Source organism: Malus sylvestris, chromosome 9, assembly GCF_916048215.2.
Source record: "Malus sylvestris chromosome 9, drMalSylv7.2, whole genome shotgun sequence".
Lineage (NCBI taxonomy): Eukaryota > Viridiplantae > Streptophyta > Magnoliopsida > Rosales > Rosaceae > Malus > Malus sylvestris.
This window is the reverse complement of record NC_062268.1, coordinates 19,694,830-19,764,518: the sequence shown is the minus strand read 5'-3', so window position 1 is coordinate 19,764,518 and position 69,689 is coordinate 19,694,830. Positions and strand designations below refer to the sequence as shown.

The 69,689-nt window shown below is 38.1% G+C and overlaps 7 protein-coding genes, 1 long non-coding RNA gene, 1 other non-coding gene and 1 pseudogene across 13 annotated transcripts in view; 6 read left to right on the top strand and 4 right to left on the bottom strand.

The window, feature by feature from the left end:
* Positions 1–1,328, bottom strand: part of LOC126634563 (glyoxylate/hydroxypyruvate/pyruvate reductase 2KGR-like) — a 2,550-nt gene extending 1,222 nt beyond the window's left edge. The window contains exon 1 of the mRNA XM_050305084.1: positions 586–1,328. Coding sequence (XP_050161041.1) covers positions 586–1,008 — 423 coding nt within the window. The 5' untranslated portion in view covers positions 1,009–1,328. The remainder of the gene's footprint in view (positions 1–585) is intronic.
* An 895-nt stretch (positions 1,329–2,223) lies between these two features.
* Positions 2,224–4,470, top strand: LOC126634560 (probable E3 ubiquitin-protein ligase RHC1A). Of its 3 annotated transcripts, none has more exons than XM_050305079.1 (2): positions 2,224–2,360; positions 3,200–4,470. In XM_050305079.1, the coding sequence occupies exon 2, from the start codon at positions 3,247–3,249 to the stop codon at positions 4,258–4,260; it is 1,014 nt and encodes a 337-aa protein (XP_050161036.1). In that variant the 5' UTR covers positions 2,224–2,360; positions 3,200–3,246; the 3' UTR covers positions 4,261–4,470. The 3 variants fall into 3 exon arrangements, with proteins under 3 accessions (XP_050161036.1, XP_050161037.1, XP_050161038.1); XM_050305080.1 differs by having other exon boundaries at positions 2,239–2,360; positions 3,244–4,470; XM_050305081.1 differs by having other exon boundaries at positions 2,288–2,360; positions 3,107–4,470.
* An 8,261-nt stretch (positions 4,471–12,731) lies between these two features.
* LOC126634471 (uncharacterized) lies at positions 12,732–17,679 on the top strand. 2 transcript variants are annotated; one of them, XM_050305001.1, is made up of 2 exons: positions 12,732–16,918; positions 17,275–17,679. In XM_050305001.1, the coding sequence occupies exon 1, from the start codon at positions 15,283–15,285 to the stop codon at positions 15,955–15,957; it is 675 nt and encodes a 224-aa protein (XP_050160958.1). In that variant the 5' UTR covers positions 12,732–15,282; the 3' UTR covers positions 15,958–16,918; positions 17,275–17,679. The 2 variants fall into 2 exon arrangements, with proteins under 2 accessions (XP_050160958.1, XP_050160959.1); XM_050305002.1 differs by lacking the exon at positions 17,275–17,679 and adding an exon at positions 17,002–17,260 and having other exon boundaries at positions 12,732–16,737.
* A 9,644-nt stretch (positions 17,680–27,323) lies between these two features.
* LOC126583303 (rop guanine nucleotide exchange factor 12-like) lies at positions 27,324–30,319 on the top strand. 2 transcript variants are annotated; one of them, XM_050247642.1, is made up of 7 exons: positions 27,324–28,059; positions 28,156–28,272; positions 28,375–28,529; positions 28,618–28,692; positions 28,794–29,066; positions 29,162–29,482; positions 29,629–30,319. In XM_050247642.1, the coding sequence occupies exons 1-7, from the start codon at positions 27,810–27,812 to the stop codon at positions 30,049–30,051; spliced, it is 1,614 nt and encodes a 537-aa protein (XP_050103599.1). In that variant the 5' UTR covers positions 27,324–27,809; the 3' UTR covers positions 30,052–30,319. The 2 variants fall into 2 exon arrangements, with proteins under 2 accessions (XP_050103599.1, XP_050103598.1); XM_050247641.1 differs by having other exon boundaries at positions 28,791–29,066.
* A 138-nt stretch (positions 30,320–30,457) lies between these two features.
* Positions 30,458–32,026, bottom strand: LOC126583304 (photosystem I reaction center subunit VI-2, chloroplastic). Its single transcript, XM_050247643.1, has 3 exons — positions 31,793–32,026; positions 31,556–31,682; positions 30,458–30,814 (listed from the first exon to the last, which is right to left on the bottom strand). The coding sequence occupies exons 1-3, from the start codon at positions 31,918–31,920 to the stop codon at positions 30,635–30,637; spliced, it is 435 nt and encodes a 144-aa protein (XP_050103600.1). The 5' UTR covers positions 31,921–32,026; the 3' UTR covers positions 30,458–30,634.
* Positions 31,233–31,306, top strand: TRNAT-AGU (transfer RNA threonine (anticodon AGU)). The gene has a single exon. It is a non-coding gene; the product is annotated as a tRNA-Thr (tRNA).
* Positions 32,027–35,888: 3,862 nt separating the features above from the next.
* Positions 35,889–36,537, top strand: LOC126583300 (30S ribosomal protein S17, chloroplastic-like; annotated as a pseudogene).
* Positions 36,538–41,910: 5,373 nt separating this feature from the next.
* LOC126582537 (homeobox-leucine zipper protein GLABRA 2-like) lies at positions 41,911–46,366 on the bottom strand. Its single transcript, XM_050246677.1, has 11 exons — positions 46,160–46,366; positions 45,731–46,023; positions 44,977–45,094; positions 44,678–44,872; positions 44,198–44,572; positions 43,994–44,095; positions 43,662–43,871; positions 43,194–43,368; positions 42,822–43,093; positions 42,642–42,728; positions 41,911–42,541 (listed from the first exon to the last, which is right to left on the bottom strand). Exons 1-11 carry the CDS (start codon positions 46,238–46,240, stop codon positions 42,161–42,163), a joined length of 2,289 nt encoding a protein of 762 aa, XP_050102634.1. The 5' UTR covers positions 46,241–46,366; the 3' UTR covers positions 41,911–42,160.
* A 9,387-nt stretch (positions 46,367–55,753) lies between these two features.
* LOC126634166 (uncharacterized) lies at positions 55,754–59,964 on the bottom strand. The gene is made up of 2 exons (XR_007627230.1): positions 59,690–59,964; positions 55,754–59,585 (listed from the first exon to the last, which is right to left on the bottom strand). It is a non-coding gene; the product is annotated as an uncharacterized LOC126634166 (long non-coding RNA).
* A 1,237-nt stretch (positions 59,965–61,201) lies between these two features.
* On the top strand, positions 61,202–65,443 carry LOC126583451 (protein CURVATURE THYLAKOID 1C, chloroplastic). Its single transcript, XM_050247803.1, has 6 exons — positions 61,202–61,500; positions 63,082–63,170; positions 63,584–63,670; positions 64,916–64,978; positions 65,061–65,098; positions 65,261–65,443. Exons 1-6 carry the CDS (start codon positions 61,392–61,394, stop codon positions 65,313–65,315), a joined length of 441 nt encoding a protein of 146 aa, XP_050103760.1. The 5' UTR covers positions 61,202–61,391; the 3' UTR covers positions 65,316–65,443.
* Positions 65,444–69,689: the final 4,246 nt, after the last annotated feature.

The window sequence follows — 69,689 nt, the reverse complement described above, 5'->3', positions numbered from 1 at the left end:
ATCAACAGTTTACAATTTCCTTGCAAACCAGTTTTACAATGCAGTATGTTAAATTGAAAATTCAGAATGAACTACATTCAGTAATTTAATCAAATCAAGACTAATAATCAGCATTCTCTCATGTTAAACACGGAGCTTGGAATGCATAAAATGAACAAGAACAAGAACAAGAACCTTAGCTGGCTCAGTGTCATCCTAAATGCATCACTACTACAAAGTCGATTTCAATAAAGACTAACAACTGGAGACATCTTCGAGCGACTACTAATTTTCACGTGCAGATGCAGGCACTACTAGGTCTTGCCACTGCACAACAAGTTGAACATCAAATCCACAACCTCATGTCGTGATGCTCTTGAATCTTACCAGTAAAGTCATATAAAAATTCACCCTTTCAACTTTTCAAATATCCATATCACATTTCTTATTCCTCTCTTTTTACTTCAACAATTGGTTTCTTTACCACAATCTCCAATTCTCTTAAAACATTTTAAGAAATTAGTTGTCAATCCACACGCAATAATTATAAAAACATATCAAATTCAAATTATGTCTAAAACAGTAAAAAACCAAAAAAAACAAAACCTTGGTGGTCAACTTGTAGTCGCCGTTCTTCCACCCCCCACTCCTCACATACCCGTCAGCCTCACAGAGCCGTCGCAACACACCCAACGCCAACCCAATCGCAAGGTCCGCCACGTCGTCGGTCAAAACGTCCGGCGTGTTCGTGACCCGAATACCCTTTTCCCTACACTTCTCCAAATCCACCTTATCGATTCCGACGCTGAAGCTGGCGATGATCTCCAGCTCCGGCAGCGCCTCGATGAGCCCGACGTCGGCTCCGTTCCCAGCATTGCCGATGACGGCTCGGACGGCGCCGGAGTGGGCCTTGAGGAACTCCGCTTTTTCAGGGGCCGTCCAGAGCTTGAGGAGGTTGAAGCGCCTCTCGAGCTCTTGCTCTAAGTACGGGGACATTGGGACTGGCATGAGGACGCCGACGGACTCCATTGATGGATTTGGAGTGGGATTTGATTGGTTGTGGGTTTTTTGGGTGCCCCAGATATCAAAACGGTTGGAGAGGTTGGGATTTGGTGAACTGATAGCGGTGGTAGTGACCAAGATTTAAAACACGATCATATCGAAAATATCGGTCTAAAAATATGGAAATTTTGATGGAAATATCATAATATTATCGATATTGATAAAAATTGAATAAAAATCATGAAAATTGTAAAAAAAACTTGAAAATTTTTATTGATTTCCAATAGACTATTCTCCTCGAGCCGACGAATCATCTGCTTTCTTCCTTGTACCATCTTTTTTCTTCTCTTTCAAGGACAACCCATCTTTCTTATGATTGACAGTGGCACCATCTTCTTCTCTTGCCTTCGATGACCTTTTCAACTTCTTCTCACCAACATCCTTTTCCCCATTTAACTCAGCATCATCTTTCGCCTTAGCTGATTTCTTCAACCTTTTCTCACCCTTCAACTCGCCAGCAACTTTTTCTTTCTTCCTCTTCTTCTTCCTCAATTCGCCACTGCCCGGTTCATCATTCTCGCTTTACTTACCTTCCCCAATGTCCACATCACCAACAATAACGAAATCATCATCATCAAGCACCTCGCTGACATTCCCCCAAATTTGAAGGAAATTCACTGAAATTGAACACGAAAACACGGAACAGAAGATATCACGAAAACCCAACCACAATTAGAGTTGTAAATTTCAAATCAAGCAAAATCGAAATTACACAAATTAAGATGGCAATCCAATCCACTAACCCAGCAACTAAACATTTAAGAAATCAAACATCACAGAGAAATTAAAAAAAAATTAAACCCTTCAAATTCAGATCAACGAAAAACACAAACGAGAAAAAAAGTGAAGAAATTGAGCTGACCTCTGAAATTCCCATTTGAATCCTCATCAGCTCACCCACCGTCATAGCCCCTTTAGGCTTCCCAGGACCCAGACCCGGCTGACCCACTCTTCTTGGAGCTGAAGCCTGGCGATTTGATCCCCTACCTTTTTCATCTTGTGGGAAGCCGTGGAAACAGACGAGCGAAGTCTTAGCAATCCTGATGTTTTCGAGGGCCCTCGCTAAGACCACCTAATCCGGGTGTTTGAGATTTGACTTGTCCAAGTCTTTATTTGGTCAAGTTGCAGTGGTAAATACAGGCACTCAATTCCAGCCGCATGATCAAATTAACGGGTGTGATGTAACAGAAGACCAATCTGAAGGAAGATACTAGACAGGGAGAGAGAGGACAGAGAAAACACAGCGTTCACTTCGTCGGACCATCGATACGGAAACAGTCTCAGATATTTGAGCATACCTTCACCTTCGCCTTCTCAAGGTTAGGGTTTTCCTTTTTGCACTATACATACATATATATATATATATATATATATATGTATGTATGTATGAAATATTTTTTATGGTTTTATGAATCTGAAGTTAGTGTTATCTTTGTTGTTTCAAGTTTCTGAATTTCCTGCTGCAAAATAAGACTGGTGTTTTTTTTTATTCATATTTTATTTTTTTTAATTTGAATTTACTGATTTTTGAGCTGATTAAAGTCTGATCTTGGCTTTAATTTAGCTGACTATTATGGTATTTTTAATACGGAATTACTGATTGTTTAGATTCAACCAATGATCATCCTGAAATGGATGGATTGGATTCGACCCCGAATTCGATTTTGAGTATTTGAATTGGGTAACTGTAATTGTACAGGAAATAAATTGGATTGAAAATTTAAATATAAAAATATATTTGTTTTTGTTTTACAAAAAAGATTATATCTGAGTGATACTGTTGTTGAGCTGATGTGATCTTGGTTATAATATTTTGTTTATTTGTTTAATATGGAATTACTCAAGCAATGATCAACCTGAAATAGATGGATGCAATTCGACTCGAATTCTATTTTGGTTTGGAGTATCTGAATTGGGTAATTGTTGTAATCGTATAGGAAATAAATTGGAGTTTGTTTATTTGTTTATCTATTTGGATTTTGGAAACCAATTGTAACAATTTATTTATTTATTTTGTGCATAAATATCTTATACAATCTGAGTTCTTATATTCCTGTGTAAGCAGTACGGAATGCAGTTTCAAGTACTTTATATGAGCCGCCAATTTCGAACTTGTTTGGGTCCATACTGTATCTTAATGATATTGAATTTGAAATAGGTGGCTTGACCTTGAATTGCGATTTCCTATGTCACCATGCTCAGGTGATGCTTAATATATTGAGGAGTTCAAGGACGAGACTTGTTTGTACCCATAAATTTCTAAAAAAGGAGAGGATGTCAGGTGGCCGAAACACCCACTGGTGTTACGATTGCAGGCGCCCATTTCGGCTGAGAGGGCGAGACGCGGTTTGCCCAGGCTGCGATGGAGGATTTGTTCAAGAACTTGATGATATGGTTCATGTCAGCCCAATGGATTTCTTTGAACTGCACAATGATGATGATCGTGATAGGAGGTTCTTGGAAGCTTTCTCAGTGTTGCACCAATTGACAGACAGAAGGCGTAATGGTAGCATTAGGGCAAGATCAGATTTAGTTCCTGAGCGCAACCCGGCATTTGCTCATCTCTTGATTTTTGGTGGCCAAATACCTTTTCGACTATCTGGGAACAGTGCTTTTGAAGCTCTTTTCAATGGGTTTCCTGGAATAGGCGTGACACGGGGTAACATGGGTGATTATTTTGTAGGTCCTGGCTTAGAAGAACTATTTGAGCAGCTTTCAGCTAATGACCGGCGAGGCCTTGCCCCAGCCTCCAGAGGTTCAATTGATGCAATGCCTACTGTTAAGATCACAAACAGGCATCTCTGTTCTGATGCGCACTGCCCTGTTTGCAAGGACAAATTCGAGTTGGGATCTGAAGCAAGGCAAATGCCTTGTGACCATCTATACCACACAGATTGTATTGTACCATGGTTAGTACAACACAACTCATGCCCTGTTTGCCGTCAAGAACTCCCTTCGCAAGGTTCACCAGGAGCAGGAAGCGGTCATAGCACAAGTAGTCGAAGTAGAAGCAGTAGTTTTGGTAGTAACACCAGTGCAAGGGAGAGTGGTAGAGAAAACCAAGGAAGGCGAAATCCTCTCTCTTATTTGTGGCCATTTCGCTCATCTAGTTCTAGCTCCAGCTCCAGCTCTAGCCATAACCCAACTGAAAGTAGTTCATCAACTATGCGCGAACACAATAATCAGATGGGGTATTCAGGATGGCCGTTCAACTACTAGGGTTAACGGTGTTCACGTTATTGCTTGCTTTCGTTGGGATCAGAATCCATAGCTGTCCATTGAACTAAGCAAATTGCTAATGGTAAGGGTTTGAGACCCTTCAACTGTATTACTGTATGTTGTTAAAAGGGTGCTTTTGGTGTTTATTATGCCTCTTTCCATGTAAATGACTATTTCCTTCTTTTGTGTATTTCTATCTTTTGTGAATCATTTGTGCTTCTAAGTTCTTCATTCCCATTTTATGTTTTCATACTCGTTTTCTTTCGAAAATCCTCCATACAAGTCAAACTTTAATCTAGACAAGATTACATTTAGAAAATTATTAGATTAGATATATGAATGATCGTGCACTCGTAATTATGACCGCTTCTCGATGAATTATAGCACAGTCATAGGTTGGAGATGAGTTTTTGGATATACCAGACCTAAAAAGGCAAATTCATCTTAGCTTCTCAATGAATATGATTAAGAAGTTGCCAAACATTTTGTAAAATAGTAGTGACTCGTTGACTTTTATGTCTAAAGTTTTGAAATTAGGGTTTTGTTTAATCGCTTTGCTAAACTTACATAAGCATATGGATGTTAATGGGAACTTTGCTAATCAGAAATAAAGCTAAGGATGACATGGAGTATATTAAAATAACAAAATCAAAACTGGGTTTTAGCCTTTGTCATTAATTGGGGATTAAGTTTGATTTAAGTATTTGAATGGTTTGTCAAACATGATCAAATGGAGATTCAACATGTTGGCTTTGAAATATTCCACTGTTTTTTTTTTTTTTAACAAACGATATTATCTACATTAAGGAGAGGGGTAGGGTTTTACCCTTACAATGGGCAAGCAATAATGTGGTTTAAATTCGCTTTTGACAAGAATCGAACTTAAGACCTCTTACTTACAGGTAAAGAAGAATATTACTACTACTAAACCATAGTACTAAGGTCATCTCCAACCAAAGAGCCAGAGGGCTAAAAATAGCCCAAAAAGGGTCTCCAACCGATGGTTAAGCCAAAGGGCTTGTGGGCCCTACTGGACAAAAAAGAGCCAAAGGGCCAACCATCCAGCCCAAACTAGCTAGCCAATTGGCCCAGGGACGGGCTGAATTTCAAATTGCAACGGCTAGCTACTGACGTCACCTAGCCGTTATTTTATTTATTTCGTTTTTTTTACAAAATTTGTTTTAAAATTTGAAAAAAATTCTTTTTTTCCCTATAACATCCTATACCATTAAACATTACATAACATTAAGGGCGCGTTTACTAATCCGTAATCAGATTGAGAGGAATAAGATTAAGGAGGAATTGAAATGAGGTGAAATCAGGAGTAGATTCTTATTGAAGTTGTTTACTAAAATTGTTTGGAATCGAAGTATGAATGATGCTGAATCCATATAAGTTGTTTACTAATTCACTTTGTTGATGCACAAAATCAGTGAGAACTTTGGTACAACAGAAAGTGTTAAGTTTGTGACCTTCGCTAGATTGCTCCGGTCACTAGTGTGGATAAATATATAAATGGATAGGGACAGGGAAGCAAAGACAAGATGTACGTGGTTCACCCAGATTGGCTACGTCCACGGAGTAGAGGAGTTCTCATTAATTGTGAAGAGTTTACACAAGTACATAGGTTCAAGCTCTCCTTTAGTGAGTACTAGTGAATGATTTAGTACAAATGACATTATGAAATATTGTGAGAGAATGATCTCTATTTATAGAAGAGAGTTTCTAGTTTCATTCTGACCTTGACACGTGTCGTGTTGTGATTGGCTTCTGATGTCGACATGTATCACGCTGTGATTGGCCTCCTGGTTGGAGGGAAACTCTTCTAGGTCCTTGACGGTATAACGTTGACTGGTGCTCAGTAGTTTCGAGATTGGTCAAGTATGGTATAAACAGTGCTCCCCTAAGTTCCCGAGTGAGGGAAGTTCTTCGGTTGGGGACTTGCAAGATCCAAGCCATTGAGTAATCACGAAACTTCTAAGTACCAAAGTGTGGTATCATTTTCATTTGCCTTATCTATCTCATATGTAGATGTGGCATCTTCTCTGGAAGTACTTTTCCTCCATCCAGGGGTGGTATCTTTAACCGATGAAGATGCACAAGGTAATGTATCAATTTCACTTGAAGCTTACTTGTAGTTTCGGGCTTGGTCAAGTGCGATACAAACCCTATAGTAGGAGTCCCCCAAGTCGCCGAGCTAGGAGATTTGCCGAAGGAGGTAACAGACAAGGTAAGTAATCAGACTTCCAAGCAAGCAACCTGGATCGGAGGTTCGACTTCGGCTTCCGGTTGATTGTTCTCCTTCTCCTTGTGTCGTAAACAGCAACAAGGATAAGGAAAAGCAAATGGAGAAGAGATGATATGAGATACTTTTGCTTTTTAAGAAGCAACTTTCCATAAGCTTATTCTTGAACTAGGCTGGAGGGTTTTCTGGTTTCCTCCATAGTATAAGGCCGACTCAAGAATTTGAGGGTCAAAACAAGTCCATTAAATCTAGAGTACGTTCGACCCTGATGATATGAGATACTTTTGCTGTTGACAAAGTAGTGGATGTATTGGCACATGTTATATTATGCTTGTCTCCACATGCTTATTTATATCCTTCTAACTTGCCCTATCTGTTCCTCAGGAAGATGTGGTATCTTATCTGAAAGCATAAGATGTTAAAGATGAGTACGCGAGAGCAATGTCAGGTAAGTAATTAGGCAAGGGGTTCCAGGCAGTCAGTTCCTGACTGGAAGCTTGATTCCAAGTGCTGACTGATTGCTCTCTTTCTCCTTGTCTTGCAAGTAAGAACAAGGCCAAAGGAAAAGACAGGGAAAAAACATGATATGAGATAGTCTTGCTTTTAACCCTGATGATATGAGATACTCTTACTCTGGTGTGGCTTGTTTGCAGAGGTATTATAGGGGGGAAAAGAAGCTGAGTATTTCGAAAGACTCTGCTGAGAGTGCCATCTCGGATGTGAAGAAAAGTTGAGCATTTTTTTTATTTGCAAGTCTGCCTGGCTGTGGAGGATGAAGGTCGACATATATAAGAATTGTCCCAACAGGTCATAGCAATGTAGTGGGAGCTGTAAGATTCACGTGTTTTAACTTTGTTAGAGCATTTTGAAAAAGTGGTCTGTGGTATCTGGAAAGCTGATGTTGCGTGTGAAGATTGCAGACAAGCTTTATCCAAGGAAATCTATCTCTCAAAGTTCGGAGAGCGGTGCCTCTCTAGTTTTCAAACAAGCAATCCTGTCGGGGATCTAGCTCTCGAGATTCGAAGAAGAACAGTGCCTCTTCGATTTCTGAGAAAGCAATCCTGTTGAGAGTCTGGCTCTTGAGATTTGAAGAGCGGTGCTTCTTCGATTTTTGAGCAAGTAATCCTATTGGGAGTCTGGCTCTTGAGGTTCGGAGAGATGTGCCTCTTCGATTTTTGAGCAAATAATCCTGTTAAGAGTCTGGCTTTCGAGATTCGGAGAGCGGTGCCTCTTCGATTTTTGAGCAAGTAATCTTGTTAGGAGTCTGGTTCTTACATAAGCATATGGATATTAATGGGAACTTTGCTAATAAAAAATATAGCTAAGGATGACCTGGAGTAGATTAAAATAACAAAATCAAAACTGGGCTTTAGCCTTTTTCATTAATTGGGGATTAAGTTTGATTTAAGTATTTGAATGGTTTGTCAAACATGATCAAATGGAAGTTTCAACATGTTGGCTTTGAAATATTCCACTGTTTTTTTTTTTAACAAACGATATTATCTACACTAAGGAGAGGGGTAGGGTTTTACCCTTACAATGGGTAAGCAATAATGTGGTTTAAATTCGCCTTTGACAAGAATCGAACCTAAGACCTCTTACTTACAGGTAAAGAAGAATATTACTACTATTAGACCGTAGTACTAAGGCCATCTCCAACCGAAGAGTCTAGAGAGCTATAGGGCTGAAAATAGCCCAAAAAGGGTATCCAACCGAGGGTCAGGCCAAAGGGCTCATGGGCCCCACTGAACAAAAAAGGGGCCAAAGGGCCAACTGTCCGGCCCAAACCAACCAGCCAATCGGCCCCTGGGTGGGCTGAATTTCGAATTGCAACGGCTAGCTATTGACGTCAGCTAGCCATTATTATTTGTTTTTTTATTGTTTTGGTTTTTTTACAAAATTTGTTTTAAAAATTGAAAAAAATTATTTTTTTCCCTATAACATCCTAAACCATTAAACATTACTTAACATTAGGGGTGCGTTTACTAATCCGTAATCAGATTGATAGGAATTAGATTGAGGAGGAATTCGATTGAGGAGGGATTGAAATGAGGTGGAATCAGAATTAGATTCCTGTTGAAGTTGTTTACTAAAATTGTTTGGAATCGGAGTATGAATGATGCTAAATCTATATAAGTTGTTTACTAATTCACTTCAACCGGAATTAAAACTAGGTTGATTACTAAATTGCCCTTACATAAATAAATTATTTTCATACTAATTAATTAAATTAAATTTCTTAGTTAAATTTATATAATAAAAATCATCTATAAAAATATATAAATAGGTCCAGTTGCACATTCCCCACGTCTCCATCTTTCCCACACCTTCATCCTGAAGGTCAAGCTGCACTGCCTACCACCCACCCATGCCTTTCCTTGCCCTGTCTCTATCTTCCACCCCCCTTACGCCTCCATAGCCACAACCATTGGAATATACCCACAACCACCATAGCAGTGGGTCCACCACCCTTGCAGCTTCAATTCCAGGTGTTAGTCGTTCAATTGGCAGATGAGGCACCGAACAAGTTTCAAATCCGTTCTTCGCCAACGCCAACCCATTCCACCAACTCATTCTTTGAAGCCCATCCTGGCACAAAATCATCCAGAACCGTGATCGAGCTAGTGAACATGCAAGGGAGTCGGCAAACTCAGCAAAGATAGTCACAAATACGAAGGGGGAGGTAGAAGATATGAAGGGAGTTTAGGTATAAAAGTTGGATTCCTGGAAGAGCCTTCTCCCCGGAATCCAAATACCACCTCCATCCAGGGGATCCAATTCCTGATTTTAAGTGGATCCCATCTTATTTTGATTCCGGAAATGTTAGTAAACAACTTGAATGCCTGTAAAAGAATGCAATTCCGTATCTTGCCATTCCGTTCCGGTTTCATAAACACACCATAAGTAACATGAAACAACACTAAACAATATTAAACAACATTAAATAACATTAGACAACATAAAAATAAAATATTTAACAACATGAAACTTAAACAACATTTTTAAAAACATTTAACAGCATAAATTATGTTTGAATTTAAGTTGTAGTTTTTAAATAATAAATTATGTTTGGCCCTATGGCTCTTTGGCCCTCGGTTAGAGATGGTTTTTTGTGACAGGGCTAAAACGAGCCCTATGACCCTTTGGCCATCGGTTAGAGATGATAAGAAATATGGCCCTACACTATTCATTAAAATATTAATTTCTTGGAGGGCCAGAAGGCTAAAATGAGCCCTCTGGCCAGCCTTCAGTTGGAGATGGCCTAAGTGTCTATATTTCACTATTTTACAGAAGAAAAAAAAATTACAGTATGCTTTTTATTCTTATTCGATTTTGTTCGATATTTTTGGACTCACTCACTAGCACTACATGATAAAATTAATAAATTCTTAGTGGGGATCAAAATTTGGAATCCAACTTGTATTGTCCATTGTCATGCTGAAAGGTCCATAGTTGTTAATATGTTTACATCATGAGCAAACAACACCGTCAAATATCAATCATGAATAAATGATATTTTTCTTTTAAATAAACAGAAATACTACTGGACAACCGTCATTAATATATTTTTATTGGATCCTTAAAACCAAAAGACTCTTTGTTGTTAGATAGGTAGGCTGTTAATGCATTGGAGAACTGGTAATCAATCAATCATGAATGATATTTATCTCTCCCTCCTAGTTATAAGGTCATCTCTAACTGAAATGGCTAAATATAACCTCGTCCAAAATTATAGCCCTTCAAAAAATTATTTTTAAATAAACAGTGTCAGACCATACTTATATACCATCTACAGCCGAATAGGCCAAACATAGCTCCCTAAATTAAAGTTTTAAGTTTCTATTTAAATTTATTGGTCAATTTAATTAAATTACCTTTGAATGTTCTCAAATTTAGACGTTGAATTTGAATCAATTATTGCAACTAAGCAGTTAGGCTCCAAAAAAAGGTTAAGAGGGGGCTACATTTAGCCAACCTAAGGCCATCTCCAATCGAAGGGTCCAGAGGGCCAGAGGGCCGAAAAACGCCTGAAAACCATCTCCAACCGAGGGCTAGGTCAAAGGGCTCGTGGGCCCCACAGAATCTGAAAATGGCCAAAGGACTGGCCCAATCCAGCTAGCCAGCCAGCCTCGGGCTAGCCAGAAATGTGAGCATTCATGTGGGATATGACCGACATGAATATTTATTTTCCCTTCGGTTATATCCAACAGGAATGCTAGGCCAAAATGTGACAGTCCGTCCCAAATTTTACATTTTTTATTAATTTTAGAAGTGTGAATTTACGAAAATGCCCTAGAGGCAAGGACTTTGACTTTCACGGATCATCGGTTAAAGTGGCGTATAACTTTTTTTTTTAGCATATCCTCGTAGTACTTGTCACTACAAACACATAGGCGAAAGCCGTTTATGAGTCCGAATTATAACGGTATAGTTACAGACGTTTGAATTTGGTTATTTAAAGGTAGTTAACTTATTTGAACTCCTACCTTGTGGGAAGAGTAACCAATCAGCCTTTAAGCAAAGAGAAAAGAGAACCAATCACATAAAAAGAGGACAAAGCCTCTAGCCAATCAGAAAAAGACAAAAAAAAGGGGGAAAGCTAGAGCTTTCCCGTGGGTTTTTCCGCTCACGACCACCCATTTTCCAAGGCTGATTCCGGCCAACTCCGGCGGAGTTTTTCGAAGCCACCACACCATCTTGAAACTCTCATTCTCCTCTACAAAACCCACCCAAGAACCACCTTGGTTAACCCTTGTACGTGGCGGTTCGAGGCCATAAAATCCGATGAAAACCAATGGTGTTCCGACCACCCTTTTCATTTTTCCGGCGAATCGGCAAAGCAATGGCCGACACCACCACTTGGGCTTTGTAGCCCATCATCCTAGAAGAAAATCACGACCAGCCTTGACCCCGTTAGAGCACCGAGGAAGAAGAATCGAAGTTCACCCAAGTATAGGGTTACCGACGGGTTTTAACAAAATTGCTCTTCCCGGCCTATTTGGCCTGGGTTACAGTTTCCGGCGACTTCCACCACTTTCGAGGCGTTTTCCGGCCAAATCATGGTGAGATAGCCATCGTGTAAGGTTGCCCAGAAATTCCGGCAAGTTACCAATTTTCCCGCGGACAGCAGTCTTTCAGACCATTTTCTGGCCACCATTTGGACTCCAAGTTGGCGCCGATCGCTCGGAACGCCCCGATGGTTGTGCTAGGAAGTTGTAGCACGGACTCCAGGTGAGTGGATCTTTCCTTACTCATCTTATGTTTCATGATTGATAATTCTATGAATGCTTTTAAATAAAACTAAGAAACTTATGCCATGATATATATATATATATATATATATATATATATATATATATATATGTTATAAAATACTATGAGATGGTTGAGTTAGATTTCATCGTGATCTATCCATATGCGTATTACTATAAATGAGTATTGTGAACTACGAATAGCTTGATGCATGTTTAGGGTACGTAAGCAGTCTAACGAGACGTTAGATGCAGCCATATAAGAAATGAGATTAAATAACCGAGACCATAACCTTGTTTAAGGAATTGAGCAATATGTGTGGCCTTTTGGTTTTAAGTATATATGTATACACTTGATATTTTCCCAGAAATATGTTTAAATGAGATTATGCCTTGAATGCCATGCATATAAGTTTATAATTCGTATATGAATTGGTATTGATGCATTATATATAATTGTGTTGTTGTGAACGCTCTGAAGTGCAAAGGTGAACGTAGGATATTCAGGTAAGTTCAGGTAAGTTTAAGTAAATTCAAGTATGTATACGGTATTAGCATGAATGATGAGATATGTGATGAGATATGAATATGTCGTATAGGTCACTAGAAGTGACTCCGACTTATTTGCTAGCCATGATTGATGAGATATGTGATGAGATATGAATATGTTGTACACGTCGCTAGAGGTGACTCCGACTTGCGTACTATTATGAGATATTAATCGCATGATTATTTGATATTATTGTTGAGATGATGTGTTGTGGTATGTTGATGCACAAAACCGGAGGTCTTGGAACAACAGAAAGTGTCAGGTTTTGTGACCTTCGCTTGGTTGCTTGGTTGCTTCAGTCACTAGTGAGGATAAGTACGTAAATGAATAGAGACAGAGAAGCAAACACAGGATGTACGTGGTTCACCCAGATTGGCTACGTCCACGGAGTAGAGGAGTTCTTATCAGTAGTGAATGGCTTACACAAGTACAAAGGATCAAGCTCTCAATTTAGTGAGTTCTTGTGAATGATTTAACACAAAATGGCATTAGGAAATATTGTGGGGGAATGACCCCTATTTATAGAAAAACTTGTAGCTTTGTCACATTGACATGTGTCATGTTATGATTGGTTCTTGATGTTGACACGTGCTGCGCTCTGATTGGCTTCTAATCTTGACACGTGTCGAGTAGTGATTGGCCTCCTGGTCGGAGGGGAACTCTTCTGGGTCCTTGACAGTATAGCGTTGGCCGGTGCTCGGTAGTTTCGGGATTGGTCAAGTATGGTACAAACAGTGCTCCCCTAAGTTCCCGAGTGAGGGAAACTCCTCGGTTGGGGACTTGCAAGATCCAATCCCTTGAGTAATCATGAAACTTCTAAGTACCGAAGTGTGGTCTGATCTTCATCTGCCCTTCTCTGGAAGTACCTTTCCTCCATCCGGGAATGGTGTATTTAGCTGATGTTGACGCACAAGGTAATGTATCAATTTCACTTGAAGCTTAGTTGTAGTTTCGGGCTTAGTCAAGTGTGATACAAACCCTATAGTAGGAGTCCCCCAAGTCGCCGAGCTAGGAGATCTGCCGAAAGAGGTGACAGACAAGGTAAGCAGTCAAACTTCCAAGTAAGCAACCCAGGATCAGAGGTTTGACGTCGGCTTCCGGTTGATTGTTCTCATTCTCCTTGTCTCTCATTCAACTGCCAGGATAAGGAGAAGCAAATGGATAAGAGATGATATGAGATACTTTTGCTTTTGAAGAAGTAACTTTCCACAGGCTTATTCTTGAACTGTGCTGGAGGGTGTTCTGGTGCCCTTCAGAGTATAAGGCCGACTCAAAAATTTGAGGGTCAAAACAAGTCCATCAAATCTAGAGTACGTTCGACCTTGATGATATGGGATACTTTTGCTGTTGACGGAATAATGAATGTGGTATGGAAAGGTGTCGTGCTGTAGTGATCTGTTTCAGCTCACCGTTGAACCTTCTGCTTCAATCTTTTGCATGGCAGAAGTGGTGTGCAACCTTTGCATTTAAATGGTCCTTCAGAACATTCCTTCATAGTGACTCATCCACGCTTGGCAGCTTCAGTGTAAAGAGCCAATATCTGATCAACTGTCATGAGGTATTTGCCGGTGGAATTCGTGACCTTGACAGCAGTTGAGGATGAGTACTCGAGAGCAATGCTAAGTAAGCAACCAGGCAAAGGCTCCAGGCAGTCAGTTCCAAATTGGAGGTTTGATTTCAGGTTCCGACTGACTGCTCTCTTTCTCCTTGTCCTGCAGGTGTGGACAAGGACAAAGACAAAGACAGGGAGAAAGCATGATATGGGATACTCTTGCTTTCGACCCTGATGATATGAGATACTCTTGTTCTTGGTGTGGCTTATTTGCTGAGGTATTATTGGGGGGAAATAAAGCTGAGTATTTCGAGAGGTTATGTTGAGGGTGCCTTTTCGAATGCGAGAAAGGGTTGAGCATTTTTGCAGGTTTGCCTGTCCGTTGAGGAGGGAGGTCAATGTATATAGGGATTTCCCAATAACAAGTAGTAATGCTATTCCTTTACCCTTCTTGGTCACAGCAATGTAGTGGGAGCTACCAGCTTCACGTGTTTTAATTTTGTCAGAGCACTTTGAAAAAGTGGTATGTGGTATCTGGAAAGCTGATGTTACGTGTGAAGATTACAGACAAGCTTTATCTAAGGAAATCTGGCTCTCGAAGTTCTGAGAGTTGTGCCTCTTTGGTTTTCGAACAAGCAATCCCGTCGAGGATCTGACTCTCGAGATTCGGAAAGCGGTGCTACTCCGGTTTTTTAGAAAGTAATTATGTTGGGAGTCTTTTCTCGAATGTGAGTAAAGGTTGGACGTTCTTGCCAACCTGTCTTGCCGCAAAACCCGGAGGTCGACACACATAGGGACTTTCCAGTTGTCAAGCAGTGGTGCTGTTCCTTTACCCTTATGGGTAATAGTAGGGTAGCTGGAACTTCGAAATTCTCGTGCCTAAACTTTGTCAGAGATCTTTGACAAAGTTATATGTGGTACCCGAGGAGTTGATGGTGCATATGGAGAGCGGTGATTGAACAGTAAGATTCACGTGCTTTCTACTTCACCAGAAATCTTCGACAGATTGCCCGTAATTTCCGCAAAGCTGAGTGTGCATGTGACAGGTGCTGACGAGGCTGAAAAAGCAGGTGCTTCTTCGATTTCTGAGATCGGCCCTCGTGGTCTTTGAGCAGCCCAGCTTTTGAGAAAGCAAACGCCTCTTCGATTTCTGAGATCGGCCCTCGTGGTCTCTGAGCAGCCCAGCTTTTGAGAAAGCAAACGCCTCTTCGATTTCTGAGATCGGCCCTCGTGGTCTCTGAGCAGCCCAGCTTTTGAGAAAGCAAACGCCTCTTCGATTTCTGAAGCTCCGTCGAGTGCAGATTTTTATAGAGGCTGGCATTAAGTTCCACAGCACACTTGAATCTCTACCAGTAGAAGCTCATTTCTTGCACTTCTAAGATCTTGATTTGTCTGACCTCTTCCTTCTTCAACACATTTGAAAATGTCTGGACCCTCCGACCGTCGTTTTGACTTGAACCTTGGAGAAGAGACAGCCACGCCTTCTCCAGACAACATATGGCGCCCATCCTTCATATCCCCTACTGGTCCTCTTACCGTTGGGGATTCTGTGATGAAGAATGATATGACCGCTGCAGTGGTGGCCAGGAACCTTCTCACTCCCAAAGATAATAGACTACTTTCCAAACGGTCTGATGAGTTGGCTGTTAAGGACTCTCTGGCTCTTAGTGTTCAGTGTGCAGGTTCTGTGTCTAATATGGCCCAACGCCTATTTGCTAGAACCCGCCAAGTTGAATCATTGGCTGCTGAAGTGATGAGTCTCAAACAGGAGATTAGAGGGCTCAAGCATGAGAATAAGCAGTTGCACCGGCTCGCCCATGACTATGCTACAAACATGAAGAGGAAGCTTGACCAGATGAAGGAATCTGATGGTAAGGTTTTACTTGATCATCAGCGGTTTGTGGGTTTGTTCCAAAGGCATTTATTGCCTTCGTCCTCTGGGGCTGTACCTGGTAATGAAGCTTCAAATGATGAACCTCCAATGCCTCCTCCTTCTGGGGTTTTGTCAAGTACTGAGGCTCCGGATAACCACCCTCCGGTGCTTTCTCTTTCTGGGGCTCTACCGACTGCTGAGACTTCCCCTAAGCAACCTTTGTGAATGCTCCCTTTTGTTTGTTTATTTTGACTCATGTATATGTACATATTTGTGGCTTATCGAAAATATTAATAAATAAGCTTTGCTTCATTTCAACATATTGTGTTAAATACACCAAAGCCTTCTTCATAAAGTTCTTTGAATTTTTGCTTTTGTTGAAACCTGTATTGTTGAAGCTTTGTGAGTGAAGCATGTAGTTTGAGGTAGTGTTCCCTTAATTTCCCGAGTGAGGAAAACTTCTCGGTTGGAGACTTGAAAAATCCAAGTCACTGAGTAGTCACGAACTTTTGAGTACCAAGGCGTAGTAGCATATGGTGGGAGTCCCCCAAGTCTCTAGTCGAGGGAGTTGACGAATGAGGTGTCTTGCTAATAGTCCATGTCGTAAGTACCAAAACTTCATTCTTTTGTTTTCTAAGTGGTAGCCCCGGACTTTTTCTTCATAGATTTTGTTTATGAAGGTTGCTAGGCCCGAATAAGTGGAATTGCAGAAGGTGTAACCGTTGGTGCATTAACATCATAATGGAAGCATCACAATGATGGAAGCATCACAATGATGAAAGCATCATAATGATGAAAACACCATAATGATGAAACATCATAATGATGTTTCTTTGGTGGAATTGTTTTTCATTTCCCCTAACAACCGGAATTGTTTTTCAACATAACACCATCATCTGTAGGTCGAATCACAAAGTTGTCTTCATGAAAGTTGTTCGTTAATTCCTTAACTACAACATATCCAAATTGGAGAGCCATCGGAGCAGTAAAACTCCAGAAATCCAGGTATGATGAGTGACTGTTTATCATTTGTCTGTCAACCCGTCAGATTTGTTGTGAGCTTTGAAACTCTATTTTCTCTTGCTCATATCAGCATGCTTTCTTCATTGAAGTTGTTCCTCAGCTTGTGAACTACAACATATCCAAATTTGAGATCCCTCGGAGCTGTATAACTCAAGAAACTCAGGTATGATGAATGACTGGTTATTATTTTTCTGTCAACCCGTCAGATTTGTTGTGAGCTTCGAAACTCCATTTTCTCTTGTTCAGATCGGTATGCTTTCTTCATTGAAGTTGTTCCTCAGCTTGTGAACTACAACATATCCAAATTTGAGATCCCTCGGAGCTGTATAACTCAAGAAATTCAGGTATGATGAATGACTGGTTATTATTTGTCTGTCAACCCGTCAGATTTGTTGTGAGCTTCGAAACTCCATTTTCTCTTGTTCAGATCGGTATGCTTTCTTCATTGAAGTTGTTCCTCATCGACTCTTTCATAACATATCAAAAATTCAGGATGAACTAACGGTTAAATATTTCCAGATCTTCGAAACATCACAACAGCTTCGAAATCTGCAAGAAGCCGACTATCATGTTTGGAGCTTCAACACTTTAATTTCCGTCGCTCAAACAGAAATGGTTCCTTCTTGAAAGTTGTTCATATGCTCAAGAACTATAGGGTGTCCAAAATTCAGCTCCATTGGAGAAGAGCAGAGGTTGCAGAAATTTGATAGATGAAAGGAGGCGGAAGAGGGAGAGAGAGAAAAAGTCTCTTGGGTTGGATTTCTATTTTGGGGCAGATTCCAATTTTTGTAGCACCTTCATTATTGATGAATTGCTTGTACTTTTGTCCATTATGAAATTTGGGACTTTGGCTTGTTGTTGGATCTATTATAATATGTTTGAGAACATATATAAGTGAATAAATAAGAAGGAAAATTTTGGGCCCTTGTGGGTGTAAAACAAAAAATGTTTATGTTTACCCAAGTGTTTTTGTACAAGTTCAAGGGTATCTTGGGTTTTGTGAACAAAATTTGTTTATTTGGAGCAAGGTTTTGTGTTGAAGCTTTGTAGGTGAAGCTTTGGTGTTGAAGCTTTGTGGGTGAAGCTTTGGAGGTGAAGCTTTTCGGGTGAAGCTTGTTGGGTGAAGCTTTTTAGGTGAAGCTTTGTGGGTGAAGCTTTTTAGGTGAAGCTTTTCGGGTGAAGCTTTTTGGGTGAAGCTTTTTAGGTGAAGCTTTTCGGGTGAAGCTTTTTGGATGAAGCTGTTTTTTTTTTTTTTTTTTTTTTTTTTTTTGGCGCTTGACACGGTCTTCATTTGCTTGTTTTGTAGTGACTGTGGAAGACGGATTGCTTTCTGATTGAGAAGGGTTCCGGCATCGCTTGCTATGAATGTAAAAGAGTGAGGGCTGAGTTGGCTAAATTACCTCTTTATTGAATTCATTGCCAAATGGCCTTCATTACATAGGATGCCAAACGGCTATAGCTCAACACTTGTACATCGTGAGTCTATTTGTAGTAGTACTTCAAGTGATCAGCGTTCCATGGATGGCCAAGGGTCTTGCCATCGGAGCTTCTAAGTGTGTAAGAGCCAGGGCGACTGATGCCAATGACTTCATACGGTCCATCCCAGTTTGGACTAAGTGTGCCTTCACTCGGGACTCTGTCGCAGAGTAATCTTTTCTTTAAGACCCAGTCTCCTATTTTGAAAGAACGAGGCTTGACCCTAGAGTCATAATAGTTGGAGATGCGCTGCTTGTAGGCGACATTCCTCAAGTGAGCTTGGTTTCTGTGTTCCTCGACTAAATCCAAGTTGAGGGTGAGTTGTTTGTCATTTTCACTTTGAATGTAGTTCTGGACTCGGAATGTTGCTTGCTCGAGCTCAACAGGGACAACCGCCTCTGTGCCAAAGGCAAGTGAGAATGGAGTTTCTCCTGTTGAAGTCCGATATGAAGTGCGATATGACCAAAGAACTTGGGGTACAAATTCTGGCCAACAGCCTTTAGCTTTGTCCAAGCTGGTTTTCAAAGTGCGCTTGATTATTTTGTTGATGGCCTCAACTTGTCCATTAGACTGGGGATGAGCTGGAGAGGCAAAGCATAAGTTGATGTTGAACTTAGAGCAGAACAACCTGAACTTCTTGTTGTCGAACTGTCGCCCATTGTCAGTGACTATCGCATTGGGAATGCCGAATCTACAAAGGATGTTCTTCCACACGAAGTCTTCTATCTTTGCCTCAGTAATGGTTGCCAAGGGTTCTACTTCGGCCCACTTTGTGAAGTAGTCCACTGCAACGACTGCGTAACAGACTTTGCCCTTCCCTGTCGGCATTGGGCCGATCAAATCAAGTCCCCACTGGGCGAAGGGCCAAGGGCTGATCATAGGAGTAAGAGGCTCTGGAGGGGAATGAGGAATAGCCGCATATCGTTGACATTTGTCACATGAGCGGGATACTTTGATGGCATCCTGGTGGAGTGTTGGCCAGTAATATCCTTGGCGAAAAGTCTTGTGTGCTAGGGACCGAGATCCAGCATGATCTCCACAGACTCCCTCATGTATTTCCCGAAGGACGATTTCCGCCTCGGCAGGCGTAAGACACCTTAAGTATGGCAGGCTAAAACCTCGCTTATAGAGTTGATCATTGATGATCAGGTAGCGGGTAGACTTGTATCGAATTTGCTTAGCCTGGACTTTATCATTTGGGAGGGTGCCATGAGCAAGGAAATTATAGATCGGGGTGATCCAACTATCCCCCTGTTGTAAGTTGCATACTTCTGCGGCCATGGTGCTTGGTGTTGCCAACAGTTCGACATGAATTTTTCTTCCAATCTTGTCTTCCACAGCCGAGGCGAGGCGAGCCAGGGCGTCTGCATGACTGTTTGCCGCTCGAGGAACTTGGGTGATCTGGTAGTGGAAGTGCTTGAGCAAAAGTTGTGTTTGCGCAAGATATGCTGCCATGGAGCTGTCCTTAGCATCAAAGTTGTTGGTAACCTGGTTGACCACCAATTGGGAGTCACTGAAAATATCAATTTGTTTAACCCCGAGGTGTTTGGCCAAACGTAATCCTGCTAGAAGGGCTTCATACTCGGCCTCATTATTTGATGCCTTGAATTTGAAACGAAGAGCATACTCCATTGCTACTTTGTCGGGTGTAGTCAAGACTAGTCCCGCTCCACAGCCCTGTTGGTTGGATGAGCCATCAACATACAGACTCCATGCTGGGGTTGTTGGTTCTATCTTCTGAGCTTCCGGGGGTAATGAAGCCACTGCTTCAGGTGTAGAAGCAATGTCAACCGGATATGTGAAGTCGGCAATGAAGTCTGCCACTGCTTGGCCCTTCTCAGCTGGCTTTGGTTGGTAGGAGATGTCAAACTCACCCAACGCTATTGCCCATTTGATCATTCGCCCTGAAGTGTCAGGACTTTGGAGTATCTGTCGAAGAGGATAATTGGTAAGCACGATGATGGAGTGCGCTTGGAAGTAAGGGCGGAGTTTTCGAGCAGACATGACCAATGCCAGAGCCAATTTCTCAATGTTAGAGTACCGTGTCTCCGCATCTTGTAAGGCTTTGCTAGCGTAGTAGACAGGTCGCTCAATATTCCCATCCTTTCGAATGAGAACGGAACTTACGGCTGAAGCTGATACCGATAGGTAGATAATGAGAATGTCTCCTACCTCGGGCTTGGAGAGTAGAGGGGCTTTACTCATGTACTCCTTGAGGTTTTTGAATGCCTCGGCACATTCATCAGTCCATGTAATGTACTTCCTACTTCCCTTAAGTGCTTTAAAAAAGGGAGCACATTTGTCTGTGGCCTTAGAAATGAACCTGGTTAAGGCTGCCACCTTGCCAGTAAGGCTCTGGATGTCCTTTGAAGTTACCGGTTCCTTCATGTCGAGGATTGCTTTGATCTTCTCGGGATTAGCTTCAATGCCTCGTTGGCTAATCATGAAACCTAAGAATTTGCCAGAGCCTACGCCGAAGGCACATTTGTTGGGGTTTAACCTCATTCGATACCTCTTCAAAATAGTGAAAGTTTCAGATAGGTTGGTGATGTGTTGGTCAGCATGTTTGCTCTTGACTAACATATCATCAACGTAAACTTCCATGCTCTTCCCAATCTGCTCGGCGAACATTGAGTTGACTAGTCTCTGATAAGTCGCTCCTGCATTCTTTAGGCCGAAAGGCATGACTTTATAGCAGTATAGTCCTCTGTCGGTAGTGAAGGCTGTGTGTTCTTGATCCGAAGGGTTCATGAGGATTTGGTTGTATCCTGAGTAAGCATCCATGAAGCTCAGGAGTTCACACCCGGCCGTAGAGTCTATAAGTCTGTCAATAAGAGGAAGAGGGAAGCTATCTTTCGGACACCCTTTGTTTAGGTCGGTGTAGTCAACACACATTCTCCACAAGACCTTTTGAAGCAAAAGACTTTCTTTGGTCGAATTTTTCTTAACAAGGACCACATTTGCTACCCATGTCGGGTAATTGACTTCGCGGACAAAACCTATGCCTTTGAGTTTTTCAACTTCTGCTTTCATTGCCTCGTATCGTTCAGCATCATAAGATCTTCGCTTCTGTCTCACCGGCTTGATCTTGGGGTCAATACTCAAACGATGACAGATGACATCGGGAGAGATGCCTGGCATGTCCTCGTATGACCAGGCGAAGACTTCAGTGTTCTCTTTCAAAAAAGATATCAATGCTAACCGAAGGGGTGGTGACAATGTGGTGCCAATCTTCACCATGCGATCTGGATAATCTCTTGAGATAGGTACCTTCTCCAACTCTTCAGCAGGTTGGGCTTGCTGGGTGAAAGAGTCATCTCGAGGATCATCGGGTTGATTGTTGCTATCAGGAAGATCCAAGTTCGCTTCATCTAGGCTGGTCTTTGTGACTTGGTCATGTACAGACAGGGTTTCCTTGGGTCCGGGCAAGTGTTGTTGCTTAACTGAAGTGTTGTAACATGATCGTGCACTAAGCTGATCTCCTCTGATGTAGCCGTTGCCATGGGGGGTTGGAAATTTCATCAACAGCATATGCGTGGATACCATAGCCTTGAGATCATTGATGCCTGTGCGCCCAAATATGACATTGTATGCCGTTGGGCAGTCAACCACTAGGAAGTTAGTGGTAATGGTAGCCGTGTAAGGGCCTGTACCAATAGTAAAGGGTAAATGTATGCTCCCTAAGGGTTGCACGATATCACCGGAGAAGCTTATCAGAGGAGAAATCGAGCGATCGAGCAAGTGTTCAGCTACACTGAGTGCCCTGAAAGCTTCGGCAAACATGATATTGACCGAAGCCCCTGTGTCTACGAGGATTCGTCGAACATCAAAGTTGGCTATGTGAGCCTCCACGATCAATGGGTCGTTATGAGGGTAGATGATGCCTCTTTCTTCCTCAGGGTAGAAACATATCGGATCCCAGTTAGGCTTTTGATACTTCCCTCCCCTGATGTCTTCCACGTGAAACACTTGGTGACCAGGCCTCAGAATTCGTTCACTGTTTTTCATGGCCCTATTGGAAGATTCAGATATGGGTGTGCCGCCGCTTATGGAATATATGACATTCACCTGGCGTTGGTTACGGTTATCCCTTTGAGGGTGAAGAAGGAATTGATCAATTTTTCCTTCTCGTGCCAAAGCTTCAATACGATCACGGAGGATGATACATTTCTCGCTATCATGGCCGTTATGCTCATGGTAGCAACAAAACGTGCCCGCGTTATTCGGGGGCGTGTAATCTGGGTGCCTCGGCTTTGGTTTTGGTATCAGGTGAGCTATGCTGGGGTAAATGGCCGCGCATGTGGCATTCAAGGGCGTGTATGTCTCATACCTTGGGGTAGGGGGTATCTTGACGCGGGTTTGACCCACTGCATTGACTGCCTGGGGGCGAGCGTTATTGTGGCGATACCCTTGGTTATCGGGATAGTGTCCCTTACTCTTTTTACTGAAAGGAGAGTGGTGAGGATGGAAATCCTTCCTCTTGCCTTGAAATTGATATGTCTGTTGATTCGGTGAAGCATTATGCAAGGCATGGGGAGGTGCCACTGCTGTTTGGGAAGTCGAGGTCTTCTCATTTAAGTGAGTCTGGCTTCCACCTCCCACTTGTTGATAAAGGATGGTTGTAGGGGGTTTCCCCTGATATGTCTTTGCCTCGGCGGAGGCATGGTTATAAGCCTGCGCCATCACCTCAGAGTAAGTCTTCCAAGTATTGGCATTGATCATGTATTTAAAGAAACAATCACGTAGGCCTGCCGTGAAGGCTTTGAGGGCAGTCTTGTCATCTGCCTCGGCACACCGGGAGTATTCATGGCTGAAGCGGCCAGCATACATACGTAATGACTCGTCTGGCTTCTGGCGGATAGTGTACAAGTCATCTGCAGAGTGCAAGCGATCGGTTTGGAAAATGTGTTGGGAAACAAATAGTTTCCTCAATTCCTCAAATGAGTCTACCGTCTCAGGTGTAAGACGACAATACCAATTTAGAGCTCCACCAGAGAGGGTGGAGGGGAAGAGAAGACATCGCTCTTCGTCGGTGTGCATCCGGTATGCCATGGTGGACTCAAAGAGGTTAAGGTGCTCAATCGGGTCCTCTTTTCCAGTATAAAGTTGCAAGCCAAGCTTTTGCTTTGTCTTTGCTTGAAGGGGGGTGTTGAGGATCCTCCTTGTAAGAGGGCCAGGCCTGGGTTGGTTCCAGTCAGGTATTTCAGCCTGACGTTCAGCCTTCAACTTGTTTACTTCCTCAAGAAGTTGTAGGACAAGGGGGTCCTGAGCGGAGTTATGTGTCACTGGAGCTTTCTTTCGTAAATCTCCATCTCCTCTTGGAATTAGGAAGGTTTGATCAAGGGCATGTGATTTTTCCCTGGACTCGCTGTACTGGCTTCCAGGGTATGTCTGTCGGAACACCTCTGAGTCCCCTGTACCCTCATGTCTCTCTGGGACTTGTTGCCCCTTCCCCAAATTGGTGGCCGGCTTGGGCCGTGGCAGGGGACCGAGTCTCTCAGAAATCCTTGGGTCATTAATCTTTGAGCTTATATGGATGGAATTCTCTCGACGTTGCTTCAGGAAATCCCGACAATCGCGAAAGACTGCTTTCGATCCTTCTGCCCCTTCAGTAAAGAGGTGTCTCCCTCCACTTCTCATGGTTCGGGTCGAAGCAACTGGGTTAAGAGAAGCCTCATGTTGATTATCAAGTCGAGGGGTAATCTGTTCCCTATCAGGGATATCTATGTCGAATGCATGTGACCCTCCATGTTGGAGGGCACCCAGTTGATGGTTGACCTCCACGGGGGCAACAAGCTCGCGTGTCTGAGCTTGCCTAGCTTCGTGGAGTGTCTCGAAGAGCTTCTCATATTGCTCCTGGAGGACCTCATTCCTTATTGCTATCTTGTTGTTCTGAGCTTCCAACTCATCGACTTTAGCTTGAAGAAGAACTCGTTTTCCTTCCTTCTTTCGTTGTTTCGCACTATGTGCAAGGGGGGTGTCATTCTGTGTGCTGTGGCTTCCTTCGCTTCCCATGTTGGAGAGGGATGCCTGGTCAAAAGAAAGTGTACGAATGATAGAAACCAGCTTGACACAGCTGAAGAGAGTAGGAATAAGTGTCGCTTCCCACAGACGGCGCCAAATGTTGATGCACAAAACCGGAGGTCTTGGAACAACAGAAAGTGTCAGGTTTTGTGACCTTCGCTTGGTTGCTTGGTTGCTTCAGTCACTAGTGAGGATAAGTACGTAAATGAATAGAGACAGAGAAGCAAACACAGGATGTACGTGGTTCACCCAGATTGGCTACGTCCACGGAGTAGAGGAGTTCTTATTAGTAGTGAATGGCTTACACAAGTACAAAGGATCAAGCTCTCAATTTAGTGAGTTCTTGTGAATGATTTAACACAAAATGGCATTAGGAAATATTGTGGGGGAATGACCCCTATTTATAGAAAAACTTGTAGCTTTGTCACATTGACATGTGTCATGTTATGATTGGTTCTTGATGTTGACACGTGCTGCGCTCTGATTGGCTTCTAATCTTGACACGTGTTGAGTAGTGATTGGCCTCCTGGTCGGAGGGGAACTCTTCTGGGTCCTTGACAGTATAGCGTTGGCCGGTGCTCGGTAGTTTCGGGATTGGTCAAGTATGGTACAAACATGGTACATTATGATTTCTTTGGAAATTATACAGGTGTTGTAACGAGGGATTACATGTGTTATATGTTTTCTATTAGTAATTTACTTACATGGCCACTCACCCTTGTCTTGTCTTCAGCCTCCAGGTATTATTAGCTAAGTTTTATTATCACCAAAGACTCGCAGTGATTCTTAGTATCGGAGACTATTTTGAGGGTACGATTCTTATATCATTTTTCTGTACTTGCTTATGCTTTAACATCACGTGTCACCAGTGCACTCTGGTATTTAGGCACTTTTAGGTTTAAATTTATTCACAATTTTCCACACCATCACACTTTATGGCTTCTTCACCTTCCGAGTGTCGGCCAACACAGCTTGATTCGGAGTCCTAGTGGACATTCCGGGTCGGGGTGTGTCACAAAATTTCAAATGCTACGGCTAGTTGACGTCAGCTAGCCATTATTTTTGAATTTTTTTTTTACAATTTTTTATTTTTACAAATTTTTTTTTCCTATAACTTATATTTTTAAATTCTATTTTTTCAATAACTTCCTATAACTTCTATTTTACAAAATTTGTTTCATATTTTTTTTAAATTCTATTTTTTTCCTATAACTTCTATTTTACAAAATTTCTTTCATATTTTTTTTAAATTATAATTTTTTCCTATAACTTCCTAAGCCGTTATACAACATTAAATTAAATTAAGTAACATTAAACAACATTAAACAATATGAAACAACATTAAATAACATTAACCAACATAAAAATTATACAACATAAAAAAAACATTTAACAACATGAAACTTAAACAACATTTTTAAAAACATTTAACAACATAAAACTTAAACGCCTAATCCATGCTGACGTCACTTAGCCGTTGGATTTGAATTTAAATTGTAGGTTTTAAATAATAAATTATGTTTGGTCCTATGGCCCTTTGGCCCCTGGTTGGAGATGGTTTTTTGTGACAGGGCTAAAACGAGCCCTATGACCCTTTGGCCCTCGGTTGGAGATGGAGGCAAATATGACCATGTACTGTTCATTAAAATATTAATATCTTGGAGAGCCAGAGGGCTAAAACGAGCCCTCTGTTGGAGATGACCTAATCAACCCGGCCAAGGGGCCAAAAGGCTAAAAATAGCTCGAAATGACACGAAAATCGTCTCCAACCGAGGGTTAGGCCAAAAGGTTTGTGGGCCCCACCGGGCCAAAACCGCTAAATCAGGCTAGCGGGCTGGCCATTTCTAGCCAACCAACCAACTAGCCAGCCCTTCAGCCCAACCCACTTGCACTCCAATGGTAACCTGGCGTTAGCATGATGTTAGCTAGCAATTGGAATTTTATTTTTTGGATGAATTTTTTTTCTATAAATACCTAAGTCATTCCTACACCATTTCTCACATACTTTTCACCATTCCATACTATCTTACCTCATTTTATTTCAATTCTTCACATTCTATTCTCTTACTTCTTCCAATAATATTTCCTTTAATTTTTTTCAATATTTTTCAAATGGCCACATCTGCAATGAAAGGAAGGGCTTGGACCCGAAAAGAAGATGAAGCTCTTTGCAGGGCTTATAGATGCGTTTGGGAAGATAGTGTCAAAGGTAGTTATCAAAACAAGTGAAGGTGTTTGGACTCGTATGTCCAAAAAGTACTATGAGTTCTACGAAGGCACAACTCCACTGAATCCTCGAAACCACAAGAATTGATCTTCGAGATGGAAAAAACATCTTCAACAAAGTTTGAATAAATGACATCAAGTCGTGGTAAGGACTGAAAGCAAATATGAAAGCGGAGCCAATTACTACGACAAAGTGTTTGATTTTAATTAACAATATTAATTTGGAGGCTTATTCATTTGGTGATAAGTGACACTTAAAATATGTCTGAAAATCCTATTTTAATATGGTAGTTTAATTTAATTAACCATATTAATTCAATTAAAATAATAAATTATGTTTGGCCTATGGCCCTCTCAGTTGGAGATGATTTTTTGTCAAAGGGCTATGTTTGGCCTATAACTCTTTGCCCCATTCGGTTGGAGATGATATAAAATATGGTTTGGCACTGTCATTAAAATATAATTTCTTGCGGGCTATAGGGCTAACACAGCTCTTTGGCCCTCTTTCGCTTGGAGATGGCCTAATGCCCCTCTAGTCAAATAATGGCCTAGTGGGCTCCATGAAATTATAGCTCAATCATCGGTTGGAGATGAGTTTTTGGAAAAATCATGTTATTTTTTGGCTTTTGAACTTTTAGCTCTCTTCATCGGAGATGGCCTAATGAAATTGAATATTCTAGGGGAGGAGCTAGAGCTACTATTGACCCACCGGAATCGTCCACTTAAGAGAGAGAGAGAGAGAGAGAGAGAGAGAGAGAGAAGAGGTGGTAAATTAGAAAAAAGCACCGCTGTCCTTCCCGGGATCTTAGCTGCTCTGCGACCACCACCAAAACCTCAACCGTCCAATTCATGCATTCCTCAAGAAAGCCAAAAACCAAACCTCACCAAAACAACTAGAAACAAAAAAAAATTATCAAAAAACATTTGTTTTTTCATCCTAATTTCTCACAACATGCACCCCACGTTCCTCCAACCCAACTGAAAAATACCAAGAAAAGAAAACGAAATTAACTAACCCATCAAATCTTCCCAATCAATCACCTCCACATTTCTGTCAAAACTTACCATTTTCTCAGGAAAAAAAAAAAAGAAAAAGAAACAAAAACAACAAGAACAACAAGAACATCAACAACAAAAAACAAGAAGATTAACAAGTCTTGTTTCTTAAGTCATTTGGATTTGGAAGCTCTCTTCCCTCTCCGGCAGGAAATCGCGTAACCGACAAAATAGATCCATCTCTCCCTCCTCGCCCTCCCAATAGGCTGAACAGCAGTCATGCCTTGTTCTCCCTCGTCCATTCTATAAAAGTCTTCGCCAAAAAGCTGAGAATGGTTCGGGCGCTCGAAGAAGAAGAAGAAGAGGATTACAAGTCTAGATTGTATCATTTCAAGGGAATGTATGAGAATACCGGAAGGCATGCAAAGAGCTTGAGCATCGAGAGTGCTACCGCCTTAGAGTTTCAGGATGATGATAAGAAGGCTTCATCGAGAAGTAGTAATGGAGCTCAAGGCACTAAATCAAGGTTGAGCAAAGAGGAAGCCGCCGCTAGAGAAGCCAGAGAAAAGCAACAGCAAACAGGTGATGATTTGTCAGCCGTATATAACTTGTACTTTGCTGCATACATTTTCTTTTTGAGTTATTAATTATTTTTTGCTTGTTGGATTTTTGATTCAGATATGGAACAGATGAAGGAGAGGTTCGCCAAATTGCTTCTGGGTGAAGATATGTCCGGTGGAGGTAAGGGCGTTTCGTCAGCGTTGGCATTGTCGAATGCTATTACGAATCTTGCCGGTATGTATACTATCAATATGGTTTGTATTAGTGCAATGTGAAGCAGATTTTTTGATTTCTGGATTGCATATCGCTCACGATTACTTTCCGAATGCAATGCAGCTTCTGTTTTTGGGGAACAAACTCGCCTAGAACCCATGTCCGCCGACAGGAAAAAGAGGTGGAGAAAAGAAATAGATTGGTTATTATGTGTCAGCGATTACATAGTTGAATTTGTTCCTTCACAACAGAAAGGCAAGGATGGAACTAACATGGAGGTAAATATGTTCTCTTTCGTTCCATGTCACATACGCGTATGCACTTGTGTTTCACATTTTCTTAAGAATGTGTGTTTTTAATTAACAGATCATGGTGACTCGGCAACGAACAGATCTTCACATGAACATCCCTGCGCTGCGTAAGCTCGATGCAATGCTTATTGTAAGTCTTGTTAACGCTTTTTTAATCTCTTTAATGAGACTCGGATCAATGTTTTATGTGGTAATGGATTATGTTTCTGGAACAAAACTTATAATTAGCAGGATTGTCTAGATAACTTCCAAGCAAAGCAAGAGTTCTATTATGTATCCAAAGATGCCGATGAGAAAGAGAAAGGAACTGCAAAGAGAAAAGATGACAAATGGTGGCTACCTACTCCTAAAGTTCCACCAAATGGTTTATCAGATGCCGCACGAAAGTTCATACAGTATCAAAAAGATTGCGTCAACCAAGTGCTTAAAGCAGCTATGGCCATCAATGCTCAAGTTTTAACAGAAATGGAGATTCCCGAAAACTACATTGAATCCCTCCCCAAGGTAAAGAAAGAGGGAACTATCCTCGTTGCCGTGTCACATTACATGTGACTCGATGAGTTCTCTAACCGGGTTCTGATATTGTCAATTTTGTGCAGAATGGGAGGGCAAGTCTTGGTGACTCAATTTACCGGAGCATTACAGTTGATTTCTTTGATCCTGACCAATTTCTTTGCAGCATGGACTTATCATCAGAGCACAAAATTCTAGACCTCAAGAACAAAATGGAGGCTTCCATGGTGATATGGAAGAGAAAGATGAACCAAAAAGATGGGAAATCGGGTTGGGGCTCTGCAGTGAGCTTGGAGAAGAGAGAACTTTTTGAAGAGAGAGCAGAGACAATCTTACTCCTCCTCAAGCAGAGGTTCCCTGGAATCCCTCAATCGTCACTTGACATTAGTAAAATCCAATACAACGAGGTAAGGACATAATTTATGCCTTGATTTTTCCAGTACTAGTGCACATTTTACACACACAAAATACTGCAGAAAAATGAGTGAATCACTTATAAAGTATTTGATCATGCTTATGAACTTATGCATATGCTTGTTCTTTGGCTTTACAGGATGTTGGACAGGCTATTCTGGAGAGCTATTCAAGAATACTAGAAAGCTTGGCCTTCACAGTTTTGTCGCGGATTGAAGATGTACTATATGCTGATTTTGCTACTCAGAATCCATCACATGTAGCTTGTAAACGGCCCTATTTAGGAAACGCTACAGTTGAAACTTCTCCGGATAGGTCTTCAAAGGAAGAAAATGCCGGTGGGGAGACACCCGGTTCAATGACACTGTTGGATTTCATGGGTTGGGGCGTGGTTCAATCTGAGACCGAGCCAAAAAAGGACCCGGATGCTGCAGATGAAGGCAAAGACTCTTGTGAGATTAAGCATCCACATATACAGAAGATTGCAAACATAGTGACCAACAAGAAGGTTTCCTATCTAGAGACCTTGGGTGGATTGAGAAGTCCAACGGCACGCCACTAACAGCGCCAACAGGGGGAAATCGGAGAAGAAAGAGCGAGAAAATGAGGAACTAACTGAGAAAGATACAGAAAGCCTAAGCCTTCAAATGTGAATTTCACAGCACTCATTGGCATCCTTGGAGTTGTGTGATGACTTTATTTTTCATTCTATTCCTTCCTTGTTGTGTAATAGGGAAGAAGAAGGAAAAAAAACCAATGAGGGTGTGTAGACTGACAAAAAAAAAAAAATTTTTGATGAATTATCTTAGACATATCTTAATTTTGTTCCTCCCCTATTCGTACTCCAGATTCTTCACAATGTTTGCAATGTTTTTTCACCGATTTTCTTCGTATTGCCGTATCTATTTTGTTGAAAGATGTATTAAATTGAAATCGTACGTCGACAATTGTAGATAAAAATAATATCATGATCAAACAATAATCTATTAAAATATAAATAGCAGTTCCCAAATATCTTTAACATATTGCCAAATTTAGGGGTTTTAATTCTGCATTAAACGTACTTTACAATTACAAAATAGAGAAGCAATTACACATACATGAGGAAAAGCATGAGAAAATGAGGATTAAATCCCATATAAGAATTAGATCTTGCCACGTGGCCCCAACTTGGGTGGAAGTTGTGGGCCCTTCTTGATTGGTAGAATGTCATCGGAGGCAGTGGCACTAAGGTAGGCAATGGTGGAAGCTCCTCCCAATATCAAGAACTTGAGGAGTAAGCCTCTCTTGGTGAATGGAGCAGCAAATGTCTCAAAGAACTTGCTCTGCAGTCAGATTCAACAACTTAATTAACTCAAACAATGCTTGCTTAAAGGTCAAGAAGTAAATATCCCTTGATCATGATAGAATGCAGGGAAAATTTTAGCAATGTCCCATGAACTAAGTGCCTTACTTTGATTAAGCGTTTGAATTTTAATTTGGCACCGAATACTTAATCGTTTAAAAAATGTCAATTTATCTGCTATTCTAATATTTGTTAAATTGACGGCTATTTTATTCAAATAGAGTAAACGAACATTTAATGTGATAACTTGACAATGAAGACAAATTGACACGTTTAAAATTTGAAAGATGGTTCCTTAAACAGATTAAAAACAGAAAAATAGATCTTTAGTTCAAGGAACATCAATAAATTTTTCCCTGCAAACTAATGCAAGATTAATTAACAATTTGTCAACAAAAGCTTTCATAGCTCAGTTGGTTAGAGCACCCGTTTAGTAAGCGGGAGGTCTTGAGTTCAACTCTCAATGAAAGCATTTTTCGTTTTTTTTTCTTTCCGTTTTTCCGCTTTTTTTTTTTAATTGATAAACACATCGAAAGAAGCGAAAACTAATGAAAATGGCTTGAAAACTTTGAGTTTTAAAGAAAATGACAAAATAAATGATAAAGTGAATAATACCAGATTGATTTTTTAGTGTAAAAATATGGTTTTTCGTTAAATTGAACAGTACGAGAGCTTTTTGTTAAAGTTTTCTCGAAAGAAACTCTTAAGTTAGTCTCAGAACCTGAAGAGGGTTGTAAGGTGAGGGCGCATCCGAACCATACAAGTCCCACTTCCCCGTGGTGTTGCCCAGATCCTCAAGGTCAAAGTAGACGCTCTTGTCTCCGTACTTGGCCACCACAGCACCATTCCTAAACCACCACAGACCACACCAGTAATATCACTCAACACACCATCACAATGCATACAAGAACAAGAAACAAGAAGCATTTACTATTTTCAAATATCCATGTAGTAGTACCTGATATTTTTGGTTCTGATGCTCTGGCGAGTGGGCTTCACAACGAGCTTTGTTCCGGTGAGGGAGCTTCCGCCGAGGCCGTTAATGGCTGCAGGTTGAACAGCTGCTAGGGTTGCCAAAGATGCCATTGCCTAACAATAATACTGGTCTACTGCTACTCTTTGAGTATCTGGACTTACTAGTTTTCCTTTTCTGGTTCTTCTGTGTCACGGTTGGGTTAAGGAGCGTGATTGGTTTTTTGATCTTTTGCATGGATCTTAGCATGACACGTGCCGAGATGGGTTTTGTTTAGAGGATATTGAACTTCACTTACAGGCTGCCACCTGGACTGGAAGCTGGATAAGCCTATCCTTGTTGGATCATATTCACAACTCTACTGCATATTTTATGAGCTGTGAGCTGTGACTTCTTCTTTTATATAGTAGATGCGAATGATAATAATTGTGGTTAGAATTTGATACATCATTTGCAAGGCTATTTCATAACAGTTGTTTGATCATGATCCAACAGATGTATAAAAAATTATATATCAAATCGTGAATATTTTAGCTCCTCATTCATATATTGTATGCATAATGTTATTTATAAATTCAAAATATCGAGTATCTAAAATGTGAAACAAAAATTCATTTTTATAAATTTGAAACGAAAATTAGTATAAGTGAAGGGCTCAACAATTACTTTTTTTATTTTATTTTTGAAAAGGGCTCAACAATTACTTGTTTAGCCAATTGGTGGCATGTCCTTCCTTTCCTTTTTGTTTCGTAGAAATGGCTCAATATTGATATTTTTCGAACCTAAAAGCTACACGGTTTTGACACTAAAAACTATGTTTTTCTTTCCTTCAAAGAAGGACATCCTTATTATAGAATGCCTCTTAATTACTAACTAGTCTCTTGCCACACGCGTAAGTATATGTCAATTCGCTCTTTTGATTTTTTATTTGAAAAAACAAAAAATAGAAATATTTAAAAAAAATTAAAGTTAGGTACGGGAGTGGTTTTTTTATTTTTTATTTTTTTGTTGTGAATTTCTTATTATATAATAAGCCAGATGAGAACTTATAAAAAAAACTGGCCTATATCTCTGCCATGCTTAACCAACATGAGGCAGCGTCCCCGGGTCTCTGGGAATCGCGGAGTCAATCCTGAGCAACCCTCTTCTCTTTTCGATGCCATGAAATAGCAGTTGTCAAAGATTGCGTTATCTCCAGATGACGATGAATGATTGGAACAAATAGTTTGTAGCAACAACGAGTAGGAGGGTGACAATGTAGGATCACTTGTTGGGCAAAACCTTTCCATCAAGTTCCGGCAATGGGTTATGAATTCCTAGAGTATGAGCTACTGCAAACCAATATATAATTAACCATGAATTTGGTAGTTAATAATATATAGTCATTGAATCAGAACATGTATTCTATATATACTAGAAACTAGTTTATTTGATGTTTTTGCAGCAATTTTCTTACATAAATGGTCTAGCATGTTATATGTTAGATTGCCGAACAACATTTTCAAACAAAAGTCTACATGAATAAATTAATTTTTACTGACAATCTGACTAACATAAAATAATGTTTCCCACATCAATATTATTTATAGAAAAATAGGTTTAATTATCTTTATTTAGGAAAGATATTTAATCTAAGGGTAATGCTAGATAAATCAAATTTCTAAGGCTAAAGCTAGAGAGATTAAATTTATAGACAAAATTTTGTCAACTGAATGACATTGAAGTTGATCATTAGGTTATTACTTAAGTGTTGATAAACGTTCGCATTCGTATTGGTGACAAATCATTTAGTTTACCAATTTTGTTTACAAAGCTTGTCTACAAATTTAGTTTCCCTAGCATTACCCATTTTGTAAACCAAATGATGTGGATGCTAATGATTGAATTATTAAGTGTTAATTAACATGCTTATTTTCTATTAATGACACATCATTTAGTTTATAATTTCGATTTAAAAAATTAATTCTCTAGCATTATACAATATATAATCTGTTCACAGGTTCCTAGGATGCTTAAATCAATAGAGTGAATAGTTTAAAAGCCCAAGATTAATTTCCTAATAAAAAACTAAATCAATAGAGAAGTTGCTAAGGTCACAAGGAAAATGACAAATGTAATGGTAGGAACACTAAATTTGCAAACTAAATAATGTGTCATCAATAAGAATAAACATTTTATCAATGTGTAAATAATAAACCAATCATCAACTTTCATGTCCTTTAGTTTTCAAAACTTTGTCTACAAATTTAATCTTCCTAGTATTCTTCAAATGACAATCTGAGGACGTTTCATATTATGTTGTTTTTAATTTACAGATTTTAGTTTTTTGTGCTTGAGATATGAGAAAATTTAGGTGAATGAATGAGGTTACATTTAGAGGGAGGAGTAGAAACAAAAAAAAATTAAAATTAAATCCTTAAAGTTAAAACAACTTATAATAGTTTTTGGTTTTTGGCTTTTACCTTTTATTTTGTGGACCTTTCCATATGCATTTCTTCTACATATCTGCTACCATCGTTCCTCAACTCTTCTATATAACTTGTTTCTCATGTGTTTCTCACCTATATCTAACACAAAAATGAAAACTAAAAACTAAAAACTATATGGTTATCAAACATACTTATAATTTAACTAGAATTTTATTTTTGAAGGGATAATTTCACTAGAATTGGTAGTTATTATTCAGGTAATACAAGGAAGCTGTTATTGTCATCCATAAAAGTCATAGGGAAGAGAGAGAGAGAGAAAAAAGTGCCTTAATGATTTTTTGGAGCACTATTAACAATTCACAAGATCAACATATAAAATCTATATCGACATCATTTATTTAAAAAATAATTATTAGTTAGGGCTTTAGAGTAAGAAAAAATGTATAATTGAGAATTAGTATCGGAAGGTGAATTACAATAAAATTTCAATAACTATCTATATATAAAACTAACACTAAGGGTGAATAGTGTTTTTAGTGTCACAAGCTTCAATAAAAATATTTGGACAAAAATGCCCCTCAAACAAAAAACTTCAAAGGCAATCCAAAATAATGCATCAAATAAGGAAGGGATATTTTTGTCATTTTAACAATATTTTTTTAATAATTAATTTTTTTGTACTTTTTTTTTTTAAATTAGTACCTTATAATAGTATAGTAATAATGTGATTCAATCAGCTGTTCATTCAATATTATTTTCTCTATTTTTAAACACGTTCAAAACATTTTAAGAAGCGTATAATGCCGGTAATAAAAAAAGTCTTTTGCACGCAGATAATAACGTGATTAAATTAGTTATCAAATGATTTTTTTTTAACAAACGATATTATTTACACTAAGAGGGAGGGGGGCTGGGCTTAGCCTCCCAATAGGCTGGCAATAATGTGATTCAATCAGTTGTTTATTAAATATTATTTTCTCTATTCTTAATGTAAATTTTATAGAGACCGATTTTATTATGTGGATTTAGCTGCTTTAATTGGTTTCTCGCATTCATTTACTTCAAATATTTGACTTTCCTTTTGTCAATTTACACATATAAATACATTTAAAATGTGTAAATCGTGCGTAGCACACCGTGATTCAAAAAATATATTCTGCACCAACGTGAACCGGTGCATGAAGGCTAGTAATAAGAAAGTCCAAAGTCCACCAACTAGAAAGCCAAGGTACATCCCAATAAATGGGCCCAATAACAAGGGAAATCAAGTGTTGTCCCGATCTAGGTTGATTGATAAGAGCCGGAATATGGTCCATGCTTACAAATAAGTCTATTAAAATTCTGCATGAGAAGTTAAGAGAATTAACTCAAAATTCACATAAAAGTTATGAAATTTGCATTAAAATTCCATCAAATTTCATAATTTTATAACTCATTAAAATTATTTAAAATCCCAATTAAATACGCACTCTTAGTTGATCAATAATTTGTTGATCTAAAATATAAACATGGTGTCATGACAATTATATGTCCAACTCCAAACACCGTATTAGGTTTTTCCAAAGAAAAATTTCAACGTAGAGGGAGTAAAATTCCTAAAATCCCAATCCAAAAGATATCGTAGAGAGACACCTCATCCAATCTCCCTTATCCTCCACACGTTTATACCCAAAACTCCAAACTCTAATGTTTATACCTAAAGCAAAAATTTCACTCACAGCTTCACTCCTCCACCCCTCTCCCAAGCTCTCCACCCCTTTCCTCCATGGCTCCTCCACCCCCTTCTCCCCCCTTTCCAGACCCACTTCCTCCTTTGCCTTCCTGACCCCACAACGCCTTACTTTGCTCCCGCCCATCAGAGCCTTGAAATACCTCCAAGGTCGCGTCGTTTGCGCCACCAGCGACAAGACCTTCGCCGTCGAAGTCACCCGCCTTGCTCCGCACCCCAAGTACAAGAGGAGGGTCAGGAAGAAGAAAAAGTACCAGCCCCACGACTCGGATAACCAGTTCCAGGTTGGGGACGTTGTCTAGCTTGAAAAATGCAGACCCATTAGCAAGACCAAGACTTTTCTTGCTGTGCCGGTCCCTGCCAAGAATTCAAAAGGCAAGTCCGGTGAAAGCGACGTGTCGAATGAGCTCGGGATTCCTTTGGAGTCTCTACAAGTTTATAGTGAGGTCTATGTTGTTGTTTTGATTGTGCATTTTGTGAGTTGGGCTGTTTTAATGAGAATGTTTTGAATTTAGTGTAATTTGGTGAAAATTAACGAAATCTTGAGCTTCATTTGGTTGAAATTAGTGTAATCTCAATCTCAATGGGTTTTTGATGAGATGCCTTAAGTAGCACTTAATTTTCACTGCATTTTTAAAATGTTGGTGTTGGGGATTGTCGTGAGTACTGCATTGTGTAGAATTTGTTTGAATTGCCAAATTTTATCAAAGATTCGACGAGTGCTTCTTGAATGAATTTGGATTAATAGATACAAGAGTAGAGTAACAAGTGGGATGAATATAAATAAAAGAAGGCCTAAATGTGAAGATTTCTGGGTTTGAAATTCACTGGAAAATATGAAAGAATATTTCGTGCTTGCTGATGAATGTGAAAAATCGGTACTTTTTAGTCATATATGCTTTTGGGGGAAGTTGTAAAGTTTGATACTTTCTGGCTTTAGGAATTTGGGTTTTGACAAATAAAGCCAAGCCATAGGATAAGAGTGCACTTTTGTTTACCTTGAGGTGACTTTGGTAATATGCCGCTTTTTAGTCATAGAAACTTTTTTTTTGAACGACTCCACTCAAAATTGTTTGGAAGCATATGCTTCTATCAACTTTACACAGGACACACAAAAGAAGTATTTTGATCCTATTAGACGGGGGAGGGTGAAGAAGTTAGGACATAAGGGTAGAGTTCAAGAGAGTAGAATGCATTTAGGAACGTGGAATATAGGAACCTTAACGGGCAAATCTATGAAAGTAGTCGAAGTTATGGTGAGGAGAAGGATAAGTATTATGTGCCTACAAGAAACTAAGTGGGTTGGTCTTAAGGCAAAGGATCTAGAAAACTCAGGTTTTAAACTTTGGTATTTAGGCATAAATAGAACGAGAAACGGTGTTGGCATCATTGTAGACAAGACCTTTACACAAGATGTTGTAGATGTCAAAAAGGTAGGAGATAGAATTATGGCAATCAAGATTGTAATAGGACAAGAACTCATCAATGTGATTAGTGCGTACGCACCTCAAGTAGGGTTGGATACGAGTTTGAAGGAGAAATTTTGGGAAGATCTTGGAGACTTGGTGCAAGGAATTGCTCAGACAGAGAAGGTATTTATAGGAGGAGATTTAAATGGCCACGTGGGTAAGGAGACAGACAACTATGGAGGTTTTCATGGTGGCCATGGTTTTGGGGAGAGAAACGAGGATGGGGAAGCCATCTTGAATTTTGTAATGGCATATGATCTCTTCTTAGCCAACACTTTCTTTAAGAAGAGAGAAGAACATGTAATCACTTACAAGAGTGGGTTGGCAAAAACACAAATAGATTTTCTTCTAATGAGGAAAGGAGATCGTATAACTTGTAAGGATTGCAAAGTTATACCAGGAGAGAGCTTGGCTAATCAACATTGCTTGTTGGTGATGGATGTACATATCAAAAGAGAAAGAAAAAATAACAAGACCTGGAAGTGCCTAAGGACTAGATGGTGGAATCTAAAAGGAGAAAACAAGCAATTTTCAAAGAGAAAGTAATCACTCAATGCGTGTGGGATAGAGAGGGGAAAGCTAGCCAAATGTGGGATTCCATGACTAGTTGTATTCGGAAAGTAGCAAAAGAGGTATTAGGAGAGTCCAAGGGCTTTGCTCCACACCAAAAAGAATCTTGGTGGTGGAATGAGGAGGTATAGACAAAGGTGAAGGCTAAGAAGGAATGTTGTAAAGCCCTATACAAGGATATGACCGATGAAAATGATGAAAGGTATAGAATAGCGAAGTAGGAGGCAAAGAAAGTTGTGAGAGAAGCTAAGCTAGCAGCTTATGATGATATGTATAAGCGACTAGATACCAAAGAAGGAGAGTTGGATATCTATAAACTAGCTAGAGCAAGGGAAAAGAAGACAAGGGACCTAAACCAAGTGAGGTGCATCAAGGATGAGGATGGAAAAGTTCTTGCTACAGAGAACGCAGTCAAAGACAGATGGAGAGGTTATTTTCATAAGTTTTTCAATGAAGAATATGAAAGGAGTACTTCTTTGGAGGAGTTGAGTAACTTAGAAGAGTGTAGAAACTACTCATTTACTCCCGAATTAGGAAGGAAGAAGTGGTTGTAGCTTTGAAAAAGATGAAGCATAGAAAAGCAGTGGGCCCAGATGATATACCAATCGAAGTGTGGAAAGTCTTGGGAGAGACGGGTATAACATGGCTCACAGACCTTTTCAATAGGATTTTGAAAATGAAGAAGATGCCAAATGAATGGCGAAAGAGCACTTTGGTGCCTATCTACAAGAATAAGGGCGACGTACAAAATTGCATGAACTATATGGGTATTAAGCTAGTGAGTCATATAATGAAACTCTGGGAGAGAGTCATTGAGCATAGATTGAGGCAAGAGACATGAGTTTCGGACAACCAATTCGAGTTCATACCAGGGCGCTCAACCATGAAGGCAATTTATCTCTTACAAAGATTGATGGAAAGATATAGAGATAGGGAAAAGAATTTACACTTGATCTTTATAGATTTGGAAAAAGCGTATGATATGGTCCCAAAAGACATTCTTTGGAGGATTTTAGAGAAGAAAGGAGTATGAGTAGCATATATCTAAGCTATAAAGGATATGTATGATGAAGCAAAGACTGCCGTAAGAACTCATGAAGGACAAACCGAAAGCTTCCCCATAACTGTTGGGTTACATTAAGGCTCATCTTTAAGTCCTTACCTTTTTGCATTGGTAATGGATGAGTTAACGAGACATATTCAAGATGATATTCCTGTTGAGAGTTTTCCCACATCGGTGAAAGACAAGGTTTGCTATGTGCTTATATGGTCTTGGGCTACTCCCCATATTATCAGTTGGTTTTATGGTGGAACCTCAATGTCATCAATTCCTTGGTATATACTTTTCGCAAATGATATAGTATTGATAGATAAAACTCAGGAAGGAGTAAATGCGAAGCTTAACCTTTGGAGATAAGTGTTGGAATTTAAAGGCCTTCGCCTAAGCCGATCAAAGACAGAATATTTGGAGTCCAAGTTCAGTGCAAATGGAGGCCAAAATGAGTTAGGGGTGAGTGATGAGTAGATTTTATATTATATATTTTACCCTAATCTTAGTATATTTTGGTTAATATTTTGGAAGAATTTTGATACTTTGAATTGTATTTTCAATATATGACTTTCGACTTCCTCTGGAGCAAAACAGGACCCAATGGACGAATTTTGGAGTAATTCCAATTGAAGGACGTTTGTGAGTCACTTAGCTTGATCGTATCAAACTTTGGGATTTTTCCACAAAGCGGTTATTTTCTGGTGATAAAATAAAGGAGCGATGCACAGTGCTGGAAAATGACGTTTTTAGGCTTAAATTGCGTTTTTGGAGCCCAAGATGACATCGGATGGGTTTGTGGCCTTCTGGGGAAGTGTTCAGAATATTCCAAACATTAAATCCAGCTATACTGGGCCAGTTTTGGAGCAGCTTATGGGTCCAAAACGTGGCTGTTCAGATTTTAGGTGAATTTTACCATTTGATTTATGGTTATGTTTCCTATTTTATTTGATTATTATTATTAGTTTCCTAGTGGGAATAAAGGACCTGTTTTTAGGGTTTGTGTGGGGGTTAAGCAGATATATTGTTTAGCCGTCTACAAGTTTAGAGGCTTATTTTTATGAAAACTTTGGAGACAGAAAGAATTGATAGGGTTCTTGAAGATTTTCTACTTGGAGGTGTTTTTATTCTTATTCATTTTAATGATATTTCCTTTGATTTTTATTATAAGTAATTGATAGAATTGCATAGGATTGTGACGATAACGGATAAACCCTAGTCTTTCCCTAAATTGATTTTAATAAAAACAAACAAAAAATGTTTTTATTTTTTTTTCTGTTTGCTGCCTTTATTTTCTAACTTCTAGGTTTCTTTAATTGTTAATTCAATATTTTCAAATTCAAACATCTCAAATCTTTGAAAAAAAATCTGTTTTAATGGTTAAGTAAGAGTTGATTTAATTACGAATTAGTCAAACAATCTTTGGGGACAACGACCTTACATGAGCAATTATGCTACAATTACCTTGTATTTTTGCAAGTATTTTCAATGATTTTAACCCTATTGCGCATGTAAAAAAAATCCTATCAGTGAGGATCGGAGATCAAGAAGTACCAAAGAGCGACCGCTTTCGCTACCTAGGATCTATCTTGCAAAAAAACGGAGAATTAAATGGAGACCTCAACCATAGAATACAAGCTAGATGGATGAAGTGGAAAAGTGCATCCGGCGTGTTGTGTGATCGCCATATGCCACTAAAGCTCAAGGGAAATTTTTATAGGACGACAATAAGGCCGGCGATGTTGTATGGCACGGAATTTTGGGCAGTGAAGCAACAACACGTACATAAAATGGGTGTAGCAGAGATGAGGATGCTTCGTTGGATGTGTGGACACACAAGAAAGGATAAGATTAGGAATGAGGATATTCGAGGTAAAGTAGGAGTAGCCGAAATTGAAGGAAAAATGAGAGAAAATCAGTTATGGTGGTTTGGACATGTGCAAAGAAGGTCTACTGATGCTCCGGTTAGAAGATGCGACTGCGGGACAGAGGTCCAGGGCCGAAGGGGTAGAGGAAGACCTAGGAAAATTTTGGAAGAAACTCTAAAAAAAAACTTTGAGTACTTGTATCTAACAGAGGACATGATACAAAACCGAGCGCAATGACGTTCTAGGATTCATGTAGCCGACCCTACTTAGTGGGAAAAGACTTTGTTGTTGTTGTTGCAAGTCTGTGCAATGTAGGATTTCACTTAGTTTGCCGCCTAATTCTTCTTGGTGCATGTGTTTCTATTTGTAAGCCCGAGCTGTGTTATTGTCAAGTTAGACGGCTTATGTGAGCAGGTGCCTTTGCCCGGAGTTGTTCTGCTTCTGTTACATTTGAGTTTTGAATTAGTTACTCTTCCAGTCCCCGTTACTGCCAAAGATACGATAATCATAAAAACCAAGGATAATGTACGTGCTACAGAACCGAATACTGATTTTGTTTTTGTTAAGCTGGACAAGTGCAGATTTGTTTGTCAAGGGAATACTAATCATGGCATTTGGAAACCTAATTTGGAATTTATCTAAGTTGCAGTTCTTCAATGTATATTGCTGCAAGTCTATAGATGGAAAGAAAATTTGTGCTAAATTCATAGCAGTAAGAAAAGTGCCTCCAGTTCTTCAATGTATATTGTCTGTAATCATTCTGTGCCAGCAGCGTGGGTGTTTTTCTTGAGGCGAAAAAGGCCTTCTAGTTAAATTTAGACGAACCAGTTTGGTTTCACTTTGCAGATTTGAGCGTTTCTAAGTTGGCCATGGCAATGCCCCCCTTCCCATTTGAACTCAAGTTTGAATCCGCCTCTCCGTAGCTTAGGCTAGAGTAAATAGCGCTTAAATAATAAGAAAGTGAGTCATTTCAGATTGCAAGAATGCAAATAGTAACTAAATTTACCAAAGTTTGCATTGATAAATAGTTATTTCCAAGGAAACTGAAAGATTATAAATCAAATCTTGCCTTCAGTCCCAAGTCCTCCATTCCAACCAAAACGAATAAACAAACTCACAAATGACTCATTTCTAAATCCACTGGTAATTAAAATAAAATAAAAAAGAAATAAAATTATATGAAAACCCTAAATTTTTTAATTTAACTTATTTCTAAAGCTAATTAATAAAATTACTCTGATCAGCCATCCTCACACTGCAAGCTTGTTTTAATATTTCTCAAGGTACATGATATTAGTGTGTTGGCAGACTCCACAGACTCCATTGTTAGCTTGGCTGTGGGGGAGGAATTTGTCAAGACTTGAAATGCTGCTGTCAGCAGAGTTCCTCCTTCACTGCTCCTGTCTTCTTGCCTGGATGTGATGACCATCGGCCTCGACTCCAGCCCATCAGGAAGAATCGAGAACCCTGAAGGCAATATGGCGATGTTGCTCGCGCCGCATCCTGTCATCACGGACTGCATTCCAGTGGTATCCACTGGAGCGTAGACCACCATTGACTCGTAAGAGTTTATGCAGGTATCTTGTAGTATCCACATGCTTTTCTCTTTTGATTTCATGCTCTGAACATTTGGAATGCAAAATATATATTAGCAGAAATTATAAAGATTTCGGATTAACAATAAGGGGTCGTTAACTTGTGTATCAAGAAAGAGAACCCACCTGGATTGTAACAGCATTGCCACGATCTTGTCCTTTGGATAGGTTTGCAATTGTTTGAGCTGGTCCTCCATTTAACATAATGTCCCACTGGCAATTAGGGAACAAGAAAATTTAATTAACAATTGTAGTGCTATAACATGATTAATTATAGATTAGTAGAGTTGTTTCACATTTACTAACCTCATTCCTGCGAGTCTCGTCTCTTAAGAAATCGAAGAGCACATGAGGAGAGATGGGCAGCCATACTGAAGAAACAGCACACATAATCACACCAAGAGGCTCTCCTGGGTCGTTCAAGTTCTTTCTGGAGGCAATTCTTATGTCGTCCCCTGTTTTGCTTGAGATCTTAGTCCAGGTATGGTAGCTTGATGCTCCGATTGCACGACAAAAGCTCGTTGTCATTCTTTGTGCCAATTTTAGAATGCTTTTTCTCCCAGCAAGGGTGGCCACACCTAATATTCAGTAATTAATTCCAAGCATTTAATTTCGATTATTACCCTCATTTAGTTATTGTACTAGATGCATTTTTAAGTCTGTTTAACTAGGACATACCGGTTGAATCCTTCATGGGAACATTGGTTGCCATGAAGAAAACAAGTCGTTCGCATTGCAGTTGCAGCGTTGCTACCCAATGTCTTGCTCCAAATGCTAGACTGCTGTTGACAATGGTGCGGTACATGGTCTGAATTGTGCTCTTCTGGCATTCTAGGTGCTCCACCCAGATCACCTGCAGACCATCATTAGATCATATAACCCGGTTTGCACCGTTACAAATCAATGCATGACTCTATCCTTTTCACCTCTGTGTTTCTGTTTTGATTTTTGTGTTGTTTTCCTTTCCCTGGCCAAAGTCAATTGTCAAAAGCAATACTCATATAGGTACTCACTGCTCATATAAAATTCTGATATCCAAAATTTTCTCACTCGGGGTGTCTAGGTGTTTAAATTCTGATATCCAAAATTTTCTATTCATAAGTTGTAACTAAGTGTGCGATCAAATTTGGAAACATGTTTGCATACCTTGCAGTGGCCATTTGATTCGTCCTCAATGATGCAGCCAGAGGGACGCTTCCTGCATTTCACCAAGGACGCATCTATGCTATCTTCGACTTTGTCAATCGAAACATCAACAATAGCCCATTGTTCAGGACTCAATTGCTTGCAACATCTAACGAAGTACACTTCTCTAGTGGGAACCAAGGGCGTAAGCATTTGCAGCTCTGCAAACATCTGCAGCCAAACTCAACTTTGAGTTTTCTTTAATGGAATCAAACATCTGCGGAATATTCTGGTTTATGCTGCATACAGGTTGATCTGCTTATTGACGTTGAAAAGGAAAATTTTCAGCTTACCAATTGTACTGCACCATTTCTATTGTCTCCTTCACCATTGTTAATAACATCAACAGTTGCCGCCTTTGAGATCATGCATGGAAACATTTCCTTCCATTGATTCTGCAAACAATGTAATACCGGAGACGGTTAGCTTACAATTCCTGCGAGTACAAAGCAATAAGACTTGTATATTGCAGCTTCATGAAAGGTGCTAGTGTGTACCTCATCCATGAAACTGTGAACTAGTCGCGGAAGATCCACAAACACCACCCCGGTCTCTCTGGAGGCCTCAATGGATCTCTTTGGCCGCGCATTGCCAGGAACTTCAATGTTGAACTCTTTGATGTACTCATCGTAATTAAGTATCTCACGGCCAGTCTCCACACTCCGAATCCAGAGTGGTTCCCCTGCAGTAGCCATCTTCTTAAGCTCTTCCATTGCTTGATTCACTATCTCCATCATCCTCGACTTCTCAATTCCGAATATTCCAGTGTAGAAATCCAAAGAGCTTCTATTCTCCTGGTCTTGGCCAGCGGAGCAGGAAGGAGAGGATGACCCGGGAGGGTATTTTACAAGAGCTGCTCTGAGTTTTTCGACCTACATGCATATATTGAAATTAGTCCAAACTATGTGTCAGATAACATTTGATCGATCGTTTTTTTTCGTCTTCATGTTGTTGAAGAAATAGCTCTAACTTCAAACCTCGGATTTGAGTCTGGCATTTTCGATTCGCAGTTGTTGCTCCTCGGTCGTGAGGGTGGCATCCCGGCTAGTGGTTGCAGTGCCACAGTTGGGGCAGCAAGATTTGTTTATCTGCTCCCTCATTGCCTTATTTTCGTCGCGGAGTTTCTCCATTTCGCCTTTCAACAGAGAATTTTCATGGCGTTCTTGTATAGCCTGTGTAAAATAGACCAACAAATATCCCATTCTTTGATTACCAATAATCCAACGGCTTGGTGTGAAACGATCACAATTATCAGAGGATTAATTAAATTAAGTACCTTGATTTGGGTTCGACGATTCTGAAACCAAAATTTGACCTGCCTTGGAGCAAGGCCTAATTGCTTGCTCAGTTGCTGCCTTTGCTTCTCATCAGGATGTGGTGATTCTTTGAACAACCTGCAGATTAATAACATTCCCAATTAATTAACACTTTCTGGTTAAAGAACGAACACATTGATAAGCAGATACTGATTTGTGATTAATAATTAAATCACTGCAATTAGGAAACTAATCAGCACTTTAAAACTGCATGTAAAACAAAGAGCCAAAAGGGTTGTCAATTTAACTTTTCAATTAATATTTGTATGTTTTCTTTTGTGATGAGCAAATATATGTCACCAACTCTCGTTGAATCTTTACATCGTACATTGTAAAGTAATCATTCTTTTTCTCAAAAAAGCTGCATGCAAATTAAAGGAGATTAAACCGACCAATTACAAAACCATGTGCATTGTTCAAATTCCAAAATCCTAATTAATCCAATTTCCTTTAAAACATGGTATTTTGCACAGGAAGAGTGGTAATTTTTTGCCTTGTAGTTGGAATCAACGAACAAAAGGGTGCAAAAGAAGAGAATAAGTGTGCGAAAATCATTTTTCTTCTGCAAAAAACGATCCATTAATTCAAGTGTTCCAACGAAGTTGTCACTAGCTAGGCCATATGAGTTCCTAGTCATAACACATATACTCGTTAAACCGCCTTCCAATTTCGGTTGGACTAAAAAATAAATAAATAGAGGGAACGTGTAATTACGCTTCCATTTCTCGGATTTGCTCAGTGGTGTGCCTATGGTACTTTTTCCTCTTCTTCTTCTTGTTCTTGTTGTCTCCATCAGCATCATCTTCGTCATGCTCTCCTTCTCCGTCAAATTCATCTTCTGATCTCGACCTTGCTGGCCCGGAGTTCTCGCTGCTAATCTCCGCTGTGTCTTCTCTCCGGCGAACACTGCCTACAGCTGCGCTTCCGCCTCCACCGCTGCCCTCATCTCCTTCCTCCACCTCCCTGCTTGCCACGGCCGCCGCCCCAGCATCACGAAAAATCCCAGCCTTCAAAACCCAAATACAAAAAACATTATTAAGCGCATGCAACCCAAAACAAAAACTTTCTTACTATTGAAAGCTAAGGTTAAAAGGGTTAATTAGTTGAAATGAAATGGATGAGGGTTTGTGAAGAAGTACATACGAGGGAGAGGGAGAGGGCTGGGGAAGCAAAGAAGTCCTTGGTGCGAGAAGTTGGTGGATTGTTAGACATGTCGACGCCCATGGCAAGCGTAGTGCATGTTCTTAGTATTATTAAGGAGATAGTGACCAAAGGGATTGTTTTATGGGATAGCAATGGTGACTCTACCTAGCTAGCTCTGCACACAGAGAGAGAGAGAGAGAGAGAGAGGTGGGCGGGTGTAGTTGATTTAAGGATATAAAACAAAACGAAGTGAAAGAGTTTCTCTTTTCTAGTTTTTTGCTGTTGGAATGGAGTTGTTTGATTTGATGAGAGAGAGAGAGAGAGAGAGAGAGAGAGAGAGAGAGAGAGAGAGAGAGAGAGAGAGAGAGAGAGAGGGCTGGTAGGGGTTGACCGTTAGATATTCTTTTGTAAGTGGAATGTGAGAGAAGAAACCTCAGCTAACTTGACTTGAAGCAGTTGAATGTACATCTAACGCGTCAACGATATTTTCTGTTTCCTCCTCATTTCAAATGTTAGAGGTTAATGGCTAGCTAGCTTATTGGCGGCTGGCTCATACACTACTAATTAAATTAATTTGTTACTTCGGATTAGGGTTTACATACACACATATATATATAAAGATGGATGGATGTGGTTATATTTTCCCTCCATATATGACGCAAAAATGACAAAACAACCACCGCCTCTCCTCTTCGATGGCACAACAAAGCAATTAGGAATGAAATCATGGAAGGGTTTTAGATTGGACCGCACTAGTTCTAAACAATATTGATAAAACAAGTAATGTCGATATTTTGAATGATTGTGGTTTTGGGACTCATATTTCTCCTCTTCTTGGGTCGCTTTGCTCAAATCTTTTTTCTTGAATAACTCCTCATCATTTGTCATTTTAAGCATAATAATACCCAAAAGAGGAAGTATGGAAGTGATAGATGCTATGTGGAGTTTGTTACTCTCACTTCTTATTTTTTACAATAAATTTTAGTACCTGTTTGTCTCACAAGTAAGATGGTCTAACCACATTCACACAAAAAAGATGTTTCGTGTTTCAAGTTGTATATATTAGTTAAATTGTAAATAGTTATTTGTCCCATATTGGTGAAAAGCTTGTGAAGTAACTCATATAATTCAAATATATATAATTATACCTCCAATTGGAGAATAATATAATTATTCAGAAATTTCTTAAATACAGCTTAATTTGGTATCAGAGCAGTTCTCTTTTGATGATCTTTTTGCCCTAATCTCGTGCTGCTGAGTTTTTCCTTTGTGTTGTGCCCGCAGTTGTTTATAAAGGTTTGTGTTGTCATGCCTTAATTCTTTGAATTAGGGTTTTGCTTGTGTTCATCTTACCAGCTCGTGATACCTTTGTCGTGATCTGTGATTTGTTGTGTTCGTACCAAACTGCTGTTTAGATTTTTTTTTTTTTATCTTTTTTTTATATTTTTTATTTTAACAAACAGTTGGTTGTAGTGTGCTACATGCAGTGCCGTGAACCGCGATTCTGCTACAGTACCATGAATGGTGTTTTTAGTAAAAAAATTCCTACAATTCGTCTCCATGTCAATTTCTCTTTTTTGGCTCCATGTCAATTTCTCTTTTTTGGCTTAATGGATCAATTTAATAATAGTGTTGTTATGCATCTCATTGAAACAAAGAAGTGGATAATTAATACTGGGGCTACTAATCGTGCTACTGGTCACCGTAAAATGTTTGATGAATTAAGTGATTATATTCGTAATATGTATATTACTGGTGGTAATTGGGCACAATGTCCTGTGAAGGTTGAAGGCACTATCTCTTACTCTAAGTTTATCATTGCTTTACTTATCCCTAATATTAAGTGCAATCTACTATTGGTAGGAAAACTACTTGATACATTACATTGTTCTCCTCACTTATACTCAAGAGTTTATTGGTCATAGTAAAATAATTGTGGAGTTTTACATATTGATCTAGAGGATGCGACGGTCTTAGAACCAAGTAATCATAAAGTTTTAAGTTGCAGAGTGGCTGACAAATATGAATTTGGTTATGGCATTGTCATTTGGGACATCCATCATTCATCACCTACTTTCTTCCTTGTTTCTTAATTGTCATGATTCTGAGTCCAGGTGTGAAACTTGGGCCTTAGCCAAGTCATCTTTCTACTTTCCCAATAAGCGATACTAAAGTTGCTTTGCCATTTGATTTGGTACATTCTGATGTATGGGGTTTGTAAGACATATTCTGAAATTACAACAACAAGACATTAGGATTACGAATGCGATAATCAAGTTGACATGAAAATGAAATAAACATATATGTAGAAGAGGAAGACATGATGCTAGGGTTTCAAGAGAGTCTTCTCCACTCAAGCAGTCGCAAGTCCTTTTGCTAGTGAATAGGGTTTAGCACAAAACAAGGATAATTACTGTGAGTGCAAGGACCTCCTAATATACTAATAATTATCCCTATAATCCGACGTATTAACTGATTACATGAGATTTTTCATAATCTAGTGAATAGGGTTTAGCACAAAACAAGGATGATTACTGTGATTGCATTTTGTAGAACATCAAGTAGCTATTTAGATTTCTCATAATCCAGTGCAACATGATTGCATTATGCATGAGATTGGTCAACACTTTATCAAGGACAATTTGGACGTTGGAATCATTTCCCCTTTCCATTTGTAGGTACTGAAGGTCAACTAACGTGGTTACTAGAGCTTTATCTAGTAGTGTGTTTTTCAACTTGCTCGACATGTTGGGCATGGGTGACATCTATGTTCCATCTTGAGAGGGAGTGCTGTAAATTGTATATATTAGTTAAGTTGTAAATAGCTTCCTTATCCCGCATCGGTGAAATACTTATAAATTAACTCTTGTAATTCCTATACACACACACACCCCTTAAATTGGTTAGAAATAAAATTATTCAGAATTTTCTTAAATAGTTTAAATGAAGGTACCCTGTATTCTTGTTTCTTATGTTCTATTCGTCGTACACATGATTTTCTCATCTTAAGTGTTTAAATGTTAAATCTCTCTTGCCACTTAGTACTATGCTCTAATGGTATTCCTCTTTACTTATAAGTGAGAGATCTTAGGTTCAATTGAGGTTTAGCCCACTCCCTATAATATCATTTGTTAAAAATTAAATAAAAATGTGAAACCTCTCTTTCGTTTAAATCTTTGAAAAAAACATAGTTATGAAGCTCAGCTCAAGAACAACGCAGTAGAATGAGTTAACAATAGAATGTAGATTATGTGCCAAAAACAAGAAAAATTGCAATTCAATATTCTATAAAAAAATTATAGACTTCAAAGAGCTCGTTATAGTATGAAATTAAGAAGCTTTACTTTACAGGTCAATATTCTAAACTACAATAAATCATAAGAATCAGAATGAATCAAACTTGAGTGCAATCATGTCATCGACGTTACCTTTGGACAACTAATGTAACTCAGAACCGGCAACAACGCTTTAAAAAAGTTTAACTTGAATGAGTGGGATGACATGTCCATTAATAATACTATTTCTTCAAGATTTAACTCAGTTGGATATTTGTTTTACAAGATTCTCAATATCATAAAGATGATCCGTCTTATTTATTACGGTAATTAGCACCTAATGGTCATAATCTTCACTATTCATCAGCGAGTTGTTTTGGATTCAATTCAATAAAATATTCCTTTCTTTCATACATTCACAAACCTAAAATAACGTTTCTTGATACCATTTCTTGATACCATTCTTTCCTCTCTACCTTATAAATTATAATTACGTTAAATTCATATTAGAACAATTCCCTTAATAAATTAGATGTTATTGTACATCTCAACTATCTTTTCCCAATCCGACATGGGATTCTCACATTTCTACCTATGCAATGTATGGAATGAGGATTCACTATGGATCCTCTTTGTGAGGATTCTAGGGATCCTCACATCGTGTCCGTTCATCGCACATCGTTCAGTCAGAAATTATTTTAAATATTTTAATTTAAAATTAAACACAAACAGTACCTGACAAAAACTGACCGCACGATGTACAATGAATGGACACGATGTGAGGATTTCCAGGATCGTCATTCCAATGTACGATGTACGTATGAAAGCCTTTTCCTATCTCGGATTCGCGAAACTTTCAACGTACAATTTTCTTTCACCCGACTATTTTATCTTTCAAAATACAAGAGATAATTTTTTGTTAGACAAACTAGTTTTTATTATTATATGAAGGTTTTTTATACTTAATAGAGATAATTTTGAGCACTTGCATGATGACATGGGTTCGAACTCCGTTGGTGGCGGCTAATCTAACATTTAACAAAATCTATCGTTTGACAAAAAAAAAAAAAAAAAAAAAACAAGGAAAAAAAACTTGGTTATTCATAAATAATTACAGTTGTATAGATACAAAGTACTACATTAATAGCATCATTAGCAAGTCAATTTCCAAGATGTAAACATTGAAAAAAGATAGAGACCTAGTCTAGCTAGGGCATGTATGTAGTGGTTAAGACGATACGTAAAAGAGTCATCTTGAAGGTCATAATGGCAATTACAATGTGGAGACAACTTTTCTTAACGCGGGACTTAAACAACTGATAAATTATTAGGATAATGTGGAGCCTAGACGTCATAAATTATCACACAATGAGTTTAATGAGCGATCCGTTTATTTTGATATCACACTAATAAGGTGGTGATTGTGCCCTTAGTAGTTTAGATGGTGGTGTTGGTATTAATGATGATATCAAAATAAACGGGATAATTGAATCACCCATTAAACTCATTGAGTGATAATTTCTTAGGTCCATGAAAAGCTATGACGAGCCCATTGAAAATGAAATTATTTTGTAACTAGATATAAGTTATTATGAAGTAGTGTATCAATAAAGAAAGTTGAGGTTCCACCATAAAACCAATTATCAATGTAGAAAGTAACCAAACTTACTTATAAGCCCCTCCTCCCATCAATGTGAAATTGATTCTCAACAACCAGTATATAGATGCTTTACTATATTATATAGGTAGAATTTCTGTTTGCTCCTCGTGATTGTAATAGGATAGCACATTTCGTCGCTTCTTTTGTTTTAAAATGGTGACCTTCATAGATTAAGCTATTTTGAGCCGGAGTGATTATTTAACATTTTGGCTTCTGATGTAAATATGTCCATTTTTATTTAATCAAATTTTCTATCGTTTGACAAAAAAAAAATTGTTAGACTCTCAAATTATGTGATTAATAGGTTAGTTAGATGAGAGCTCAGAGCTTGTGTGAGGAGATAAAATGAGCTTTGGCTTAGGATTAGCCAAGCCATATAGTAAGAAGAGACGAGAGGAAGCTGGGGAGGGAGCTAACAAAACAAATAGTTTAAAAGGAAGGAAGGAAGGTCAAAACATACAGCCATAAGTCACGAACAACCAGCACATGCACATGTTGATGGAAGTACGTGATACGAGTGTGAGTGACCTTAATTTTCCTTTTTTATTTATCAATTATTACTTATGGATTTACTAGTATTTTAATTTTTGTTTGTGTCCTTGTGGCATTTAAAAGGTTGAATGGAGTGAATGCAATTAATGAAATTGGCTCCAAGCTTTTCGAATTATTTATTAATAATTTACCAAATAAACACTCACACTCCAGTGCCCAGCTACATCTGCACTGCATTGCATGGATAATTTATCCACACACTTTCTTTCTATGGGTCAAATACCTAATCATCTTATTGTATTGTGGACTTGGTAGGAAATGGACAAGACCATCGCAGGCACGCAATTCTGTGTCTTTGATACTAATTTTCTAATTAAAATTTACACCTCAAGTATTATTTTTCTTTTCTTATAGGACACCTAATTATTATTGATATCAATATGGTTAAAGAAAAGGGTTTATTTGAAAGTTATTGTTGCTTTTAGTTTTTTTTTTTAAATGAAATAAACAAAGGAAAAGGAAAAGGAAAAAAAAAAAAAACTAATGAAAAGTGTTTGAAAACTTTGAGTTTTAATGATAAGGACATTATAAATAATAAAGTGCATAGTACCAGGATCTACTTTTTAGTATAAAAATGTGATTTTTCGTCAAAGTAAACAGTACCGGAAGTTTTTGTTAAAGTTCCTTAAGAAAAAAAAGGTTTCTCCTCCACTCTATATCACAACAACTTTTGAAGGACAGAAGGAAAGTGGTGTTTGCTAGGGAGTAAGGGAAACCCCAAATTGCTAGGCAACAGGGTAACCTCGTCCTTGGGGACCTACACCCTGTGGTTTAATATTGGATCTTACTGTTGGTAAAGGGCTAGTGTTACAAAGAAATTTATTGTTTGGGAAGATATCTCAAACCAATATTGCAATTTTATGTGATAATGTGAGTAAACTATAATAGATGACAACACGTGAAAAATTTAGATTACTACTACCTTTGGCCTCTAGTTGCATATAAGTTTGTCTTGAAGAATGAGTGGTTAATCTGCACATGTAATTTTAAAGGTAAAGTAATAATTGGTTTATGTATCAATTTTACAAGTAGTACTTTGAGTTTATGATTGAGCTAACTAAATTTTACCTCTCTCCACATTTGAGGTGATTTTCTGAATGGTTCGCTAAGTTTCAATTTTGTTACATTGCATCCTAAAGTTTGAAATGTATGTTTTCCCTCTATTTGAGTGTTGTTTGTACCATACTTGACCAATTCCGAAACTACTGAGCACTGGTCAACGTTATACCGTCAAGGACCCAGAAGAGTTTCCCTCCAACCAGAAGGCCAATCACAGCACGACATGTGTCGACATTAGAAGTCAATCACAACGCGACACATGTCAACATCAGAAGCCAATCACAACACGACACGTGTCAATGTCAGAATGAAACTAGAAACTCTCTTCTATAAATAGAGATCATTCTCTCACAATAATTCCTAATGTCATTTGTATTAAATCATTCACTAGTACTCACTAAATGAGAGCTTGAACCTATGTACTTGTGTAAACCCTTCACAATTAATGAGAACTCCTTTACTCCGTGGATGTAGCCAATCTGGGTGAACCACATACATCTTGTGTTTGCTTCCCTGTCCCTATCCATTTACTTACTTATCCACATTAGTGACCGGAGCAATCTATCGAAGGTCACAAACTTAACACTTTCTGTTATACCAAAGTTCTCACTGATTTTGTGCATCAACAAGTGTATTATCCCTTGTCATGTTGATGTGAAACCCGTTTCTAGGCTATGCAGAAGTCACACTTACACTACTACGATCAAATTGTATGATTGCTTGTCGTATTGGAATATGCAATATTGATTGAAGAGAAACCGAAACTTCATAACCACTAGTAATAATCTAAGGAAAACTAATGAAAAGGGCTTGAAAACTTTGAGTTTTAATGATAAGGACAAAATAAAGGGTAAAGTGAATAGTACCAGGATTGACTTTTTAGTGTAAAAATGTGGTTTTTCGTTAAAGTGAACAGTATCAGGTGCTTTTCGTTAAAGTTCCCTTAAATCTATATAATGCAAGTGGGGCTTCCAAATCAGTCTATAAATGAGTCACAAATGCTTTCCTTGTTATTAATTCAGTGAATAACTAGACAATCAAACATATACGAATACCTAACTGATTTCAAAACTCAATAATAAATTGTAAGAAAATTAAAACCTCACGACCAATTTTAAAGATTACTATAAAGGTGAAAAATGCAAAATGTAGTTAGCCTCTTAAGGTTCCAATATAAACAAATTAGTTGTTTATCAGAGTAAGTTCAATATTTTAGAATATTAGGTGGCATGCAGGTTGAAGTAGATGGTCTATTGGTCCATGGCTCCTTATTTTTCTTTTTTTGGGGAAATCTTGATCCTTGTTGCAACCAGACAGCACAACATTTGATTAAATTCACAATGCGAGCTTGTAATATTTTGTTACTTTCCCATCAAATCTTCCATTAACACACCTATAACATTTGACCTTTGGTTGTGCATACGATTCAAAGCTTTAGGAAAAATGATATTCTTCTTCAGTTGTAAGTAAGAAGTTTTATGTTCGATTTTCGTCAAAGATAAATTGAAACCACATTATTGTTAATCGATTGTGAGACTAAACTCATAATTTATTTTCCTTAATGTAAATAATATCGTTTTGTTTTGAAAAAAAAAAAAAAAAGGTCCGGACAATTTTTGTGTATTTTTTAGTTGAGCATACGATTTAGAGCTTCAGGAAAATGATATTCTTCTTCAGTTGGAAGTAAGAAGTAAGAAGTTTTATGTTTGATTTTCGTCAAAGATAAATTGAAACCACATTATTGCTAATCTATTGTGAGACTAAACTCATAATCTATTTTCCTTAATGCAAATAATATCGTTTTGTTTTTAAAAAAAAAAAAAAAAAGCTCCGGACAATTTTTGTTTATTCTTTATTTATAAATAATAAAATAAAATAAAGAGACCAGCAGCATCATGAGCCAGCCATCACCATCAATAATTATAGTTTTGGTGGCATATGGGTTATGATTAATTTCATCTGCAATTCAACTCATGAAATTATAAAAACACTTGGTTGTTTCATCACCTCCTCCTTTGCAGAAGTTCTCCACTTTGCCCTCCTCCCCCAACATTTGGTAGTTTGGAACGGTAGATAGTTTGTAGCAATCACATTATTCTTTAAAAAAAACAACTAATTAAAATACTCAATATTTATTGGCCTGAGGATCCTTTTGGGTCTCTCTCTCTACTTTCTCTCTCTTCATTGTTCCTTTTGACTTTTTTTTTGACGGTATAATAAGAATTTTATTAATAACGAAAAAAAAAAAAAGAGTTACACCTAGTTAGAAGGGAACATAAACCTAATTCTTCGTAATACAAGAAGAAAAAACAAAGGATAAAAAATACATAAAAGGAAGGGGAGACATAAACCTTACCCTTTTAGAAATGAAAACAATGATGATACAAGGAAGAGAGGGGGGGGGGGGGGAGGAGGGGATCTGAAACCTAACCCCTCTGCATTGTCCTTTTTTACATCCACCAAGGAAAGCAAATAAAATGAGAAACCAGAAAACCCCACAAGAAAGTGGCATATTTGGTTTGGTTTGCTTTATTACCACCTTTGTTTTCAAGTAATTCCAGATTTCTTGTGGACCAAGTTTTCTTGTGGACCAAGTTTTGGTGTCACAACATTAATGCAAAACATTCCAACTTGGAAAGAAAGAAGGAAAAAAAGGGGCAAAGAGTTGAAGCTTTGATAAATTTGAGGTGGGGAAAACAAATGAAAGAAGGATTAAAGAAGAAGATTTTAAAGTTAGAATATTAAACTTGCTAAGAGAGAGTTAACAACCTGGAGAGATATGCAAATGAGGAGCAATATTTGTATTTCCTGTTTCCTTCCAACTTTGAGTACTTGTTTCTTGTATACACATCTCAATCATACAGAATTACGATATAGATAAATTATTCTCTTTCGTGTGTAAATATCGTTATCTGATTCACTTTATGGAAATTCATAACTGCAACATATAATAATTTTATCATTCAATTAGTCTGCGTAAATATAAATATATGAAAGATTGCAGACATGCTGCCAAGCAGCCATTCGATGTATTCACACTTAAAAACATATTAAAAAACATCAGGGTTCAATTTCATTAAACAATCACAACTTGGTTTAAACCCGATATAAGCCGTCGCGGGAAATGTTAATACAATATAGTAAAACTCAAATAAATACAGCTGAATACCTACCTCCCACTATCACATGGAATTCTATGGTCTAATCTAACAATTCCTAGGCTCCCAAGTCTTTCGTTCATCAGAAAGAACCTGCTTAGAACATCAACGAACATCTCCTACGAGTAATAAAATGAGGGAGATGTTATTAATTAGCACTCCAAAGATTCATCCTGCACTCCTCTCTTACAGAAACATAAGGTAGAAACTGCATTTCGAGGATTGCAAGATGACCTTTTTGGATTGCCAATCACAACTCCTAGTGAGATTTAGTTATACATTCCCAATCACCAAGCAAACTAACACGACACGCAATCCACTAGGCGGCAGACTCAGGCCCATGACACGTAAAAAAAGACCACCCACCACTCAATTATTGCAATTAACCTCAAGCTTATAAGATCTGCACATAAAGCCGACTTCATATCCAACCTTGAGAGGCAGTTAGATATTGAAGAGTAGATGGAATAGTGGTCTTGGAAGTCAGGTGAAAATGCTACCAGCAATTAGTGCCAAGAAAACTGAATAGATTATACAGAAATGAAATAAATGCTACGGACATTTTTTTGAAATATGCACTATCTCTGAACAATTTATGCAATCATTAATGAAAGCACAAGCATATATTAATATCATTGAGGCAATTCAAATGAAAACATAGACTTACCACCACGATTTGTCCCCTATTAATTGAACTACCAAATAATTTTAGACTCATGAATGCACAAACAGGACGTTAGGTGAGCAAAAATGATTGGCAGAAATTACATAAGCTACACTAAATTGCAAATCGTTGTCACTGCCCGCAATGTAAAACCATTATCACTAAACTTAAAAATCAAATCAAATTGGAATCTTAAACAACAATGTTGAATTTGTTATCATTTTTCTCCATTTAATACTAAAGTTTCGAATTTTATGCAAAGCCTCCATCAACCAACCATTCTAAAGTATTAGCATTCAATCCCATCTAAAAAATATGCCTTTCTTTCAGCAAACCCTTCTCTATCTCGTCAAGGTAAAGTCCAAATAAGGACTTACTAATTCGAGATGGGTTTTCAAGTTTCATCGAACTAGAATACGTTAACTGAATACCAACAAATGGAGAGATCAATCAGCCAGGTCTTCTTAAACTCAAGATAATCTAATATAGTCAGACTAATCATTTCAAGCAGGCTAAATGTTATGCAAAACCCTCACACTATCCAGACAACTCTATAAGTAGATGCAAAGAATTTGATCTGAAATGAATGTAATCATCATTGTCGAATGGTTGGTTATTGTTTTTTAAGATTGGCCTTTTCCCCTAACAGTTTGATGGTTCATATCAGTCAAAACAAAGGGATGAAATCAACAACCAGTCTACAACTAACTCAAATGTTGATCCAATGTATGCCCTATTTTTCACAATCTCCAACAGAAAACAAATGAAGCCAATACATTTATAGTCATCAATTAAACGTGGGATGCACATTTTCTAAAATTGGATGATCACCAATATTTTTTATTCAATTCATTGTTCTTTAAGAAAATTAAAAGCAATGAAGAAACAATCTGCAGAAACAAAAACTCAGAGTAAACTAGAAGAACAATGCAAATATAGACCTATGGCAAATTTATTCAAGGAAAACTCTAAATCCCCGGCCAAGGAAGATACGTTTGATAATGAAAGTCCTCGTACAATAGAAAAGATTACCTAGAATCAAAATGTATAAGAAAAAGCTTAGAACTTGTAAGTTGTAATGTCTCAAAATCAACACTTAACTCACTTAAAACCCCCGTAAACCTTGAAACATGGTTTATCTTTTTCTTTTAAGGTGAGAAAAATAAGGATTTTATTCATATGATATAAGTAGATATACAAGGACAGTCACAAGCTGTCTACTGAAAAAAGATAAAGGCCTCTAGCCAACCAACTCCTATAATGTCCAGTAGTACCTCAAATTAGCATGGCAAAGCATCTATCTAAAAAGAAAAGACCTTTAACTGGAGTATCACTTTAGGCCATGTTTGGATTGAGGCCAAGTTAGTAAGGAATGGATCACAAAATGTTAGATGGAGGGGTTAGAAATGCACCACATGTACATTACAAAGGCATGTGGGAGGAATTTGCATATGACTACTTGGAATTAGTCATTTACAAATCCCTCTTGCATACCCTTTTGATAATCATGTAGTGCATTTATAATCCTCCTATCTAATCTATCTAATGTTTTACTGTTTTGGTGAGGGACTTGCAAATTCCAAGGGATTTACGCAAAGTGATGAAGAAATGCATCACAAAAATTTAGATAGGAGGGATTAGAAATTCTCCACATGAGAATTGCAAATCCATTCTAAATTCCAACCAATCATTTACAAATCCCTCTCACATGCTTTTGCAATTCTCCTGTGGAGAATTTCTAATCCCTCTTATCTAACTTTTTGTGATCCATTTCTTCATCACTTTGCCTAAACCCTTGGAATTTAGAAGTTCCTCACCCAAACATTCCTCACTTGGCCTAAGTCCCTAGAGATTTGGAAGTCCCTCACCCAAACATACCCTTAGGTAACTGATGATGTGTTGCCCCACCATTTACAATGGGACCAACTTATAGAACCAGATTTCAGTTGAATGCCCACTCTATGCACTAACTGGTGCTGCCACATGAACCCATGTTTTTACATAAGCCTTACAGCTCTATCTACCAGTGGTACGGCATGAAACATGCAGTGATGTGCTTTATACATGTTTTATAACCTTCAAAATTCTATCTACCAGTATTCCTTAAAATTAATACTAATTCCAGAAAAGCTTCGGAGCCAATCTCTGATATTTCGGAACTCAGCTTTTATCAGGATAGCTACTTAAACAGAGCAGCGAAGAGATCAATACACAGACGTTTAAAAATGCCAAACTTATTATGCCTGCGTCTATCAAAGGAAGAATCAAATTCAGCAAGTAGAAGAGAGAAATGTATATACAATAACCAATAGAGTAAGTAGTTTTGACACTGCCATCCTACTTGCAGAAGAATAAAGTTTAATACACGATTGCATGGAAGTTAAGTTCTTCAAATTCAAAAGATGTATTATATTTATTTAGAAAGAAATGCTTTATTCCAACAGCCATAGGACATCAACATCGCAATTACATCGCAATTACAACAGAACAGGGCGATTTGCTTCTTGAGAACGTATGCGTGACACTTTAAGATCTCCTTTACAATACCATTAGATTTTCTCTGCAGCATAGAGTGGAGCTTTTCTACTACGGAAGATATATCCTAACAAACTATTCCATGTTACACTTGTTGGTTGTTTTGAAATGATAACGGGGAGCTAATATAAACCATGTATTGTAGATAACGATGTTTGAGAAAGAACCCTAAATTATTAACAAAATTATGTAAACATTTGGCCTAATTTAATCGGATCACTTCTAATCTTCCAAGTAAACAGTCTATCGAAAGTCTATCTGATTCTACTCTCCTTGTTTCCTGCTATCGAATATACACGCATATCACGCCCCTATTCTGTGTTTTAGGTAACTTAGGAGCTCATTCGAACACAGTTAAATGTTTCATGCATCTAATGCTTTGAAGCTTCATTTGTTCCCAAAAAAATGTATCAGTAGAAATACAAGAACGACTTACCTGCAGTTGTTGACCTCGAATTCGACATTCTTGCCGATTTCCTTCCACCAGAAAAGATAGTACCAATCCTCTTGGAAGAACAGTTACCTAGCAGGAGACATTGTCCACAAAAATTAAGATTATAATCAATTATAAAGTAACATTTATCCTCCTTTGATGAATCGAACAAAGTAGTTCAAGATAATGCCTACCTCTTTACGTGAGAAGCCAGATTTTACACATCGCGTCGGAAAACAGACAACATTGTGAAGTGGGTCTGTTTGGTTACCGAGAAAATGCAGGAAATGCAAAATCAAAACTTCGAACTCCAACTATCTTAACTAATATTAACTGATCTAAGCTTTCGGTGATGGAAGGTTTTTGAAATTGTTGAGAGATTAGGGTTTTTCTTTCTACATATCCGTTAGTAGAACAGGGGAGGATGGTGTAGAATTACGACAGAGACGGCCCACCGATACTGTTCTTAATTTAGTATTTGTCAGTTAGGAGTAGGATTTTGAAGTGGAGTTACAATATTTAAATGTTAGGTGTGGGATTTTGGAGTGAGCTTACGTTATTTAACATGAGTTTGCTCTCTAGTTATGATATTATATAGAATTACGAGAGAAACGAGCTACATGCGCATTTTTAATAATATCGATATTATCTTCAACTTGATATTTACTAGATTCACTTTTCGTTAGATGTAGAGTGTTATCACAAAAAATATCGATATTAATTGATGTGGGATTACGATATTAGTTGATGTAGAATTACGATATTTACTTTTTTTTTTTTTTTTTCAGAAATAGATGTGAGATTTCAACAGATGGTAGTGTGGCCGGAACTTTACCGTCCTGAACAAATGCTTTGGGCTTCAGTCCAATATTTTGGGTCTCCATATGACCATGGGCCTTAGACCCTCGTTTGCTTCCCACTCTCCTAAAATGTTGAGATTTTTTTTTTAATTTTATTTTTTAGTAAACCTAACAATTACAAAACTGGTTAAAAAAAATAATTATAACTATATTAGAGTAACATAGGCAAATGTTGTACCATCGAAGCTTATATAATGTCATCTTGTGAGTTAGATCATTAAATTACTTTGAAATTAATAACAATAACCGGATGAAATTATGTTGATTAAACATTATCGCTTTTTTGATTGAAATTAAACATTATCTCTAACATTAAACTATCGACTTCTATAATGTTTCCAATATGTTTTTATTTCAACATTTTAAAATAATTTTTTTTAACAAATGATATTATCTACACTAAGGGAGGCGGAGGGTGGCTAAGTTTTACAACGAGCTAGCAATAATGTGATTCAAATTCGTATTTGACGATAATCGAACTTAAGACTTCTTAGAATACCACCAAACTATAGTACTAAGTGATAACCTTTTAAAGTACTTATTTTTCTTTTAAAAAGGTGTTTGACCGTTTTGATAAGAGAAAATTAGAGTAATAGTAAACGATTGGTCCTTAAACTTGTTTCAATGTAGAACAATGGTCATTTTAACTAACTTTGTTAGAATTTTCAGTCATTTTTTGTCTCTTTAAATAATATATTTTGGAAAATAAAATTCTAACAAAGTAGCTGAAACAAGTTCAAGAATGAGTACTTACTTAGCTCGGAATCCAAAGAGGACCACAGCTTCATTTACTATTTTTTATTATAAGAGTTTTGAACTTTAAAAAGCGAAAATAAAACGAAAAATTGAGTGGTGCCCAGAGCACTATCTTTCTCCTTCACAACAATCTCTTTTGGTCTCTTATTTCAGTGTGTTGTTAATCTTCTGATACACTTCGGACTTCAAAAGTCGAACCCGTTTCTCAAAAACTCTATTTGTTTACTTTCTAAAATTCTGACACAATTTTGTTAAAGGTTGTTCGTTGAGGTAGCATAGCATGGCTTCCATCATTGCAAGCTTGCCTCCACCACTGTTGGCCCATGGCAGAAATACAAACACGACCCTTTTCAGAGCTCTTCCAAAACTCCCCGTTTCTTCCGTTTCAGGTGAGCCTCACGGTCCTAAATGCTAAGGCTGCTATTTGGGTTTTTTGTTCTTTCTTTATTTCTCTCCAATTGGAATTGCAATTAAACAGAGTATGTTTAATTTGACTAAGCATAATGAATTTATTCGTTCAGTGTTTGGTTCGGTTGTTTTGAGTGAAGGATAAAACTGAAATTCAGCTACTTTAGTTGAGAGAATTTGGCAATTTGGTCAAAAGTGGTGTTTTATTTTAATAATCGTTTTCAATTGGATTGAGCTTTAACATGACGAATCTTTTGAATTAGGGTATGTATTTGACTACATGATTTTGTTGAGAATGAATCCCATATTGATGGGAGGAGGGACCGGGCATGTGCGTATAAGTAGTTGGACTACTCGCCAATTGGTTTTATGGTAGAACCTTTAACTTTTTTCATGGTATCAGAGCATGTTGTCCCATGTGTGAAATCCAACAACCACACGCCCTCAACGTCATCCTGTTGTGTTGTCCATGTGTTAGGCTTGAACCACATTGATGAGAGGAGGGACATTGCATGTGCTTATAAGTAGTTGGGCTACTCACCATATAGCCAATTGGTTTTATGGTGGAACCTCAACTTTAAAAGGATTGGAAACTCGGATAAGATAAAGCTAAATGCAACATCAGAAAACAAAACCTTCCACATCCATGTGTTTAGACTGTTAATTATCTTTATGATCACATTCAGCGCAGCAATAGGCAAAATAGAATTCGTACTAACCTCCAGCCATGATCGTCCAACAGCAGGTTTCCAGCGGCACAGTGAAATCGAAAGCTCCTGTATCTCTAGTTTAAGTGATATTCTAGCCTATAGCCACTTGAGTGCCTTTCTCAGATGGAATGCAAGGCTTTATATAGGCTAGGCTAGGGACCCCTTAATCTCACGTGGAAACAAACTGACTCCACTAATCCCTACCATCAAGGGATTCACTGAGTAAAAATATCTCTTCTTATCTGTCAACTAGAGTCATGCTTAGTGAAATGTAATCAACTAGAGTCATGCTTGGAGTGGGTTGTTTGACTAATTCATATCTTTAGTAATTACCAATATCAGTAACTAAATATTAATGACTAATATGTGGGACACTTTAGTGAAAATATTTGAACGTTGCTAACATAGACGTGAAACTCAAAGGCGTAAGGCCCCACTTGATAATCATTTCGCTTTTTTTGTTTGTTTTATTTTCCTCTCTTTGGTTGTAAATAAAGAGGAAATACTAAGAAAGGATGGATGAATAAGGATAAAGGAAGGGTGGTAGGAAGGATGTGTAAGAAACCAAAATTTAGAAGAACAAAACCGTCCACATCCATGTGCATTTCTTTCACATCCTTCCTACTACACTCCATTGCCATTCTTGATTCATTCATCCCTTCATCTACTTTAACAAAAATTGAGAACTAAAACAAGAAATGGTTATCAAACGTTCTCTAAGTAATCAAAGATTTTAGAGGTTGATGGTTATGTGTTTGAAGTGTCATATGAAATGCAATTTGACATGCACATTTCCATGCCTTGGTTGCACTATTCTCTCTAACTTAGGTGCGTAATTTTCTGACTTTTCAGAGAGACAGAATCGTGTTGCTGTTGTGGTGAAGGCTACTGGGGAAAGCTCCGAGTCTTCAACATCTATTGTGAAATCTGTTCAGAATGTGGTAAGCTCTTTCCCTCTGCGCTTTCATGATCAAATTTTTATATTTATGATTTGTGCTCAGTACATAAAGAACTATACAGGGTTTCACGTTATGCTTTGGATCGCTTGAATCTGCAGGCAATATTTCCTTTCTTCTTTTGATTCCTCTAATGGTTTTCAATTGTGTGCAAAGTTTATGAATTCCCCCTTCAGTAAATTTTGAAAAAGCGTGCATTTTTCTTAGCTATGAGAATGGGCTGTGATATAGATAACACATGATTTTGTTTTTTAGCCAAGAATTCTTCATTCTATGGAATGAAGAAATGCATGCAATATTTTCTTTCTTCTTCATTCGATAGATTGACAAGTTAATTTTGATATTTTTTTTTTAAATCAGGCTTACTATTTTCTTCCTCTCGCTTTGATTTGAAACAGTGGGATAATTCTGAAGATCGGCCAGCTCTTGTTGCTTTGGGGTTTGCAGCTGTAGTAGGTTTATGGACATCAACGAATTTGATTACAGTAATTTTCTTATCTCTCTGTTCTTTTCAGTTCTTGAAAGGAATGAAAAGTGTTGTTGCAATAGTTGATACGAGCTTGTATGTACTAATACCAACTATCAACATCTGGCACTTTCTGTGGCATTCATATATAGGAACCAAGTTACACTGTCAAAGCTTAAAACTTCTTAATTTTTTTTATTTCCAGAGTAGAAAATAGAATATCACAAAAGTTTTATCAGCCTTTGAGGCCAGATGGAGAGCAATTGGAGTCATTATCCAAAAGTTTACCACTGCCATTTATTTCACCCAATATTTTCTTAATTTTAGTGATTTTAGGTTATGCATTTTTTATGATCATAATTTAGTTGTTTCTTTCTTTGTTTTTATATATGATGATCTTGTACTTCGCAATGGAGAAAGCTATCCCATTTAGACAGTATATATTGTGTATGTTACATGACGAGTTTGAAATCTCTTCTAATCTTGCTAGATTTTCATGTTACTTGTTAGAGGTGATTGTGATTACATTTATCTTCCTGTATTGGATGGCTTTGCAAAGCTCATGAAGGGCATTTCTAATCCCTCTTATCATACATTTTGTGATCCATTCCTTGATAACTTGACCTCAATTCCTTTGCACTTCGAAGTTCCTCACCCAAACATAACCTAAAAGTAGGATTCCGTACCCTTCTTTTAAAACAAGGTGGTAGGTCCTCATCTTTTATTCTGATTGAGATCTTGAATTTGATTGTTAATATTATGATAAGGATTTAGGAGTTAATCTTACAAAGTATATAGTTTGATCAAACTTTAAGATGTGTCCATTCTGCTTCTTAAAACAAGTACATTATTGATCAATTTTGTTCTTAAGTAATTTGGTAAAGAGTGTATGGTATACATTATGAACCGTGACATACAGATTCAAACTTCGTGAGGTTTAAATTCATCTCTTCTCACTAAAGGGTATGGAATGATTTACTAGACCATTTTCAGATGCTTTTGGGATGGTGTACTTGAGAAATCAAATTCAAAGTTTCTAGTGTTACTTCTCCAATGTGTGATAGATTTTTAGGACAACAATCATCATAGCAATTTTGAGCAATTGCAATTGTCTAAACCTTAAGTATTATTCGTAGAGTTTTTAACTTTGCCAATTGCCACACATATACACTATTTTCATCAGTGAACTTACTTTCAGCTTAGTAGGAGTTCTGACGGTTTAATACCCCTCTCCTTGTCCTTGATTCCCCATTTATGTGAACAGGCCATTGACAAGTTGCCGCTTATCCCAAGTGTGCTGGAATTTGTCGGAATACTTTTCTCTTCGGTAAGTACGTGATACATGTATGTTGTAGTTGGTTGCTATGGGAGCTCAAATGTATATTAACTTGTTCATGTTCTTGTTTCAGTGGTTTATATATCGATATCTCCTATTCAAGCCTGACCGGTAAGAGAAAACCTGATGACTGGAATTTTGTTTTGCTCTGAAAATAATGAAGATTACCTGGAGCATGGCTTTTGGGACGGATTTCTTCTTGCAACTTAAGTTTGAATGCAAGAACATGTTGTTTCAGTAGAGTAATTGTGTTTCTTGTTTTTGTGTTTACAGGGAAGAGTTTTTCCAAATCGTGAACAAATCAATATCCAATATCTTGGGGCAGTGAATTGGAACTGCAGCTGTCCTGAGAATGTTTTTAGTTTGGGGGAGGGATTGGCAGGAACTTAATATGTATTACAGTAGCAATCAAACTCATTATTCCGAGTCAATCAAGAACCTCAAGTTGGTCTTCAATCAAGGTCTTTGAGAAATCATTTTTTCCAATCCTATTATTAAAATACCATATTTAAGAGGGAAAGAAAGCATCTGATAAAAAAGGAGTGGAAAAATATTATCATCAACATTTAACCGTTTGATTACCATCATCAACATTTACTTCTTTCACAAGAAAAGAAACCTAGTGTTCGTCTATTTCTTCTCGGGAGTGGGCGCATCATATGTTCAATGCACATATGGACGCGGGTGAGAGGAGTACCCTCCGGGATAAAGATAGAGGGGGCTGCGTTGGTGTAGATTTGCAGTGGGTCGGGCCGGTGTGGAGTGGGGGAGAGTACGGTTGTGTGGTGATGGGGATGATGTGCAGGAGGTTGCACGGGTGGTAAGCAAGTGGTTGAGAGAATGTGTTTATTTTTTATTTTTTTATTATTATTTTATTTTTTTAACTTTTTAATATTTATGTTTTTTAGTAATAAGAAAAATAAATTTGGGGCATGCCACATCGTTTAACTGAGGATTTAATTGAAAGATTAACAAAACGGAAGTATGAATCTACATGAAAAACGTAACTTTAGGTATGAAAGTGAGATTAGCTCCCAAAATCATAATTCTATTAGTCTAGTCGTTAAGTTCTCCATGAAACCATGACCTAGCAAACTTCTTATGAGGTGAGAAACCATGGCGGCCTGCTCTGTCCAACTTTTGTCGAAAGTATGGATTGACATGTTGGACATCATGAAGTAAACGCTCGAAGACATGACGCCTCATCCGGAAGCGACGTCTAAAATCCTTTTATGTGTACACCGAGTTGGGGTTGAAGTAGTTGTTCAATAGATTGTCATGCACCATCTTTCTGTTTCGTGGTTTGTAAGAGCAACCAGCAACAGAGCCACCCCATTGAGGTTGTTCCTCAGTTGACTCACACGCCATGACCCTAGCCATATATGCTATATATGATGTCTTGCACATGCTTCATCTTCCTCATCGTACTCCTTATCTTCTCGTCTCATCTGCTCCTATTTTTCTTCCAATTTAGAATTGGATGAGGACCCCTCGTTGGAATTCGAATAGGATCTAAAGTTGGAATTCGTTGCAAACTTGAATTGAAAGAGATTGAGTTGAAAGAGATGTTGGAAAGGGCAAAGTTGAAGGTTAGTGAATTATAGCCCAATATCTACCCTATTTATGGACATTGGAAGCTGAAGATAAGAAGTGTCACGCAGATAAAAATCCTACCTAAAATCCCACAACCAATTACATCTCGACACGTGGCACTCGAAATCCTATATGAAAAATTATTAAGATTACATATCGACAAGAAATCAGGAGAGCTACTCACATACTGACACATGGCACTTGAAAATCCGTGACGTAAAATTACTGAGATTCCTTATCGACAAGAAATTTGCAAAGTTACTCACATATCGACACGTGACACTCGAAATCCGAGACATAAAATTATTGAGATTCCATATCGACAAGACATCTGCAAAGTTGGACACATATCGACATGTGACACTCGAAATCCAAAATGTAAAATTATTGAGATTCTGTCTCGAAAAATTACTGAGGAAGTTTTATTTAGTAACCGTATTAATTCAATTAAAATAATAAATTATGTTTGGCCTTTTTGATTGGAGATGATTTTTTATCACAGGGCTATGTTTAGCCTATGACCCTTTGGCCCCTCGGTTGGAGATGGTAAGAAATATAGTCTGACACTGTTCATTAAAATAATAATTTCTTAAAGGACTATAGGGCTAAAATGAGCTCTTTGGCCCTCGTTTGGTTGGAGATGGCCTAATCGGAGCATTAAGCGAGCCATGCTGCTTTGTGCCATCTAACGTATATAACATATATACACACATGGCACCATCACATTTTTCCTTTTTTTTTTATATACACACATGGCACAATCACCTTTTTTCTTTCTTTTTTTATTTTATATTATTTTATCATCTCTGTTTTTTAAATGTTTGCTTTCCCTTTTTTTTTTTATGGGAACTTTAACGAAAAGCTCCCGGTACTGTTCACTTTAACGAAAAAACACATTTTTACATTAAAAAGTCAATCCTGATACTATTCACTTTACTATTTATTTTGTCATTATCGTTAAAACTCAAAGTTTTCAAGCCATTTTTATTAGGTTTTTTTTTTTATCTGTTGTCGGTGCCTCTAGCACTATATCAGTTTGAAACTCCACAAAATTACAATATTGACATATGCATGAAAAATAATAACGAATACCATTTTTCTTCTGTTTCCATGCCACGTGAGTGGCTGTGCTTATGGTGATTTAGTTGCTTCTTGATCATGATTTGCTATTTTTTCTCCATCACGACTTGCCATCTTTTCTCCAAATTTTCCTGATTTGTCTCTGTGCGATCTTCTCTCTCCGTTCTTGATTTCAGACGAAAGGCGAAATCACATCTTCATTCCTAATTTGGATGGCAAATTACGCTCTTCATTCCTCATCTTTTCCCAATTTGCAGGTTTGATTAGGGTTGACTTCTGTGAGGATTTTCTTCCTTTAATATATATATATATATATATATATATATATATAGATATATATATATATATATATATATATATATTGGGCATTGATGCGAAATCTATAAGCACACAAATTAAACTCTCTTTTTATCAATTGTAGTAAAGTATGTACGTAGGGATCGTTCTAGGCCGGGGATTAGGAGGGATTTCTAAATCACTTGGAAACTGACTTGAAAACGTAAAAACAAAGTTTAAAACACTAACTAGACTCAAAGAATGCAAAACTATACTTTAAAAAACTAAAACAAACCAAAAGACTCAAAACAGCCCCTAAACACTCAAAACTACCTTAAACACACAATCTGGGCAGTTTTGGGACTCTAACACAAACTTGGACGAATTTTGGTTTTCTAATGAACTAAAACACTTAAAAACATAATCTAAGACAAGTTCTAATTAATATGACTCAAAGAAATAAGATGGGGTTGATTTTGGACGAAAATAATTAAATTAAGACAAAAACAAAGTAAACAAATTCTTAGACAAATTTAAGTGAATCAAAACAGATTGTAAAATGAATTTGAATGAAACTTATGGATGGAAGGCTAGCTAGGAGGTTCTTCTCCACACATGTCACACTTGCATACAAAACGATTTCCAGTTGCTTTTCAATAAGCTATGAATACTCAACGCCCCAAATTAACATGAATTGCACTAATTAACCCTCAGTTTTTCCACAAGTTATTGGGTTGGATGATTGCATACGACAACCCAAAACATTCCCTACAAGTTCCCTACATGAATTGCATAATAGAGATACAAGCAAGAATCATTAAGTTCTATGAAAAACATAAGCATTGACGAGGCACTCGTTACTATGATTTGCATGAAACTTATGCCAAGAATTTACTTAACGTGATTGTGACTAGCAACCTTCACTACTTGTGAATATAAGTTCATAACGATTAGGTGAAACTCCCTTATATTCTAGCGTTAAATTCATGCATGAAAATTAAGCGTGCACTCTCAACCAACATACACAAATCATTTCTTATACGATCGGATAAGTAAATTGAATTCACAACTTATGAATCACAACTGGATGTAATCAAATCATATTGCAAGTATGAACATGGTTTCGAATCACCCCTAACTAAGAGGGATTTAGTTCCTCATACTCACAAAGCAAAGATACATAAAATTAGACATTAAAATCAAAGGAAAGAAAACACCTAAAATGCTCCAACTTGGGTAGCAAGTGCATCCAAGAATTCTCCTTTGCTTGCTTGCGGCAGATTGCTTTGTGGACGGATTTTTGGGTAGTTTTATGATGTAGAATGGATGGGGAATGGTATGGAAAGGTTTAGGGTAAGTGTGGAGGAGTGTTTGAGGGTTGGAGGGTGGTGGAGAACTAGGCAAAGAGGGTGGAAGAAGGTGAAGTGGCTGTTATGTTTTCTAGGCACTAGAATGGTGTTTTTGGGGTGTTTTGCTACCTAGAGGTTGTATGGACGAATTTTCTGTGATGAATGATGAATATGAGAGTGTGAACCCTTTGCTAAGGGGTGTAAACATGTATATATAGGCCCCAAAAACCTTAGAGAATCAGGTTAGGCTAGGGAGAATGCACGGCAAAGAGTGTGTGTGGTGTGCAATGGTCCAAGGGTGAAAATGAAGTGATGATGCAAAGTGTGAAGGGTAAAATGGAGTGGTCTTGTAGCTAGGGAGCATGAATGATTGTGTACATTGCATAGAGATGGAAAGGGAGGTG

Bases quoted from the DNA above. Each gene is read 5' to 3' on its own strand.
- LOC126634560 (XM_050305079.1), top strand. From the start codon at position 3,247: ATGCTTAATATATTGAGGAGTTCAAGGACGAGACTTGTTTGTACCCAT.
- LOC126634471 (XM_050305001.1), top strand. From the start codon at position 15,283: ATGTCTGGACCCTCCGACCGTCGTTTTGACTTGAACCTTGGAGAAGAG.
- LOC126583303 (XM_050247641.1), top strand. From the start codon at position 27,810: ATGGTTCGGGCGCTCGAAGAAGAAGAAGAAGAGGATTACAAGTCTAGA. The intron at 28,060-28,155 runs GTGATGATTTGT...TTTTTGATTCAG, and splicing joins AGAAAAGCAACAGCAAACAG to ATATGGAACAGATGAAGGAG. The intron at 29,483-29,628 runs GTAAGGACATAA...TTGGCTTTACAG, and splicing joins GTAAAATCCAATACAACGAG to GATGTTGGACAGGCTATTCT.
- LOC126583304 (XM_050247643.1), bottom strand. From the start codon at position 31,920: ATGGCATCTTTGGCAACCCTAGCAGCTGTTCAACCTGCAGCCATTAAC. The intron at 31,683-31,792 runs GTACTACTACAT...GTGGTGGTTTAG, and splicing joins ATCAGAACCAAAAATATCAG to GAATGGTGCTGTGGTGGCCA. The intron at 30,815-31,555 runs GTTCTGAGACTA...ATCTGACTGCAG, and splicing joins CACCTTACAACCCTCTTCAG to AGCAAGTTCTTTGAGACATT.
- LOC126582537 (XM_050246677.1), bottom strand. From the start codon at position 46,240: ATGGGCGTCGACATGTCTAACAATCCACCAACTTCTCGCACCAAGGAC. The intron at 44,873-44,976 runs GTACTTAATTTA...TATTTTACACAG, and splicing joins ATCGTCGAACCCAAATCAAG to GCTATACAAGAACGCCATGA. The intron at 44,096-44,197 runs GTACACACTAGC...CATTGTTTGCAG, and splicing joins TTCACAGTTTCATGGATGAG to AATCAATGGAAGGAAATGTT.
- LOC126583451 (XM_050247803.1), top strand. From the start codon at position 61,392: ATGGCTTCCATCATTGCAAGCTTGCCTCCACCACTGTTGGCCCATGGC. The intron at 61,501-63,081 runs GTGAGCCTCACG...CTGACTTTTCAG, and splicing joins CCCCGTTTCTTCCGTTTCAG to AGAGACAGAATCGTGTTGCT. The intron at 64,979-65,060 runs GTAAGTACGTGA...TTCTTGTTTCAG, and splicing joins TCGGAATACTTTTCTCTTCG to TGGTTTATATATCGATATCT.